The 72,089-nt window shown below is 33.5% G+C and overlaps 1 protein-coding gene across 1 annotated transcript; it reads left to right on the forward strand.

Moving 5' to 3' along the window:
- The first annotated feature begins 22,851 nt into the window (after window positions 1-22,851).
- LOC131851240 (uncharacterized) lies at window positions 22,852-48,531 on the forward strand. The gene is made up of 5 exons (XM_059201708.1): window positions 22,852-23,011; window positions 23,909-24,585; window positions 46,618-46,644; window positions 47,344-47,472; window positions 48,433-48,531. The coding sequence occupies exons 1-5, from the start codon at window positions 22,882-22,884 to the stop codon at window positions 48,529-48,531; spliced, it is 1,062 nt and encodes a 353-aa protein (XP_059057691.1). The 5' UTR covers window positions 22,852-22,881.
- Window positions 48,532-72,089: the final 23,558 nt, after the last annotated feature.

The raw sequence follows: 72,089 nt of genomic DNA on the forward strand, positions 1-72,089 counted from the left end.
TGTCTGATAACGTAGAATATATTTTTTCTTACATGGTTATTACCTTTTTAAGAAATCAATTTGAATCTGCTGTAGTTTGATATGCCGGTCAATATATTTTACGTTACTTTTAAATTTCCAAACTAGCAGAAGGACTTATGGAGTGACTGAGGTCCAACTCCTCCCTGACATATACGACTTTAGCCTGAGGGCACTACTAGAGGTCCAAATCTTGGCTCCGGTCATCGATTATTGAATCTAGTCAGATTCAACAATCAATGTGCATTCATAAATAACCTCTCCAATCAATTCCCAACCCAATTCTAACGGGTATCGAAATTACGACGGCCTAAGCTGAGATTTGAACCCCTAGACTCTCAGACTAAAGTCGTATCCGTCGGGCGGGAGTTGATCTTCAGCTGCTTCATAACTCCTTGCGCGGGTTTGGAGAGACATCTGCATTCGTTCTATCGTTCGGTGAAGCTATAAAGACCAGTTACACGCAGAACGGCCCAAATGTAAGGCTAATTACAGAGAATAGAGTCCACATTACATTACAAAGACCAATTGACAACAGCATTAGAAAAGTTCGAAAAAAAAAATCTCAACCTACATTTAGATGTATCTACAAAATCATTAATAGCTATAAAAACAAATATCTTGTTACGCTAAATACATTGTCTAACAAGAACTGTAATAATAGTAGATAAAGAACTGTAAAGTGCATAGCAAAAAATATTGAATGACTGTAGTTTATTTCCTTTTATTTCCTGATAATTAACCATTGTAATGGCATCGTAAATATTGACGAATAGGCAGTTTAGTAGCTCCAGGCATGCCATATAGCTATCAATTAATAGTATACACTGACTTGTTTTACGCATTACTATTAATTTAGGAAATATCTATTGTGTATACTAAATGAAATAGTAAATAATGAAATTATAAAATAACTTTTAGTAATACGACGATGGTACAACTATTGCGTTGCCATTTGCTTATTTCTTCTTCAATTCAAATCAAAATATTATTCATGTAGGTCTATTACAGACTTATGATATGTCAAATCTGCCGTCAGTTCGTAATGATTTCGAGATGAGAAGAACTGACAGGAAACTCAGCTTGTATTCTTTTCAAATAGATGTTGTGTTATGTTTACAATAATAATACTTCTTCCACCCTATCGCCTTTCTTCTTTTACGTATATCACCTTGTGCACTCATTCATCTCTTCTTCTATTCTTCTTTACCTTTATCTACATCCAACCATGACATCTTAGAACAAATCTGTTCTATAAATTATTTATGCTACTCCACATAGCGAAAAGAGTTTGTTGCATTCGTCTCCTTGTTTAAAGTCTAAATTTGCATGACACATTTACAACATATACCTAGTAACTTTAGTAATTATAACATATTTAATTGAATTAATTAACGTTTTATTTGCGATAAATAAATTTGAGGTGTCTGTTTGTAATATTGAAATAACCGTTTTTTATTACATGCATATGAATCTAAATACGGTACATACACCAAAATAACATTTTTTACTATTTTTGTCTGTCTGTTTGTTTGTTTCGGCTAATTTATGAAATGGCTGAACCGATTTTGACAGAACTTTTATTGGCAGGTAAATAATGTAATATGCAGTAACTTAGGCTGCTTTTATTTTAGGAAATTTCTTGTATTTTCGACAAATAAAGTACCCGCGCGGGCAAACTCGCGGGTACGCCTAGTTATGTATATATACAGACAACTTTTGCGGAAGCAGGAAGGTTATCTTTAAAACCAAGGACTTCCACAAGGTTTCTAGCTGTAGATAGTACTTTGTTTTTTACACCCGTAGAATATATTTTATCACCGCCTTACTTCTGATGGTCGCGGGTTCGATGCCTCGCACGGCACAAACATTTGTATTCATAAGTATCATTGTTTGTATCGGTCTGGACGGTTTCTTCTATATACATATAATATGTATGTATTTAGCATAGCTAAAGCTTGTAATATGGGTACTAAATAACTGATAAATACATAGTTATCAGTTATCTAGTACCCATAACACAAGCTTTAGATAATTTAACTTGGGACTAGATGGCGCAGTATGAATATTCCTGAAATTATTATATTATACTAGCTGTACCCGCGACCTCGCGCAGCGCACGCAACGGAAGCTCTCAAATATTAATTTTCCCCGTTTTTGCCACATTTCTCACTGATGCTGAACTTCTATTGGCCGTAGCGTAATGTTATACAGCTTAAAGTCTTCCTCAATAAATGGACTATCCAACACAAAAAGAATTTTTCAATTCGAACCAGTAGTTCCTGAGATTAGCGTGTTCAAACTAACAAACTCTTCAGTTTTATAATAGTATATATATATATACTAGCTACCCGAGTGTACGAGCACGAGTGTACATGTATTATATATATAAACCTTCCTCTTGAATCACTCTATCTATTAAAAAGACCGCTTCAAAATCCGTTGCGTAGTTTTAAAGATTTAAGCATACCTACATATCGACGGACAGACAGAGACAGCGACTTTATTTTATACTATATAGATTTATGTTCTTAAATGAAACATCGATGTCAATAGACCCTGTACAAGCTGATCCAAACAGTGCGTGAGTTTGTTATAAACAATTTTACAAATCAACATCAGTCCATTTTAGTTCGAACAAGAATCAAGATTTCGTAAATTAGGGTATACTAGCATGTGACACGACCGAGCCTGTTATTTACGTACCCTGAAATGACAAGTTACGTTTGATAATTACGTACGTTGGGGTTCAAAACTTATCTTTGTTACATCTACTTAAAAAGGAACGGATAGTGACACTGCCGTTAATGAACGAGTCTTTTTAAGCATACACACACAGCTAACATTTAACAAGTCGTATGTTAATGAACTAGAAAAAACTGAACTATTTTAGGTACTTGCAAGGTGTATTTTTTTTTTAATTGTTGACATTTTTCACTACATCATTTCTCCTAATTCAAATTCAAATTCAAATTCAAAATATCTTTATTCATGTAGGTCTATTACAGACTCTTATGATATGTCAAATCTACCGTCAGTTCGGAATGATTTCGAGATGAGAAGAACTGACAAGAAACTCCGCTCGTATTTTTTTTTAATGTTGTACATATTTAATATAATACTATTTCATTTAAATTCGAATTTGGGAGATATAATATATATGGTGGAACTGAATGTTGGCCGTAATGGAGACGGACGAAAGCCGTGTGCATGTGGCAGAAATGCGAATGTTGAGGTGGATGTGTCGGGTCACCAGGAATGACAGAATAAGGAGCGTGTATATACGAGGAAGTTTGAAAATTGAGCCAGAAAAGTTTCGAGGTAACAGATTGAGCTGGTATAGGCATGTTATACAGAGGAACGAGGATCATGTCTTATGGAAAGAGTATAATATGAATGTGGATGGATGTAAAGGGAGGGGACGCCCTAAGAAAAGATGGATGGATTGTGTGAAAGATGATATGAATAAAAGAAGAGTATGCTCAGATATGACGACCGATAGAGAGCAGTGGAAGAGAATGACATACAGTCCTGACCTCAAATAATGGGATAAAGGCAAGGCAATGATGATGAATATATATGGTGGAACAATATTAAGAAGCAGATGGACCAGGTCAACCTTACTATACAAACAACCCAGAAGAGAGTACTCTGGCGCAGATGTACAGGGAGACCCGACCCAGATAAACTGGGGACGTGGGTTGGACAAAAAAGAATAGAATAGAATAGAATTTTATTAACTCGTTTTTACAGTAATAACATAAGAAATACAAGAATAATTTACACATTAAAGAACGGAGTCAATGTGGACCACAACTCAGCATAATGCTGGAAATAGTTTTCAGCGCTGATTTTCAGTTGGGCCCCCAGTACGGACGCGCAAATATTACAATTAAAAAATACGTATACATTAACTTAATAAATCAGATATTACAATTAAATAAAAATAATAATATCAAGAGAAAAAGCATATAAATAATAAAAAGTAAAATTATATATTAATAATCTTAAATAATAATCCTAAAACATTATATACGTAATGGATAAAAGAAAAAGAAGATATTATTTATTGATACCGGTTAATGTAATTACTTCTTAGCTGGTTATTCTTCTTATAAACTAATTTTTTTGTTAAATACGCTTCATACATAGAGTTTACCAGTAGTATCTATACTACTCCGAGCCTGTATCACAGATACTATATTTTTAATATAATATTAGTATGATATAATATATTCGAGTATATGTAATAAGTACAAGTAATTTCAGTTTTTTTAAACGTCATTCATTTTTATATAAATTTTTAATTTCTCTACGCATATTTAGTTGTTGCTGACGTAGCACTGAATTTTGAATTAATTTTATATTACTATATCTATCACCGATAAATGAATTTTTCATAAATGACAGCCAAAAATTGGATTTTCGAGCAAATTTATAGCCTTTGTAAAAAGTCGGGATAGCAACCACCAAGCCACGAAGACAGTCAAAAATTGTATTCGCGACTAAAGCCATTGAAGCCATAACTTTTACCGTCGAGATATCACCGCAACACTAGCCACGCCCTTTAATGAAATTACATCTTAAAAGATATTAAATATATAGATTCTCCATAAAACTGTACGGATTTCCATTTGCTTAAAAATAACTGAGTGAGCCTTTTGCATATTGATTATCAACTTATCATAAGTGCTATCTTTCTTATTGTTATTATTATAACTGGCTAATAAGAAATTTATTTTATATTCTAAATTTGTATTTAAATTTATAGTTCTTTTATTGTACATTCTTGTTATGATACAACACTTCTATTCTATTGTCATATAATATAATACTATCCAAAAATATGTTTTTTTCCGTATACCAAGTCTTTATTCCTTTTACCTATATACAAATATAATAAAACTACAACAGTTATATCAGTAAAAGTTTAGTCAGGAGTATCCGTTATATTCCTCAAAGAATAGAGAATTTTCTATGCTGTATATGTCAGTACTTTGAATGTTAGTTGGCTTATTCTTCGAGCAATAAAGGTTTACTCAACTAATATGGACTCAACTTTTACCTGCAGACAAAAGTTTAATTCTCCAATGGCTACAAAAGTTTATTGAACGGCTTCTACTACAATAGATGCAGTGTCGGCCTGCAAAATATTCAAATGTATGAATAGATACTGACTCTTGCGTAATATCCAGAAGATATGATAATGGTAAAAGATAGATATCCTCCGAACAATTCACACAGCGCCCAAGCTAAGCAAAGTTTGTGTTATAGGTGTGAAGTTTGTGTACTAGACAACTGAGAAATAAACTTCAATAATTTTCTTTGTAAATATCTTAAATAAATATAAAATTCAAAATATTCAAATTTCACGAATTATTTATTCATGTAGGACATTTTAGCAGCTTATGAACATCAAATTTTTATATTATAATTTTTCCGTGCCGTCCAGTTTAGTATACAAATTCAATTGAGAAGAACTGACAAGAAACTTAATTGAATAACTTATTTAAAAAAAAGCCAGTTTATTTACAATATTTACTTATAGGTGTCTATATCAAACATTAAATGAAAATCCCGTGCATGAACAACTATTGCCATGCACGTTCGTCATTCAAGTAATCGTTTATTAAGTAATAGGGTTTGCTCAGTAAATAAGATTTAACAGATGTTTTGAATTTATTAAGGGTAATTGTAGTATATGCTTTGCTATCTTACTCAATTGTTTTTTATATATTTTATAAAGTAATACATATGAAACAAAACCTAAATATGTATTACAGAGATTAAGGCTGCTGATTTCAGTAATCTATAAAGTGATTTTGGTCTTTACAGTTAACATAACAACGTTCTGGTCTGCTTTAATCACTATGACTGATTTCCTATTATTAATTATTTAACCAGTTGGTTGTATATTCAATATTTTTTCTGTTTGATTATTTAATTGAATTACCAATTACCACAATTGGTAGTTTGTATTCACACACTTAATTTCAAAAATGTAAAGTAAGAGTAAAATTATTTAAAAGAGCAACACGCAAGTTTCTTGCTCGTTCTTCTTGTGATGAGACAGCTTTCCGAATGAGCGGTAGATTAAAAAAATGTGATGACTTTGAAGTGCTTCAATGTAAGTTTATTTGAATAAATGATTTCCTATTCTATTCTGAAATTAATAGTTTAAATATAGCCGACAATAGTTATTGATCGGTGTCTACTATGCAGCGAAAGCCTTCAAAGTTTAATGTATGGATTGACGTCGAAGTTGGTATTTAAGTGAGGCCAATGAAAGCCTGAAAATATGATAACGACAAAATGAAATAAAATTAAGTGTTTATTGTAAGAACTGATAGCTGTTAGTAGGATACAAAATGTTTTGTCTTTTGCAGGGATCAACAATGCTGAAAATAATGCGACAAAAATAGCTGACAAAAGTTAACTGAGTTAGCTTCAACATGTTACAGCGAGGGATTGTAAAGTGATGAAAATAAAATTTATAGAGGCTGGATCTGTAGACAATGAAAGCCTGTTAATATGACAATAAGAATAAAAATTCAGGGAAGTTAACTTTGGAAATATTGAAATGGAAAATTCGCTGGCCATCGACAGGGAATTCTTTCTCCACATAAGTGATCTTGGATAGTGCGATTTTAGAGGTGCTTCCTCCAGCGTATGATATAAAATACAATAAAAAATCTCAGTAGGTAGTTCATTCCACAATCTAAGGACTCCACACTCCTTAGATGGTGGAATGAACTACCTACCAAGGTTTTCTAGAGACTACAGCATGGTTTATCAACAAGGGTATTGTTTCTTAATAAGCACGTGACACCTCTGGAGTTTCAGGCGTCAATAGGCTACGGTTTACCATCAGATGGGCTATACACTTAATTACGACCATGACGTATAAATATATATATCTATATATAGTATTGAGCGAGAATAAGTGGATATATCACACATTCTATAATTACGTGTAAATCCAGAATTGCGATGTGCTGAAATAGTGTTGAGTTAAAAGCTCTAGTAACTGCCAGCATAAATAGATTAATGAATATAGAGCAAACAAATGAAGTTGCGCTTAATGGAGTATTTGGAAATGCAATCGAGATAAACATATGTATTGTACGATTTACAGATCGAAAATAACCTGCACTGCAACAAGTAAATAAATTATTTTACGTTATTCAGTAATTCGTATAATTGTGTTAAAACCTTAACGAATTATTCACGTAACTTTCCTCAAAAATCACTAAGTTGATGGTTGAAAATCTAAGTCTTTGAGATTATCGTGAACATACAGTTGTCTGTATGTGAAAATTTTTAATATTTTGTGTAATATTAAATTCAAGGTGTAATATGTTAGAAAGCATAGAGTATCAGTAAAATAATGTCACTTTAGCCTGTATGCTGTAAGTTACTTGAACACTGGGCACCCTGCCACATGGCACCGGATTCGAAACTAATTTTGTAGGATCAGATCAGACCCCGGTGACGGTCAAGTGTTTGGCGACGCTATGTGCTTCCAACAACAGCAGTTTCCAATTTAATAGGTAGGTAACTGAAATTATGGTCGTTAAGATATGCAATATTGCAAATACATAGATATTCCGGGTAGCATTTAAAAAATTTCATTTCAATTTCTATATCTGCATTGGTTATTGCTATAATTCCTGTTTATATATTTATTTATTATACCGTAATTATGTCGTTTAATTATATTACATTATTGTAACGTAGTGTACGTGGTGAATTAATTTTATCTATTAATAAAATAGAAATTAAACTTAAATTGTATTGTATAAATATCATTACTATATATATATAGTAAAGATTTTTTTTACTGTGGTCAATAAACGAAAATATAAATTTAAATACTAAGAACATTCTAAAACTGTTTGTATCCTACATAAATGATTACGTAAATTCTGACATTCATCTAGATTGATGATGCCAAAGTGGTCTATATTGAACTCTGGTCTTCGATATAAACCCTATTGAGTATGATGATGTCAAAGTGGTCTATATTGAACTCTGGTCTTCGATATAAACCCTATTGAGTATGATGATGTCAAAGTGGTCTATATTGAACTCTGGTCTTCGATATAAACCCTATTGAGTATGATGATGTCAAAGTGGTCTATATTGAACTCTGGTCTTCGATATAAACCCTATTGAGTATGATGATGTCAAAGTGGTCTATATTGAACTCTGGTCTTCGATATAAACCCTATTGAGTATGATGATGTCAAAGTGGTCTATATTGAACTCTGGTCTTCGATATAAACCCTATTGAGTATGATGATGTCAAAGTGGTCTATATTGAACTCTGGTCTTCGATATAAACCCTATTGAGTATGATGATGTCAAAGTGGTCTATATTGAACTCTGGTCTTCGATATAAACCCTATTGAGTATGATGATGTCAAAGTGGTCTATATTGAACTCTGGTCTTTGATATAAATCCTATTGAGTATGATGATGTCAAAGTGGTCTATATTGAACTCTGGTCTTCGATATAAACCCTATTGAGTATGATGATGTCAAAATGGTCTATATTGAACTCTGGTCTTCGATATAAACCCTATTGAGTATGATGATGTCAAAGTGGTCTATATTGAACTCTGGTCTTCGATATAAACCCTATTGAGTATGATGATGTCAAAGTGGTCTATATTGAACTCTGGTCTTCGATATAAACCCTATTGAGTATGATGATGTCAAAGTGGTCTATATTGAACTCTGGTCTTCGATATAAACCCTATTGAGTATGATGATGTCAAAGTGGTCTATATTGAACTCTGGTCTTTGATATAAATCCTATTGAGTATGATGATGTCAAAGTGGTCTATATTGAACTCTGGTCTTCGATATAAACCCTATTGAGTATGATGATGTCAAAATGGTCTATATTGAACTCTGGTCTTCGATATAAACCCTATTGAGTATGATGATGTCAAAGTGGTCTATATTGAACTCTGGTCTTCGATATAAACCCTATTGAGTATGATGATGTCAAAGTGGTCTATATTGAACTCTGGTCTTCGATATAAACCCTATTGAGTATGATGATGTCAAAGTGGTCTATATTGAACTCTGGTCTTCGATATAAACCCTATTGAGTATGATGATGTCAAAGTGGTCTATATTGAACTCTGGTCTTCGATATAAACCCTATTGAGTATGATGATGTCAAAGTGGTCTATATTGAACTCTGGTCTTTGATATAAATCCTATTGAGTATGATGATGTCAAAGTGGTCTATATTGAACTCTGGTCTTCGATATAAACCCTATTGAGTATGATGATGTCAAAATGGTCTATATTGAACTCTGGTCTTCGATATAAACCCTATTGAGTATGATGATGTCAAAGTGGTCTATATTGAACTCTGGTCTTCGATATAAATCCTATTGAGTATACTCTACACAGGATTTGTTAATCAATACAGCTTCCTATAAGTTCAAACTAGTGATGGCGTGATGAGCTGAATTCATGGTTTAGTAGAATGATGGCTGGCTCATCCGTCATACTCGTGAAAGGGTGCTTGTAGACTACTCGGATCGGCTGTTCTGTTCGGATTACGGCCTGTGCTAACAGTATACGCTGACGAGGCACCAGTGGAGTATGATAAAAAGAGCATGAAGTCAGGTCAGGTCAGCCACTCTTGGCAAATGGCAATTTACCACGATGGTTTCCAGTGATCTTGGAGCTCAACCTGACTTGGTATGTTGCTAAAGTAGTCAGTCTATATTACTAATAATCATGTTTAACTATATTCAAATTCAAAATATCTCTATTCATGTAGGTCTATTACAGACCCTTAGATATGTCAAATCTACCGTCAGTTCGGAATGATTTCGAGATGAGAAGAACTAACAAGAAACTCAGCTCGTATTTTTTTTTTAATATTGTATTATTTATAATAATACTATTTCATTTAAATTCAAATTTGGAAGAATAGAGTAACCACCAGCATATGCTATTGAAAAAAAAAACAAAAAATCTAATCAGTGTTCGCAACCTGACTAACTAGCTCTGCCCGCGACATTGTTCGCTCAGCGAACGCAACAGAATCATTTTCCAACAATTTTTACTGATGCTTCGCATATATTGGTCGTAGCGTAATGTCATATAGCTTAAAGCCTTCCTCGACAAATCCAACACAAAAAAAACATCCCATGTAGTATAGAATTTCTAATTAAAGCAACATTTGGAGGAATAAGCAGGGTTAATAATATTTCCTATAAGGTATCCTACAGTACTCCAACTATTCCAGCTCCGGGCTTGCGGTCACATCAACGTCTGCACCACAACCAAATAATATAGCCACGGCTTTTACGAACAGTAATGCACCTGAATTTAATATTACACTCCTAACAGACAGATGACATTCAACGTCCTAAAATAGAGTTGGTTTTTCTATATTTTACTCTACAAATAGTTAAATTTATTTAGCAGCAATTACTGCCATAAAGCAAGTATATTCTATTATTATTCGTTGCATTTAGAAGGATTTAGATGTTATGCTTCTTATGCATATTTGCACGGCATCGTTTTATAACCGAAGCAATTCTAAATGCAAGTTAAAATGCCTATTGTTATATTACTAGCTACTCGCCCTGACTTCGTACGGATGTATATATATTATATATATAAACCTTCCTCTTGAATCACTTTATCTATTAATGACAAAAAATAATATTATTTTAGTGTATGTACCGTACTTATTCATATGCATGTAGTAAAAACAGTTATCTCAATATTACAAACAGACACTCCAATGTCATTTATATGTATATATAACAATAGAACCCTTATAATGTTCCACCTCATAATATACAAAAACATATATTCATAGAAGTATAAGTACATGTTTTTGCAATATATTTTTTATGCAAAAATTAAAAAAAATATTAGTATTCTGCACATCTTCTCTATAAAAGATATAAATGTGCGAAATTTCATACTTTAAGTCAAAGACTATATTTCTATGCGTACCTTTGTGCTTTTAAAATGTATTTTTATAGTGAATTAAAAAAAATATATATATATATATATATATATGTGCATTCTGAACTCTATCTCTATATCAACTGTATGTTTGAAAACACATACTCCTCCGCCCACGCAATGTCTATAAAATGTGTCCACAGAGTTTATTTTTCACGTATTAAACTAATTATTAATACGCTTCAATTATATTAAATCCCAGTCAACTAATTGAGTTGAAATTTCGAGTTAGTTCCGTGTGACAATGCAGTATTGTCGGCGATGAGTTAATTCAACAATAAAGCCGGAAAGTGGTCATAGGAACTCTGGATTAAAACAATGAAAGCTCTCCGAGTTCGAGCTTATTCTGTCTCGGTGTTAAATTGTCTGACAGACGCTAAGTACGTGTTTAATTTTGGTTAGTCTATATAATTTTTAGTTTTTGAAACTAATTATTGAGGGAAAGATAGAAGGAAAGAGGGGGAGAGGAAGACCAAGGCACAGCAACATCAAAGAAATTAAAGACAGAATTGGAGTCGTGTCGTATCAAGGCTTGAAGAGTATGATGGAAGATCGTAGAAAGTGGCAAGAGCTCCACCGACAAGAGCATTGCTCTTAAGTTTATGAATGTATGAATGAATATAATTTAATTGTTTTAAAGACGTTCGCTATGATTATACTATAGTTGTAGTTGATGGCCTCGGTGGTACAGCGGTTCAGCACACCGCTTTTCATCCAATGGTCGCGGTTTCAATATCTCTAACATTTGTATTTATGAGTATGATTGATGATGATTCATCTGGGTGTTATCTACGTATATTATTTTGGTTTCTACAAAAAAATGAATTTAAGTATTTCTTTCAATTGTTAAGTATCTTTATACAAGCTCTGCTTAACTTTGGACTAGATGGCGCTGCGTGAATTTTATAAGAATTTTAATTTATTTAGCTACTAGAAACAAACAAATAGCATGTACTTAAATAAAGCGGTATGGAGCGGTATGTTTTCGCACTTTTTCCGCAAAATTCAAAATTCATACCTCTCTGTACGCGCAATTTTCGTAAAAAGAAAGAAAGAAAAACATTAATTGACAACCATTATTGATATGAACATACATTTTGACATTGGTACATTTAACATATATACATGTATGCACAGACACACACTCATACATATATACGTACACATAAAAAGGGGACAAAACTACTGCCTCACTGTATTAATATCTTTTAAAATATATAATTCATATTTTAGACCGATTTTTAATCTGGTCATTCAATCTTATTATTATTTAATATAATAGCAATTTTTATTGGAAATGTGATCCTGCTTTTTGCCTTCCTAAATTTTGCGGGCTGTCCTTTGTTCACAATGTTAACAAGATCCGTATATTAACTCATGTGAGATGTGCAAAATTTCAATTTATAGGTTAATATAATTTACGTTCATTAAGTTCTCTGATCTACTATATGGATTACTAGTTGTTGCCTGCGACTATGTCTGCACAAATTTAGCATTTTCTATTTCACCGCTTTAAGATCATTCTCGAGATTGAAGAGAGCTTATGTTCGTCTTCTTGATACAGTTTATCTCTACGTCAAATTTTCTTAAGATCCGTTCGAGTTCGAACAGTTTAGTCAGTAAAACTTAACAGACAGACGGAAACGCAGCAATTATTTTTTATATATATGAGTATACTACATAAGTTTGTGAATAATGCAACAAGGCAAGATAGACAAGACTGTAGGTATGCGATAGGTAAAAGACTATTATAACTAGCTGTTTCTCGCAACTGCGTTTGCTTTTTTAACATAAAAAATTACCTATACACATCCTAATGATACAATTATTTTATTTTAACATACAAACAGACACGGCTGCACATTTATATTATTAGAATTCTCGAAATTTCTTGTGAACATGTCGGCTTTACTGAAGATATTTAGTTTGTCATAATTCGACATAATATTGAGGTAAAAATAAAGTGTTAAAAAAACAAAGTTAGAGAACATTTTGTAGAAAAATATAAAAATTATTTTTTTATTCTACCAATCATTCAGAACGCAGACTCGTGACAAGAAAAATGGACAAGAAACTTGCGTGTTGCTCTTTTGACTTTGACTATTGTTCAAAAATACATTTTCGAGATTTTTGTGTGAATACAAACTGCCAAATAGCAAAGTTGAGATATATAATAGTTTTGAGCAACAAAATAAATCATTTGAGAGAAGCAGAAGAGAAGCAGTCAGACCCTACAAGTACCCGTATATACTAAAACTCTATGTCAATTCATATAACGAGTAGAAATAGATTCCCCCTCTCGTAGACAGCGTTCTAGTACTAGGTAGTTCAGGACATTTGTAAAAACTTTAGTATTGCTTTGAATATTTTAACGTTCATGAATAGAGTATAATCAATACGATCTGTGGTCGGTACTGCTGAAACCTGAATTCATAATCCACGTACCTGTACAGGCAAAAATAGATTTATTATGAACTAGTGACTATTTTTAGAAATCATGCATTTTTATACCACTATGGTAGTAACTCATCTGGTACTAAACGGTCAGCATATACTATGGATGCCTGAAACGCGCTAATAGTATTTTGCTAATAGTAACGCATAAATAGAAATCCAAGTTCTATGATCTGCATATCGTATCGGTACCGGTGACGCAGTAAAGGACAGTAACGGCCAACAGTATTACAGTAGTCCGAAAAAAACTATTATCAGGGTTGATCTTCTAACTAAAAATAGCTGTGTTTTATTGGATTTTAAGCCTAGTGTACGTAGTTACGTAGATATTGTTTTTAACCCTTGTAAGTTGTTTGATATGGAGATAGATTGAGTATTTCGCAATTCCGAAGTGTATTTGCGTCTGTGTTCTTGCACATTCGTATGTAACAAATGCGTGCTTATAGCGCTACAGTTTGGAACTTACGTCTTGTTGATTAAAGAAGTCGTCTTGGGCATCCTCGCTGGAACATCCCATGTCTTGCAGGAGAGGAGTAACATGCCGCTCCCAGTCATCCATTATTACAAACTCTGCCTAAACAGTTATGAGTATACCGCGAATGACACAACTCAACAATATTCACTAACAGGGAAACCGAGCAGTCATTTTAGTGTCTAACCACTTGTATCCAATATCGGTGCCGAGCGTAACGTCAAGTCGAACATTTCGCGCCAAAAACTTGAGAATACTTTTTTACTTTCGCAGGACTGATGGCGGGAAGTGGTCGCGATCGCACGCGACACTCGGCTGTCACAAACTTGAGCGAGAGAGAAAAAAAACAGCGGCCGCGGGCGTATCACGTGCCCGCTGTTACCGGCGCGCATTCAAAAAACGTACTAGGAGAAAACTCGGCGAAGGCAGCGTGTGCTTAGTCAGTGTGGCGAAGCACGGGTTCCCGGCCGCCCGTCGACGCGACCGGATCAGAAGTGCGTGGCAGTCCGCGAGCTCGTACGCCCTCTGCGTCGCGCCGCCTCGCCGCCTTCTCGTTCACTCCTCACCACGTCGCATATGTCCGTCCTTTTCCAGCAGCCCGGCGCCGCACGCCTCCCATGGGCGGCCGCGATTCCGTCCGTCTGTAGCCGCAACATGGCGTACTTCTGTGCAAAACTCCACTTACCAGCTCAGAACAGCAATCTTCGACGTCAAAAAGAAAAGTTTCCTTAACAAAATAAATCTGTATATATCGAGAACATGACCATGCGCAACTCTTTATTGTACTTAATAACAGCACACAACTTTCTTAAGACACGAGTAGGCTTTACCTATTTTTAATTAACTTTAAAAAAGCATCCATACAATAAATATTATATCTCCACTAATATTGAGATGGAAGACAGGACATTTTGAGTCTATATCAACTCGCGATTGCGTTGTACATAAACTGTAGAGGGTAGTCAATGTAACCGCTACATCTATATAATAATTCCTCTTGCATTTTATTTAAAGTTATATTAGAGTACATTATTTACTATGAAAACATACTGGACATATAAGTACGACATACAAAAGCGATAATACAATAATAATATCTCAGGACATTTCACACAACGCCATCTAGTTCCAAGTTAAACAAAGCTAGTGTTATGGATACTAGACATTAAGACTACGATCTTTTTGTTTTTGAAAATACATCAATAATATACATAAAAAACACTCAGACCGATATAGATAATCATACTCATGAATACAAATATTTTTATCATGCGACGTATCGAACCCGCGACCATAGGAAGTTTCGGAGGTAAAGCGTACCGTAGTGGTCTAACAAGAACTGCTAGACCGAACTAAGCAGTTTTTTTTAAAGAACAAATTAATAGAATATAATTATTGCATGTTCATATTCTGATATGTAATATTAGAACTCGATATAACGATATTAAAATTAAATTATTTTCATTCAACTTCTAGAGTGATATAATGAAGTTTTGTGTACCCGGAGAAATACAACCCCGGATTCTTCAAGTCTATGGTGAATAGATATCTTCTGGGTAAGCGCTCTACATCCTAGGTCTTACCATCATTTACCATCAGATGAGGTAAGACCAAGCGCAATCCCATTATTAATAAAAAAAAAGAAGTACTATCTCTGCCCACGATTTCATATAAGCTATATTACTGTAAAGTTTCATCAAAATCCGTTCACTAATTTTTGCGTGACAGAGCAACAAACATACATCCATACTCACAAACTTGCTCGTTTATAATATTAATAAGATAAAATAATAGTTGTTACTTTATTTTGTTAATAGTTATGCTAAATATATTACTTAAATGAGTAGGTACTAGTACTTATAATAGGAACTTAGCTAAACCTAGTCTAAATTCACAATCTTATAAGTAGGATACCGGATTATCTTATATATATAATTCTCGTGTCACAGTTTTCGTTCATGGGAACGAAAACTGTGACACGAGACGAAAAGGATTGACCGATTCTCATGGAATTTTGTGAGCGTATTGAGTAGGTCTGAGAATCGGCCAACATCTATTTTTCATTCCCCTAAATGTTAGGGGTAGTCCACCCCTAACTTTTTTTCTATTTTAACGCAAAACAACGTTTGCCGGGACAGTTAGTATAATATATAATGAAGAATATCATCACATCACGTCAATTATTATAATTAAGTAAAATACTTCATTATTACGAAGTAAAGATAATATATTTATATAAAAATTTTGTTGCTGGCTGGTTGTCTACCATTCTTTTTATAAACTTTGTATTTTTGTAATCTGTTTTTTTATATGTAACTGGGAAAAATACACATTTATTACTACTATTCTGATTCATATTAAACTAGTCGTTGTGCTCCCGCTACAGTCACAAATTTGTTATCACTAAAATAAGCGCATCACATTAGAATTTTCCTAATATGTTTTTTGTTTCTGCATTTCTCGACTGGAAGATCTATATGAAATTTATATGTACGGAAAAATATAAAAAAGTAATATATTATTAAAACTACTGCTAAAAATTAAGTCGTTTAGTTATTTAATTATTTTAGCTGACATAGCTGGCCTTATTCTCTCAAATGTTAACTACATCTACACTCGAATGAAATCAGGCAGAGCGGTTCGTAATTTAGTTACCAACCACTAAAAACCATGCATAAAATAATATTTTTTATTATTATTTCATGTAATTGCAATAAATATATAATATTAAGACTGAAATGTCCTAAATGTTATGATATATCTATTGTTATGATATATAACTGTCTGTCTCGCTTTCACGCCAATACTACTAAACCGATTTCAATTATCTTTGGTACACAGATTGTTTAGACCCTGAAAAAAGATATAGGGTACTTTTTAATGCGAAATAAAGGTTGTAAGGTGTTGTGTTGTAAAGGGAGATAAAAGGTTGTTTGGACATATCGTTATTTTTAAACCTAGAAGTTTGAAACTTATTTTTATACTGTTCATTGAATATAAATAAATATGATTTCCAATATTGTAAATAACACCCTTAAGGGGGTAAAATAAAATAGCGTATGAAAGTTTGTATGGAAATTCATCAGTTTTGAAGCTAGACCGATGAAACATTTTTTTATCTTTATTTTCGGTTAATTCATAAAATATTTTTTCTTTATTTCGTCATAGTCACTGTACCACGCGGACGAAGTTGCACAGCTAGGTATATAAAATAAGGTAAGACAATGTTCTTACAATCCACCGGTTATTCACGTGAAGTAACTTCGGTCATTATTAAAAGCATAGCACATAACATAGTTAAACACTTACACCGAGCAAAGTTTCTGAAGACCGTACAAGCAACCAATTAAAAGTTAAATGTCTAATTCTTGTTAGAAACGGGAAGTCCACAACTAGTAGGTATGTACTGAATTGAAGGTTTCTACCAGTATAGGTATGAACCAGTCGGGCACGAAATCTAACAGTTAATGTTGAAGTTTGTGCGGTCATATAACTTAAAAGATTCATTAATTCTCAGGAGACAATCGAATAGCAGCCACTGGTGCTCCGCGCATATTACTGTAATGTATTTTGCAGTTTAATTTAATTAAGATTTCAGGGCGCATGGAAAGGAAGAGGAAGAACCAAAAAAGATAGATGGATTGTGTGAAAGATTGCATATCTTTCACACAATCGATCTATCTTTTTTTTAGGAGTACAGTAAGATCAGATATGACGGCTGATAGGGAGCAGTGGAAGGGGACATACGTAAGATAAAGGCAAGGATGATGATGATGTTGATGTCAGGCCGGATAAATAACGGAAAATTTAAAGAAACTTATTTTTGATGGTGTAAAGAAAGCCAAATATTGGGAAAGACAAGGCAATGATGATGATGTCAGGCCGGATAAAAGCCGAAAAGTTAAAGAAACTCTATAGTGTAAAGATAAAGCTGTCAAAACAATACTTACATGCATACATGATAGACCGAAGCGAGAGTCCTACAAAACCAATATCCAAATTGTAAACGAATTTTTGAGAGAAATGTAAAAAAAAAAGTTACAATTTTCTATTTGTTACACGCTAAGTTAGAAACATATTTGACGCCTATCCCCTTTATCATTCTCTGGTTGTTATAAGGATATGAACTTGTACCATTCCATGGAATCACTATGTGGGGTGCCGGGTCCATCGTGTGGCAGAGAAGAAAACTTCGAGCAGTTCCCGGACTTGTGAACCGGGTGGTGTGTGTGTAGGTTTAAGGAGTACGCCTTTACTCATCTTCACAAAAAAATAATATTTTATTTTAGTAATAGATACACTAAATAGACCATGTTTTGTAACATAACCTTCTGCTACATAAATATAGAAAATTTATTACAAAATACCAACTTAAATATTTAACTAAACTAAAATTGGCTTTTAATTACTCTGTACTCGGTAACTTTATAATGAAAATACTTTATAAATAAAGGTTGTTAATATTTTTATATTCCTAACTTTTTCTTACGTAAAATTTGAGGCAAAACATAAAAAAGTATTTGTTGGGAACTTTTACAGCGTTGCGGTCTCTAATGCACTAAAATTTAAAAAAGAATATAATAAAACTCTTTACTCTACTTTACTTCTGGATATCTTGAATACGACGATGCAAAGTGTGTATATGTAGTTTTTTTTTTTAATTTTATGGCTAATTTTATGGCTAACTATACCCCATCTGATGGAAAATGGTTACCGTAGCCTATGGACGCCTGAAACACCAGGGATGTCACGTTACGTGTACATTGCCGACCCTAATGTTATCACTTTTTAATAATATATATTTAATATTTTTTATAAAAGTGTACATATATAAGTTATATGTAATGTAAAGGGAGGGGACGCCCTAAGAAAAGATGGATGGATTGTGTGAAAGATGATATGAATAAAAGAGGAGTATGTTTAGATATGACGACCGATACAGAGCAATGGAAGAGAATGTCACACTGCGCCGACCCCAAATAATGGGATAAAGGCAAGGCAATGATGATGATCAAATATTAAATATATATTTACATGTATTATATAATACATATAAGTTATAAATTGATTATAGACGTATATGTAACTTAAATACAGTTAATTAAACATTATAATGAGTGAATAATGTGACTGATACAACCTTCTGTCTGCGGGTAGGTACTCGTGGGCAGCACATAATCACTTATCATAGATAGTATAGTATACAGGTAAGCCCGAAGCTCGTTTGTCCCCTATGCTATAAAAGAGATACAAATAAGTTAAGAGACACATAGTTTTTTTGTGTCAACTAATTTTGAACTCTCGACCTCATGGTTAGCCATTAACCACTAAGCTAATACGCTCTCAAACATATAAGTATACGAGAAACATATAAGTATAGAAGTATATGTGAGTACTTGGCCCAATAATATCAATCTCATCAATCAATCCAAGTCAGTTCAGTCAATCGGAGCAGAAATGGCACTACGCCAACCATTTCATTATCAAGATATCAATAATAATAACAATGTATCTGGACAATTCCCAACACCATCTAATCTCAAGGTAAGCAGAGCTTGTGTTATGGGTATTAGACAATTGATACCAATATTTAGATTAAGTTTTTTGTAGATATATAACAGGGATAGGAATGAAGATAATATTTTAAGGAAGGTGTTACATATAAAGGTTATAAGAGAAAGGGAAGGCCGAAAAAGAGATGAATGGACTGTGCGAAAGATGATATGTTAAGAAAGGGAGTAAATAAATGAATGGAACAGAAAAGCATATAACGCCGACCACAAATAAATGGGATAAGAAAGAAGCAGATGATAGTGGTAGATGATATAGATAGAAAATACCCTGACCGGTTCGTACTCATGTATATAAATGTTAGAATCGTGCGAGGAATCGAACCTACGACCATCGAAGAAAGCTGTGCTGAAGTTCGAAAATTGTAAGTAGATACCTACATCATTTCATTTCTGTGGTGTACTAATTTGATATAAAAATACGAAACGAATTGATATTGTAATACTTTAGTATCTGAGACAAATAAAAATATTTTTATTAATAAAATATATATCCTTATATAAAAATTACTGGTCACGTTGTTTATCCGCGATGGACTCCTAAACTACTGAACCGATTGCAAATTTGATTTGCACATTGTGTGCAATTTGATCCAACTTAAAAGATAGGATAGCTTACATCTCAATTTATAGTCGCAATATTATTTTATTCAAGAAACAAAGCTCTTAGCAACGTATGGTTGGGTCTGCGAGTATGTATATATATCTATATAAGAGAGAAAGAAAAGAAAGAATTTTATTTTTATGTATATATAAATCCAAATCTAATTATAGATGGAAAGTCTGATCGCAGATAGAAAAAAATATATATATATATAAATCCATTTATATATGTTTATATAAATATACGATCGTCATGGAGATCTTTGGGGGAGGCCTATGTCCAGCAGTGGACGTCTTCCGGGCTGCGATGAGGATGATGATGATATAAATATTTACACAGCGCCATCTAGTCCCAAGCCAAGCACAGCTTGTGTTATGAGTACCTACTAGATAACTGATACAAATACATAAACACATTTTTTTTTATAAATACATACATACACTTATTACACTTATATACCGTTTAGGCTGACTGACATATATGTGAATACAAATGTTTGTGTTATTACAAAATAACATCGTGTAAGGAATCGAACCCACGACTATTGGAAGTAAAGTGCTGTGCCGTCAATTTAATATAACAGTGGATAACTCGTTAGTACCAGTGGTACAAAATTACATACCACCATTATAACTGCAAATAAAATATTGACTGGATATTTCTTTCGTTCAAAACTACAGCTCAGACTAAGAGGATTGTGGGGAATGCAATTTATTTATAGGTTTTATAAAGTAAATACCAGACGAGGACTTTTGCTGTCCAGTCTGAGCACGGAGTAATCAGCTATTCCCATCAAATAAGGATGAATGTGTGTAATTAAATTTATAATATTAATATCCTGGGGCAAGGAGACTGTTAGTAACAAGACTGATGGTGTAAAAATATATTGTAAAAATCTGTCTTTAAAAAAAAAAGTAATTCAATTGATTTTCTTGCCAGTACTTCTCATTTAGATCTATATACTGAACTGGACGGTAGGAAAATAATATAAAATAAAAAAACTACGTTCATAAGAGTCTAAATTGTCCTACATAAATACGACCACGATATGACAGCCTCGGTGGTCTAGGGGCTTAGCATACCGCTTTACTATCCTATGGTGGCGGGTTCGATACCTCGCTCGGTGCAAACATTTGTATTCATGGGTATGATTGTTTGTATTTGTCTGGGCGTTTTCTATTTATTTATAAAAAAAAAATGCATCCATATATTTGTATCAGTTGACTAGTATCCATAACACAAGCTCCACTAAGCTTGGGACTAGATGGCGTTGTGTGAATTGTCCTGAGATATTTATTGCTAGCAATGTACCATGTCAGGTCGACCGACAAGCGGTTCCCCCTGGAAACCATCGTGATAAATTCATGGTGTATTTACCACGATGGGATAACTGACCTGACCTCATGCTCGTCTTATCATCCTCCACGAGTGCCCCGCCAGCGTAAACAAAAAAAAATACTAACATGCTATTGTGATCCTAAATAAATAAAGAGAAAAAAATACAGGTAAATAATATATTTTTATTGAAAACTATCTGACCACGCAAACGTCGTTTTGCCATATAAATTAAAATTGCAATTAAAAATGGCGTTGACGCTAGAACTCAATACATTATCATTCTTAAAAAAAATACTAACATGCTATTGTGATCCTAACCTAAACTCCTAAATAAATAAAGAGAAAACAATACAGGTAAATAATATATTTTTATTGAAAACTATCTGACCACGCAAACGTTGTATTGCCATATAAATTAAAATCGCAATTAAAAATGGCGTTGATGCTAGAAGTGCAAAAACTTAGGGTTGCATATATTTTTAATGCCATATTATAAAAAAATAAAATTAAACATTTTAAGGACAGCCTATAGGTATTTACGGCATCACTATTAAATTAATTCATTATTATAACAACTTAAATATAGCAATATTCCGTCAGCAAACAACGTTTTTCAAATATTGTTGCGGCCACAGTGTTGCGTCCGCAATTCCCAATATCCTCTGTAAGCAACAATGAAACGAATCACCTCTCTGTTACACCGCAATATAAATAAATTTTGTGGTTGTACGGACGGCAGGCAGAGGTCTGTACAAAACGTAACGTAAAAATTGAAACACCGCTCAATATACAATTATAAATGTAATATAAAATCTAAAAAGAAAGTTGTATAGCAGTAATCTGAATTGGAAACTTATTATTAAGTTAAGTTCAAACTTATAATTTAAATTAATTAGGGTCGAATTTCGATCACCAGGCAACCACTAGTTTAAATCATTATGTATTTAAATGTTCTCTTATATATTTCATTAGCTACTCGCCCCGGCTTACTTGTATTATATACATAAACCTTCCTCTTGAATCACTCTATCTATTAAAAAAAACCGCTTCGAAATCCGTTGCATTTAAGATTTAAGCAATACGTAGGGACGGACAGACAGCGGGAGCGACTTTATTTTATACTATGTAATGATATGTAAATTATACTATTGTCGTAATAAGAATTATTAATTTTAATTTATAAGTCTGTTATACTGTAAAAATAATCGTTAAAGTCAGACAAGTTCCACCAAAATGACTATTCACTTAGAAGTAGTACTTGAGCGTATAACGGAACGCCACGACAAATGTCAAAATCACTTTTCCAGTTTGACGTATGCATTTGACATATACAAGTACTGTATAAGTTATCTATTTGTTTCGTAAGAAATGAACTAATTGTTTACTGTTAGTAATTTTTTATTAATAAACATTAAATGATGTCGGGTCCCAAGGAGCTGAGTTTCGACGAAATCCTCAAATATATGCTGGAACATAATGGGAGGGTTACCAATCGTGAATTAGTGAAACATTTTAAAGTTTTTCTTATGAATCCGGATATGAGAGGTGAGTAAATTCGGTAATTTCTTATCTTAAATTACATTACATTAAAAATTCATTGAAATACTTGTTTCTGTATACAGTTATTAATAACAAGTAAAGCTAGTGACTCTGAATAATTATTGTAGAAATACAACAATAACTTTTTATTGCCATATAGTTATGCTAAAAAACGCATGTCGTAAAGTGCATAATAAAAAATGTCTTATTGCTGTAAATAATCCCTTGTAGATATTTTTATTGCAATAATATGTATGTTCAAGCATCAGTAATGTTTCTATTTTGAGAATTTCTACTTTATACTCTATCTTCATACTCTATATAAGTTTTATGAAGGATAAGAATATATATATATATCTGGTCTAAGTAACTTGTCCTTCACATACATTATTTTGTATGTAATCTAAATATATATAACTCAAAGGTGACTGACATAGTGATCTATCAACGCACAGCCCAAACCACTGGATGGATCGGGCTGAAATTTGGCATGCAGGTAGATGTTATGACGTAGGCATCCGCTAAGAAAGGATTTTGATTAATTCTAGCCCCAAAGGGATAAAATAGGGCATGAAAGTTTATATGAAACTTTGTCAATTTTAAACCGATCGGGCTGAGACTTTGCAGGCATAAAACTATTATTTATATATTTGATAAATTCAACCCCTGAGGGGATAAATTAACGTGAGTGAAGCTATAGGCAAAAGCTAGTTATTTAATAAGATTTCAAGTAATATTCAGATTTCCTATACTATGAACAACTATGTGTCATAGACTACAAGTTTGTGTTTTATGATTTTGGAGTCTAGCTAATATGCTAAATTTAATATTTTTTTTACAATATAAGATTAAACATTGGTTTTATTGTCTATTGTTAAGTTTATACAATATCCATTGTTTCAGATGAAGCCAGAACCACATTTAAAAAACATGTAAACTCCTTAACATTAATAAAGAATCAAAACAATGAGAAATGGTTGATACTTAGAAAGAAATATATGCCCAACAGTGGCAAAGAAAATGAGGAGGAAAGTAAACCTTTAGAGCTGACAGCTGTTAACACAGCTGAAACTGTTTCCCATCAAGACACAAACATACCAACTCATCCCCTTCCTGTGCAACTTAACCAAGATTTCAATGTTTTGTCTTCTATAATTCAAGATACTGTAACATTACGAAACAAGGCAGAAGTAAGAGAAAGTAGCTCAAAGGATATATTTGCGAGTCCCTTGAAAGATAGCCTAGTATCTCCCTTAAAGGATAGCTTACTAAGCCCTGCTAATGATAGTATAGAATATCCTTCAGAAGATATTCCGCCTAAAGTGTATCCAAGAAGAAAATCATCTGACAAGACTGGCAGTGAAAAAAAACCAAGTGTAAACCAAGGAGGACAACTGTCTTCAATATTGAACCAAGAGAATGTATCAGAAGCACCGATATTGACATCATGTCGTAGCGAAAGCATGCTAGTTGATAACGAACAAAAAATATCCGTAAAAGAGAGAAAACAAATGTTTAATAAAATGGCTTCGGAAAGTGATGTCCTGAAAGTGAACAAAATGAGCACCTACAATATGCAGGTAAGAAATATTTACATTACTTAACCTCTCATCTGCAAAGGAATCAATTATTGGATTCAGACACTATACACACTTGGATTCTTCCCATTTGTGAGGAGTCCTGTTGGTCTTAAAGATGGGACATTAGTGTCATTTTACAGCTAACATGTATGTGTGTGATTTGAATTTAAAAGTGAATCTGTATTGTTTAAAAAGAATACAAGCTGAGTTTCTAGTCAGGTCTTCTCATCTCAAAATCATTCAGAATTGACTGTAGATTTGACATATAATAAGAATCAGTAATAGACCTACATATTATTGTTTTGAATTTGTATTTTTTTGAACACTTGAAAGGTTAATGATTTATAATATGTATTTTCTAATGGCTTCTCCTGAGTACTCATAATTATTCACTTTGTATATATTGACAAAATATTCAGCCTGTATGACTGAATAAAGGTTTCTTTCAAACCGTATAAGACTAGTATATAACACTATATAGTGGTTCTGGAGTTTAGTTTAGTGTTATAAGTCAACCCTGTTGACATAAATGACTATATAAGTGGTGACATGGTGTGATGGGTCATTAGACTACATAATGATCATGCAAGTGGTGGTACAGATCATTGGGTCAGATCATCAAGAGTGGGACAGGTTATTGGGTTTCCTTAAATAAAGTTGACCACAGTGATGGCTGGCTCATCATTACATAGTATAAAACAAAGTCGCTGTCGCTGTCTGTCCATACCTATGTATGCTTAAATCTTTACAACTACGCAACGGATTTTGAAGCAGTTTTTTTAAATAGATAGAGTAATTCAAGAGGAAGGTTTATGTATAATACATGTACACTCATGCGAAGCCGGGGTGAGTAGCTAGTCCATTATAATTGTGAATGGCTGCTGCTTGTAGGCACTGGTCTGCTCTGATAACTATGACTCATTTTGTTTGTTACTCATGTAGTTAATATATTTATTTACTTTTGTCAGTCTTGCTATTTAGCAGTTTGTATTCACACAAAATTTAAGAGAGCTACATGCAAGTTTCTCTTTCTTCTTGTGATGAGATTTCTTTGGGAATAAGTAGTAGAATGAAAAAAAATATTATGTGTGCATTACTTGTGTGGGAAGTGCTTAAATATGGAGTTTAATTAAATACATTTCTATTTATTTTCCTCTTAACAAAAAACTGTACTTCAACCTTAATTTATTTGTAATTATAATTAATATGAATATAATTACCTGAGGTTATTTGATTATGTCTTAAGAAAATAATTTAAAATAATTGTTGCTAAAAAGCAGCAATAATTTTAATTTATTAGATTTTATTATAAACTAGCAGTTCCCGCGACTTCGACCGCGTGGAATTTAACTTTATTATTCTAAAATATAAGTAGCCTAATTTACTCCTTATTACATCAACTACTTACCTTATTACATCAGCTACCTGCCAAAAAAAGTTCGATCCAAGTCTATCTAGTCATTTCAGAGATTAGCAGGAACAGACAGACAGACGGAAAAAAAATTGTAAAAAAAGTTATTTTGGTGTATGTACCGTATTTATATTCATAAGTATGCATGTAGTAAAAAATGGTTATTTAAATATTACAAACAGACACTTCAATTTTATTTATATGTATAAGATAAGTTCTTGAAATATGACATCAATCATCATTCGATTTGTTTTTTTACTAAATATAATTTAAAAAAATAGTACCAATATTAAGTGGTACTATTTTTTAATTTACACTTAGAGAAAATAATAAATAACCCCGGACAATTAACACAGCGCCATCTAGTTCCACTACAAGCAGAGCTTATGGATACTAGACTATCTGGTATAAATACTCAGATTTTTTTATAATCATATTAATAATAAAAATCACATGTAACGAATAAAATCATATGTCATGAATACAAATGTTTGCAATTTATTGAACCCGCGACCATCGGAAGTAAAGCAAAACCGCTAGACCACCGTGACCACATTAGTGCTGTGAAGTTACGAGATGATGCATCACATCGTAATTCTTTCCAATAACAACGGAAGACTAGTCTCACGGTTGTCACATGATTGGCGTTACTTCCTACAATAATTACATAAAAAATTCAATCAAATATAATTAATTATTACTAACAAAAATCCGTTAAAAGATACAATCAAATCAACCAAGCGGACACAAGTGAAGTGGACTCTTTGTGTATGATAAAAACACAATTTATTTAACAAACATTCGTCTATCGTCACGAATAATTACATTTTAATTATATATTTAACTCGTTGGAGAGAGTCCAGCAAAGCGATGCATTGTATTTACTTAGATAATTAGTGGTATGAGTAAATAATTTAACATTCTGGAGTCCACACCTGTTCGAACACAGCATGGAACATTTCTATACACCTTTCTAATACGTGCTACCAAAGAGTGGTTTTTTTTCGGACTACTCTAATGCTGTTGGCCGTAGCTGGCCTTTACAGCTTTACCGGACGTTAGGGGGCGAGTGCAGATGGCACTCCAAACCCGCGGAAGGACTTATGGAGCGGCTGAAGGCCAACTCCTGCCTGACGGATACGACTTTAGTCTGAGGGCACCACTAGGGGTCCGAACCTCGGCTCAGGCCGTCGTAATTTCGATCCCCGTTTGAATTGGACGGGGGATCGATGGGAGGGGAGACCAAAGAGTGGGACGCACTTCCTGCTTTTGTGTTCCCGGAGAAATACAACTCTGGATTTTTCAAGTCTATGAATCAGGGGTTGCAATTTCTGAATATTAGGCACGTTTTTGCGGACTTATCTTTGTAATCATCTGAGCATCAAAGCATCATGGTTTAATTTGATATTTTATTGCATATGTTGCAATTTTTCTGAATATATATGCAGCATACAACACACTGAGGTGCTGCCTTTTTGAGTATGGGCTATGCACACACACTACGTTACTCATACAGTTTTTTTTTGTAACTGTATTACATTTTATTTTATCTGTATATTTGTCGTGTATTGTATTTTGTTTGACTTGACTAATGTAATCTACATAATACATAACTCAAAGATCGGGCTGAAATTTGGCATGCAAGTAGATGTTATGACGTAGGCATCCGCTAAACAAGGATTTTGATTAATTCTACCCCTAAGGGGATAAAATAGGGGATGAAAGTTTGTATGAAACTTTGTCAATTTTAAACCAATCGGGCTGAGACTTTGCATGCATAAAGCTACTATGACGTAGGCATCCCCTAAGAAAGGATTTTGATAAATTCCACCCCTAAGGGGATAAATTAACGCGAGCGAAGCCGGGCAAAAGCTGGTTGTATATGTGTTTTTAATTTTGTTCTTAATGTTACAGTGCCTTGTGTGTGTGCCTAATTATTAACGTGAATAATTTTTTATCTATCTATCTATGCCTGACCCTGGATTTTGAAACGATTTAAATTACATTTGGCGAATACAATTCATTTATTATTATTTTATTTATATACAGCCATATTTATCTTAAATATTTATTTAATATTCTAGTTGTTATATATTGTAGTTATATATAATGCGTTTGCTTCTTTTTCCTTTTGTGGAATAATGGAATGGTGCACCCGCCTGCGCTAACGGTTTACGCTGGCGGGGCACCAGTGGAGGATGATAAGATGAGTATGAGGTGAGGTTAATTAACCCATCGTGACAAATTCACCAGGAATTTAACACGATTGTTTCCAGGGGGAACCGCGTGGAGGTTTCTCATTAATTCATCTCTTAAGGAGGGGAGATGGATTATTATTATTATTATATATCAACTGAAATGTATATCTCATAAAACTATAAAAAACAAATAGCGGGCAATACGTTATAATTTCAGGTGCAATAAAGTATTCAAACCTTAATATACTTGCCAACATTTGTTAATAAATACAATATAAAATATCCCAGTCATTTGTTATAGCTGACGTAACTTTCGCTTCCCATCAACCTTCAATAAATATTTCATTATCTAACCACTTATAAATAGCGTCATTATTATTCAACCTTTAAGCTGGTAGAGCGGCCAACTGTAAATTACTAAAATACAACTATGAACATCGTTATCTGCTCTAATAAAACTCTTTTGAATATTAAATTGTTGCGGTGCAAGTAAGAGTTTCCTGCAAGCCAACACCTGGTGGGCTAATTGAATTGTAAAACATTAACGGCGGAGCTCGACCCTCATAATGACGGTCAATCCGATTATTATTGATTGTATTATTACGATAAAATATTGATATAATTACTGATTTCGAGATTGCCAACTTATGCAGGAGTATGTCTATCACAGGACCTTGTTAATATGTGAATTTATTTATGACAATCTCGAAGTGATTACTGTCTTTGCCCAAAATGGATTTTGATAAATACGTCCCCTAAGGGGATAAAATAGGGGATGAAAGTTTGTATAAATCTTACGTTTTCGACTGATTGAACTGAAATTAAAGATTGGAGCTACTATGATGAAGGGGATCGCTTAAATAGGATTTTGATAAATTCAACCCCCATAGAGATAAAATAAGGGATGATGCAGGATGTAAATATATTAGTTTGAACCTATCAGTACCTAATGGAACGAATAAATTAAGACGATCAAAATAATTTTTAGTTCTTTAGGCTACTTTTATTTTAGAAAAATAATGTTAAATACCACGCGAGAACAGCTACTGTTTATATAAACATCCTGTATAGTTGGACTGTTTTTATTTTAATTTATGGTTTCTTATAAGCCAAAAGAAATATAGGCCATTCAGTTTAGTTCACAAATCGAAATGACTTTGTATTCGAAATTTGAATAGCAATTATGTACTTTATTTTTTAATTAAATGTGTGCATTTAGTAATATATATGTTATTGTATTATTTTCAAAAGTCATATTAAGAGTAAATATTATTTATTTTGTACATTGTACTAAAATTATAAATGCGGAAGTTTGTGAGTGTGGATGAATGTTTGTTAATCTTTCACGCAAAAATTATTACCTACATGGATTTAAATTTTTTTTTATATAGGTTTATAAGTAGAATAACAGTCGCTATACATTTCACGCAGGTGAAATAGCCCCACTCCGATCGATCCCCCGTCTAATTCAAACGGGGATCGAAATTACGACGGCCTGAGCCGAAATTCGAACCCCTAGTGGTGCCCTCAGACTAAAGTTGTATCCGTCAGGCAGAAGTTGGCCTTCAGCCGCTCCATAAGTCCTTCCGCGGATTTGGAGGGCCATCTGCACTCGCCCCCTAACGTCCGAAGCTGTAAAGGCAAGCTGCGGCCAACAGCATAAGAGTAGTCCGAAAAAAAAAGGTGAAATAGCGCGTACAGCTAGTTAGTTATAGATAACGAATAAAAATCTCTAAAAAAAAACTTTAATGCATGTATGTATATATTAAACAGTAGATAGATAGATAGATAGATATATCGTTTATTGGTTTGTTACTAATCACACACAACATGTTCATAAGAATAGACAATACATAATACAACTTAAGATTTATAAAATTGTGTTATTATATATTTGATTTGACGACCTCGGTGGTCTAGCGGTCTAGCACACCGCTTTACGACCGATGGTCGCGGGTTCGATTCCTCGCACGGCACAAACATTTGTATTCATGAGTATGATTGTTTGTATCGGCCTGGGTATTTTCTATGTATAATATATATGTATTTACGAAAAAAAAAATTATCTATGTATTTGTATCAGTTGTCTGGGAACCATAACACAAGCTTTAGCTAGCTTAACTTGGGTCTAGATGGCGCTGTGTGAATTGTCTTGAGATTATTATTATTATTATTATTATTATATGTAGCAATACAAAAACGTCGAAGCTCAGCGTGGAACATTGTTCAAGGAACAAAACACAAATTTTCAGCTTTAACCCATTTGAGGTTTTGGAGGACGTGAAAATAATAATTAAAATGAATATAAAATCAAGTATCAGATAGTATCACTGAAATTTAGTATAATTTCAACAATGTTGCAAATACCTTTAATATATAACAATACTAGCAGACCCGTCCACACGTTGCTGTGGCTAAGGTTCTTGAATAAAATAATATTGCGACTATAAATTGAGATGTCAGCTATCCTATATTTCAAGTTGGATGAAATTGCACACAGTGTGCAAATCAAATTTGCAATCGGTTCAGTAGTTTAGGAGTCCATCGCGGACAAACAACGAGACACGTAATTTTTATATATAAAGACGAGAGTAAAATTAAGGATAATCTTACTAAATCAGGACTTACCTAGTACAAAACCTATTACACTATTTCATATGTTAGTTGAGGATAACTTTCCCTAAACTCTATAATGCGATAAGATCGTTTATGACAAATTGAAATTGTTTTAATAATCCACGTCTCATGTAACATCACATCACTACACCCAAAGGACATATTTGAAAAACAACTCGAGAGGGATGTAGGTACGAGGCGAGCGCAAAAATTTATATATAATAATAATTTTAGCTCATCTGAACAGGCAACCCCTCCACGAGGGAAGCTTAGAACACGAACAACAAAAGCTTCTAACGACAAATATTAGGCAGGGTCGCGTTACGTACGCCTCCACTCCTAATGGACTTTACAATTGCTTTATATTGCGCATTCCACATTGTAACGTATTAAAAGGACGAGAGACACATTAACTTCGTGTACGAAATGTTACAACACGAATTTGTTAATAGTGTCACGGGGTCTGAATTTTACCAATGCCAATTGTTGGATAATAATGTTCCGTTAAAAAAATATCATTTCATTTAGAGGTATTGTTGGTAATTTAGTTACATATGTGACGTTACTAGCAGATCTGTGTAACTGCGTCTGCATGATATTTTACATTTGTGTATAAAACACATTATATTTAGCCTAATTTAAAGAATTTCCTATTTCGTATAGATATTCTAACGTGTAAACTATATTAGTGTAAAGTTTCATCAAAATCCGTTCAGTGGTTTTTGTGTGACAGAGTAACAAACATTCGTTCATACTCACAAACTTTCGCATTTATAAAACACATTATACATTACATTTCGGCCTATTTACAGAATTTCCTGTTTAGTTATAGACTATGTGTTATTCTGATGTAAAAATTATATTACTGTAAAGTTTCATCAAAATCCGTTTAATAGTTTTTGAGTGAAAGATTAACAAACATCCACCCATACTCACAAACTGACGCCCTGATCCTTTTGTTCATTATAATCTATGCAGTTATTTATATCTTATATATAAAATTCTCGTGTCACAGTTTTCGTTCCCATACTCCTCCGAAACGCAAAGCAACGTTTGCCGGGACAGCTAGTATAACTAGCTATCCCGGCAAACGTTGTTTTGCCTTAAAATAAAAAAAAAATTAGGAGTGGACTACCCCTAACATTTAGGGGATGAAAAATAGATGTTGGCCGATTCTCAGACCTACTCAATACGCTCACAAAATTTCATGAGACTCGTTCAAGCCGTTTCGGAGGAGTATGGGAGACACGAGAATTTTATATGTAAGATATAACTAGCCTTTGCCTGCGGCTTCGCTCGCGTTAATTTGGGGGTAGAATTAATCAAAATCCTTTCTTAGCGGATGCCTACGTCATAACATCTGCATGCCAAATTTCAGCCCGATCCGTCCAGTGGTTTGAGCTGTGCGTTGATAGATCACTACGTCACCTTTGAGTTATATATATCTAGATTATATATGGTGTGGGCGATAAAGGAAACCAGGGAATTGTAGGATATATATATATATATATTGTATATATTAATATTATAAAGAAACACTATTAACTAGGGCCAGGAAGGGAAACCGAAAAGGAACAATAGATAGTAGTGACAATTTAGAATAGAATTTTGGTATTCGAAATATAAAGTATATAAAATAGTTATAGACAAATAAGTAGCATGTATTCCACATATTTATTGGTAAATTGGCAATTTTTCTCACGAGGCTACAGCCTGGAGATTTTCAAGAAGTGTATGTTAAGGTTTCTTAAAGGTCAGCAACGCGCACGTTACACCCCTGGTGTCTTAGGCGTCCATAGACTACGGTAACCATTTCAATTTTTTTTTATATTTTTTACACAAAATTTTTAGTTTCTATTTTTTATGATACAACATACAAAAATACATACAATCCTAATTTTCACCCTTCTATCATCAATCCCTATTTTTTTATAGCGTTATTCATTTATATGGCAAAACAACGTTTGCCGGGACAGCTAGTACTTATATAGATGTCTATGTGTAACATTAAATGAAAATCTCGTGCATGGACAACTATTGCCCTGTTTGTCGTTTAAGTAATCACTTAGTATTTTAGAGTAATACGCTTTGCTTTGCATCGTCTACAGGTCGGTTTCTTTCTAACACTGCATTTACGGTTCAACAATTACATTCATAATCGTGGTAGATCTCTCCATTGTTTTTCCGATTCCAATTTGTACGATGAAATACAAAATTGTACTTCTGTTTTAATATTCCACGACTTGCGGTATTGTTTTACCGGATAAAAAATAATTACATAAACATTGAAGGCAATTACAATAACAGGTGAAATTACAGGGTTGTAATTTAAGCAGCATATAAGATTGTGCGATTCGATATGATAATCGGCTTTTATCCAAAGGAAGCGGATAAAAAACTTTAGACTGTGCAACTTAAAGTATCCATTTTTATAACTCAGTGGTGAGAGAGGAGTATATTTTCATAATATCTTTGTAGATTAATTTTTTGAGAACTTGACGAGCGGAAACGGGCGTATACATCTCCTTTCTATTTCAGTGTTGATTTATGTGTCGGCATTTCATTTGGATGGATGGCAATGTAGTGAGGAACATTAATACTAGATTTAAAGACAACTTGCTGTTCTTTTCTTGCTTGTTCTTCTTGTGATGAGAGAGCATTCCGAATGAGCCGTAGATTAAAAAAAAAATGTTATGACTATTCAAAAGTGCTTCAATGTAACTTACATTGAAGCACTTTTGAATAGTCATAACATTTTTTTTTGAATAAATGATTTTCTATTCTATTCTATTCTTAAATATTGTTTAGGAAAAGTCAACGGGTCTTTTACAATACTATAAGGGACCTAAGGATATACTGGAATTATCTTTAAATAAATTTAAAACATCTGTTAAATCATATTTATTGAGCAAAACCTATTACTCATTAAATAATTACTTAAATGACAAACGTACAGGGCAATAGTTGTACATGTACGGGATTTTCAATTAATGTTACACATAAAATTTGACTGTCTGTTTGTAACATTGAAATAACCGTTTTTTACTACATGCATATGAATATAAATACGGTACATACACCAAAATAATATTTTTTACATTTTTTTGTCTGTCTGTCTGTCGGTCTGTTTGTTCCGGCTAATCTCTGAAATGGCTGGACCGATTTTGACGGGACTTTTTTTGGAAGGTAGCTTCACTAATAAGGAGTGACTTAGGCCATTTTTATTACGCGGACGAAGTCGCGGCAACAGCTAGTCTTAAATAAATTGGCTTTGAAAAAAAGTCAATAGAGTTTCTTGCCAGTTCTTCTCAATTGGATTTATTATATATACAGAACTGGCCGGTAGGGAAAAAATATAATATAAAAAAATTGATGTTTATAAGCGGCTAAAAAATCCTCGATGAATAAACGATTTTTGAATTTGATGAACCTGTTATAGATCACGGTGTATGGCAATGTTGACATCATTATTCATGGTGTATAGTGCATTGAACAGTGGCTCGTGACCCGTGGTCAATCGTCGTGGGATTCAAAAGCACGTGCCAATAAGTATCTAAAAAGGTCATTCGTGTTTTACAACCACGTCGTGCTGTCATTATATTTAGTATTCGATGTGCAAGTATATGACGTAATTGATACAATCGACGGTCTCAGTGGTGTAGATGTTGCACAGTGCTATACTTCCAATGGTCGCAGGTTCAGTTTCTGATACAAATATTTGTATTTACTATGTTTTTTCTGGATGTTTTCTATGTATATTCTAATGGATGATAATGGAATGGTACATCCGCCTGTGGTAACGGTTTATGTCGGAACAGCAGTGGAGGATGATAAGATGTGCACGAGGTCAGGTGATTTAGATCCTCGTAGTAAATTCACAATGAATTTATCAGGTAGAACCACATGGAGGACAACCTCAGGTTGTATATTGTTACCAATGGGGTTATTAGCCCACAGTACTAACAATACCCTTAGCCCCTCTATGTATATTGTGTAAACCTACATACGAAACAATAATGTATAATATAATAGTATTCTTATAAGTTGTCTAAGTAGTTTACAGAAGCTCTTACCTTGAATCTAGATGGCGCTGTTTTCATTGTCCTGGATTGTTATTGTCATATTTCCCATTCTATACTCCACGCTAGTGTGTGAAGTATTCTAGTTTTGTACAAGTGAAAGAATAATTTAAAATCGTTTGTTTATTTTTAACTTTACCGTACAAATAAACGAACGAAAGTTTATATATTAGAATAGACTGGCGGTCACCAGACTATTCTAGCACAGCCCTTCAACTCTCGCCTTGACTTTGGACGGGAGAAATTAATGTACGTTCGTCAGAATTATTTAGAGAATAAAATAAAGCCCAGGATATTTATTATGCTAAATTATTTGAGTTCATATAACAATAATCATCTCAGGAGAATTCACACATCACCATCTAGACCCAAGTTAAGCTAGCCAAAGCTTGTGCTATGGGTACTAGATAACTGATACATATACATATATATATATTTGTTGTAAATAAATACATAGAAAACACTCAGACCGATACAAACAATCATACTCACGAATACAAATGTTTGTGCCGTGCGAGGAATCGAACCCGCGACCATCGGTCGTAAAGCGGTGTGCTAGACCGCTAGACCACCGAGGTCGTCGAACCACCGAGGATATCGAACAGAAAATTCAAATATTGCTTCGTTATTGTATTAGTTTAGATATTTTTAGGTTACTCGAGATCTGGGGGGGTGAGGGGGGGGGGGGGGGGGGGTTATGCGAAATAAGAAGTTTTCGAATGATCGAGCATTTTCTAACAGGAACTATCCGTGCTGTAACTGAATAAATCAAATTATAAACCAATCCATTGCAGTTCTGCATTTGATTTGATCAGTGCCTATGAACTTTATATTCAGTCGACTGTAAACAATTTTCAATTTTTGTTTCCTATATAGAGTTTAAAACCAAAAATCCAGGCTAGTCCCTTAGTATATAGCTCTACTAGGTGTCCTGGCAGACGTTGTTTTGCCATATGAATTTAAACACTACTATTGCTATTAAAAATAGAATTAAGATTAAATTATAGGATATTAAGTCAGTGATAGATAGGTCAAAGTTTTGGGTTGTATTCATTTTTCATGCCAAATCATCTATACATATAAATTAAATTGGAGTGTAGGTTTGTAATATTGAAATAACCATTTTTACTACGTGCATAAGAATATAAATACGGTACATACACCAAAACAACACTTTTTACAATTTTTGTCTGTCTGTTTGTTCCGACTAATCTCTGAAATGGCTGTACCGATTTTGACGGGACTTTTATTGGCAGATAGCTAATCTAATAAGGAGTACTTTTATCTTAGAAAAATAAAGTTAAATTTCACGGAGACGAAGTCGCGAGTACAGCTAGTAATAAAATAAAAAAAAACTACTATTTTCATTCGAGCGGGGAGGCATAAGTTGTACATTATTTTATTAGAACTATTATAATCACAAAAAAAAATTATAGATTTATTAATTTATAATTTGTTATGATATTAAAAGGTCGTTGACCTTGACTAGACTAATCAAGGACTGATCCAATTGTCTACTCTAGGCCTTAGTCCAGACTCATAAACCTTATTCATTTATAATTTGTTATGATATTAAAAGGTCGTTGACCTTGACTAGATTAATCAAGGACTGATCCAATTGTCTACTCTAGGCCTTGGTCCAGGCTCATAAACCTTATTCATTTATAATTTGTTATGATATTAAAAGGTCGTTGACCTTGACTAGATTAATCAAGGACTGATCCAATTGTCTACTCTAGGCCTTGGTCCAGGCTCATAAACCTTATTCATTTATAATTTGTTATGATATTAAAAGGTCGTTGACCTTGACTAGACTAATCAAGGACTGATCCAATTGTCTACTCTAGGCCTTGGTCCAGGCTCATAAACCTTATTCATTTATAATTTGTTATGATATTAAAAGGTCGTTGACCTTGACTAGATTAATCAAGGACTGATCCAATTGTCTACTCTAGGCCTTGGTCCAGGCTCATAAACCTTCCTATAAATTGACATGTTCTCTCTATTAAATTGTTAATGGAGAATGTGGAGTTACTAACGCGCTTTTAAAACCACCCTAAGCATGTGCTAAACTCGAAATTCAATTTGATTTTAGTGGCTAAGCAGTCAATAAACGTTTTTATTGCCTACTCGTCCCGTCTGTATTTAAATTTAGGTGTACTCACTTGCGTCATTAAAACTTCCAGCTTGTAGACACTTTAGAATAATCTCGCACAAATAGAATATCAATTGACACGTCTTATCACAATTTCACCAATCAACATCACGTTTACCAGAATCATTAGCATAATAATCCGTTACGCTGGCTCTTACAGGCGCCTATTGTTTAATTAACTTCTCATACCATAAATCCTTCAAAAAGGTAGCGAAAATAAGCTTCATTTTAAGTATACGTCATGATTGTTTTGAATAAACGTATCGTAGTTGTTATGCACGATGCCGTAGATAAGACGGTACGCTCCGCTGCGGTTTGGCAGGAAAATATGACCGATTTCATTGTTCTCTCTCGCTATTCGGGCCTGAGAATCACTTGCAGCCATCAACAGCGGGGATACCACATTTAACGAGCCTTGTCGAACCGATGGAAAATAGCAGCAGATGAATTAGCTGTCAGCTATTGAGATAAAGCTGAGCCATTGTACGTACAGCTTGGATAGAACAATCCACTCTTTTGTCAGAACGTACTTAATTGTATCATAATTTGGTTCATTCTAAATGTTGTTTTTATTTATCAATGCCATCGGTCTTGCTATTTACGTGCTGTCACTTCTTTTAATCGTTAGAGGTAAGTTATTTCTAGTTGTATAGTCATCGTTGAATTTTCAAATAAGAAGCATCCAAAAAAATAGTTATATTTCAGCAAAATTACCAAATTTTGTATTCCATCTACACATATAAATAAAATTGGAGTGTCTGTGTGTAATATTGAAATGACCGTTTTTTACTACATGCATATGAATATAAATACGGGACACAAAATAACAAGTTTTACAATTTTTGTCTATCTGTCTGTTTGTTCCGGCTAATCTCTGAAATGGCTGCCGATTTTGACGAGAATTGTATTGGCAGGTAGCTGATGTAATAAGGAGTAACTTATCGGTACGTTTTTTGTTTTTTTTTAAAGTTAAATTCCGTAGGGTACAGCTAGTACTAAATATATCTTCACAGTAATCTAAGACCACCAAAGCTGAATTTCATATGATATACTGAGCAACTTTTTAACCTATTTCATCTACGACAGTTATTTTCATTCGCTTTTGATATCTCTTCCTCATACCGTTGCTTTTCCTAAATTCTTTGATTCGATTTCATCGTATCATTCTCACCTAATACAATCTGTTAAAATTTTAACTGCAAACAAAATATTCAACGGTTGACGCAAGACAAGCATCGTAAACAGATGACATTCATGATTAAACAGATATGAAATAAAACTTTGTCTTTATTATCGTCGAGAGACATTATAATTTTTGACGTCTTTCGTCTGACTTAGATGTGGCATACAAAAAAGATCTGTACAGAATATTAATTTCTGGAAATATCAGTCAGATTTAGCATTCCATACCTCAATATTCCAAGAACGTTATAGGTTTTTGCGCTAAATCCTAGAAGTCGAGCATAAAATAAAGAAACGGGGAGTAAAAGGAAGGGCACAGTTAATGGAGAATATATGGGTCGGAAAGAACCATCAAGTATGAAGCTATGAAAAAGATAATCATTTAATGTCATTCGTCTATTGTCAAATTTTTCTCTAGCCTAGCTCTGGATACTACGTATTTTTATTCGGGATAACATACTATTTTTATATACTGTAACGTACAGAGATGCCTTAGAGCTTTCGTATAGCGTGCTTTATTTGCTCTACTGCATCGAATACACTTTTGACCGTTGTTCTTGTCTTGTTCTTTTAGTGGATCTATAACTGTCGATTCTATATGCTTCTATTTTGTGCTCATTGCTCTTTACATCGAATTTCAATTTGAATATGTGCATCGCAATTTTTTGTTCAAATTTTATACCTTTGAAATTTTATTAGACTGTTTGTGATCTTACTTTTTATTGATATTATAAACGTGCATGTTTGTAAGTGTGGATGTTTATTACTATTTAACGCATAAACTACAGAATTAATTTTAATGATACTTCAAAAAAATATACTTTATACATCAAAATGTCACATGAGCTATAATTTCACAGAAACCTCTTATATTTTGCGACGATCGAGAGAACCATTCCCGAAAAAGACGGTTATTTTTTAAAATTGCGTCCAGAATATTCTCGTAACTCTAGTACCAGTTATGTTCAATTATAAACTCGATTCTGTGGGATCTGCCCAGGATTATTCATGGTTATTTTTTTTAAGTATCTCAGCTAGTATTATAGGTGCAAGCTATTCACAATTAGAAACTAGACGATGCTATGTGATTTATCCAGGATTATTTATTTATTGGACGAAAGAGCAATAAAGTCTATCAATGGAAATGGGTATGTGACGTGTATCGATCGTGGAGTGCCGTCATCAACATTATGCGCCCAGCGCGAACGGCTCAACGCGACTGCGGCGTCCCGCCGCGCGGCTGTGGCCGCACGCCTGGCGCGCGCTCGGCGACGCATCGCCGCGCCGCGCCAGCGTCGCACATGTGCCCTCACGTGTATTTAAAACAATACCATTTTTTAGAGTCCACAGCCATAACTCCACTTTCCTGATGGCCACTAAATTGTGGCTGCTACGAGAATTGCACCTCTATGGATTGTGATAACAGAATTTGTATATATTTTTATTTTCATCTTTATTGTAACTATCTACTAAGCTTCTATTGCATACATTTGGTTCATCATGGTACTTTTATGTGATATCTATAACTGTGACCGTGAGATCACCTGCAGAAAATTTGTAGACTATGAATTATTCTGATGTTTGATCCATGTTATTGTAAGTTTCATTAAAGTCCATTCTGTAGTTTTTGAGTGCAAGAGTAACAAACATACATCCATCTATCCATTCATACTCACAAACATTCGCAATTATAATATTAGTAAGATTTATTTATATCAGAAACCTTATTGCCATACTTAAAATATTATATTTCAAAAAATACACTATCAAATTAATTTCATTAAGGTATCAAAAATCCTAAATAACTATTAAAATTTGAATACTGGTTTATTCTTTACAAATGGTCATTCATAGCCATTGAAGTAATATCTAGCTTTCAAGTATAGTCTTAAGTTTTTCATAAGAATCATCACTTTAGCAATGATCATTTTATTCATGAGTTAATTGTATATTTTGTCGTACTGACTCAACATTAAAGTTATACGAATATACGATATTTTATCAAATTAAACGCTTCAATATTGTATTACTATTTTTTACTGTGACATCATATCGTTTTGCTATTCGATATGTTGCCGTTAACAATTCTTGCGCAAATTTTTCTCACCTCCAATTCCTTTCTCTCTTTCATCGTAAGTAAATTGATGGACTGTTGGTGTGATTAAAATTTTTACATATCATTCTTTTTTTTTCTTTATGTATTTAGGAGGTTAGCACAATAGTGGGCATGTTAGGTCCGATTTGACATCTTAATCATATTTATATTACATCTAAAATTAAAATTACTGTAAAGACAAATATTACCTACTTTTATCTTCAAATATATAAATTAGTACAGATTGTTTCGATACAGGTTCTGATAAAATACTCTGAAAGATGCCTAAATCAATTTTGTTTAAATTTATTTTTTTCAGTAAGATTTGTCTTTCCGTGTCATTCTATATCATTCTTACCGTCAATGAAAATTTATCTGACTACATAAAAATCCTGTAGCTATTCTCCACATGATATATTCTCAAAATCATAAACGTGCAATAGTTTATCAGTTTCTTGTTGAAGTTTCATTATGACTCATCGTTGTTGTTGTTACTGTAAAGTTTGTTAACTTCTGGAATGATTTGGAAGATATTTTGATTTATACCATCGTTATATTCGTATTCTATATTTGGTACCCAGGACGTACGTTTTTAGAATTGAAAATAAAAATCTTTCAAATGATTGAGAGAATTAGGCCGACCAAGAAATAAGTAGTATTTAGTGCAGTTTAGAGGCATAATATTATCTGCATTTAGGTCGATGGTCTATTAGTCGGGAGGTATGAAAAGGTAGAAATGGCAACACATGCGTGTTTAGACTTTTTCCATTTAAATGCAGAGTAAATTGCTTCTATATATGGTCTATTGGTCGGGAGATATAACAAGTTAGAAATGGCAACACATAAATGTTTAGGCTTTACCCATTCTAATATTCTAACTTTATTTGTATATTGTTTATAATTCTAATAACGTTCCGTCATCAATGAGACGAAATCAATCGGATCAATGTGATGTCTCCTTAGATTTCTGCACGCTCTTATACACATGTTTATTCTGTCTTTGCCTATACCTATTGGCGTCGGAATTTCAGAATTCCTTTTTTCATGGAAGCCTCAAGCCTTTACGTCATGTATTTGAAGTTGGTTTGGGTTGTAAATCGATAGAACAAGTCTATTCTTGTATCAAAAGTTTTACATTTCTATTTACGTATAGTTTTAAAGCATCTGTCGTATTGTTTATTTTACAATTAAAGACAACACATAAACTATAGGTAACTAACTTGAAATCTACTCAACTTGTAATTGTGCTTAGTTGTTACCTTTAATCGCAGCCTCTTTTATTGTCTAATCGTATATATCTACAATTCCATTTACATCGTAAACGATTTTACCTACAATTAGATTGATGCATCTATTGTTGAACTTAGACGTTCTGTGTGGGCGTTTCTTATTTGTAGTCTGTGTTTCCTCTCAATCTCAGCCAGTCTTTGGTATATCGACTTGTTCCGTTAACGTTACTTGTAATGCGGAATTAGTACGCGGGGCAATAAACGTTGCAGAATATCGAACTCCATTCTAAACGCTTAATTGTCTCGGCGTATTAAAAAACGTACTACATACAAACATAATCTTATTATTAAATCATACACATCATATTAAGGATGTTATCTTGTCAATATCGAAGTTCCTAACAGTGAAGTCAATAGTGTAGACATAAATATCTAACGACAGGTGGTAAAGTGGTCATGCTGGGCAGCGCACGCCAAGCTCTCCGGCGAATAAACGGCCAACTCTTTCGGACCATCAAACAAAACTGGACTGTATTATAATTTCATTTAAGGTTTTAATTAAGCTTTTGTCTGCTGTCTACTTAACGTATCGTATCTGTTAAGTCAATAGCAGCGCAAGCCTGAAGATGGGAGAATTCGAATTTATTGACCATTAATTCAAAATATTATTTTCACAATATAAGTACTTATTTATTAATTTTGAAATATTAGGTTCCGATTAATTTATATGTGTCGTTGAGATATTTATTATGTATGTAAATATGGACTTTGTTTATAATACTAATCTTTTGTTTTCAGACGTTAAGAGCACCTATATTGACTCACTTATAGTTCTTCATTGTCCGAGTTGTACTATACCAAATATAAATTAAATGTATCAGTTATTTTATCAGCTCCATTAATAACTTAATATGCATAATCAATTTATACATCATTGGTTATTATTCGAATCGTTAATGTATAAATAAACATCGCTTATAATTACTTATACTATCGTTTCCGGTCCGCAGCACGATGCAGTGTTGGTTTTCTTTTTTTTAAGTCATCACAATCGTAATAAATTAAAATTAAAATATATATCCTTTGGATAGAACTCGAATCTGAACACCTCAGATATTTGTGTGAGTTCAAAATCACATACAAAAACAATTAAGCAATGAAGTCGCTCGCTTTGATATATTGTCATTTTTTAATACATGTTACTACTCTATAAATGACTAATTTTAATACAAAATTGTGTACATAATATATTTATATATAATGATTTTTATTGTATAATGTTTTTTTTATATATTTATTTTTTAATATTCTTATATGTTTCAAGTTTTTTGTGTTGTTGTTGGAATATTCTTAATCATGATTTCTATTAATATCTACCTCCAGCTTGTCTTAGGTTATGTACAGTTACAATTATGGTAGGAATCTAGTTTTTTTTTTATCTTTATATAATATAAAATGAAGTCGCTCTCACTGTCTATTCGCTAATATACTTAAAACTACAGATTCATTCATAATTTAACAGCGGCGCTCTTGCTATTTTCCACGATCTTCCATTAGTCTCTTTAGTTAATACGATACGACTATACAACGGATTTTAATGCAGTTTTAGCAATAGATAGAGTGATTCAAGAGGATGGTTTATATGTATAATACATGTGCAAGCCGGGAGAGTAGCTAGTATATTACAAAGCTGAAGAGTTTGTTTGTTTGAACACAATAATCTCAGGAAGTACTGGTTCTAATAGAAAAATTACTTTTGTGTTAGATAGTTAATCTATCGAGGAAGGGTTTAAGCTGTATAACATTACGCTTAAGACCAATAGAAGCGGATAATCAGTGAAAAATGTTGCATATATACAGACCATGTTATACCGATAGTATGAAGTAAAAAATGTTTTGAATAATTTAAATATATATTGATGATTTCGTTATTAGAAAGAAATTATATACTCTATAATACTAACTTAGACAATCTTTACGATATATATGATACACGTGTGAACGACCTGACTACAATAATTTATATATAATTACTATGTTGATATTACTATAAAAGCTAGGAGATGTATTGTCGCGGAAAATATTCAATCGTTATCAATTCTATCTATCAATAAAGGCACCAGTCATCCATGGACACACATTCTAACACCAGGTAAATTAGTATGCGAGGCATAAAAACTGGCCAAGTGGGAATTGAACCCGCATCAGTAGGTATAAATAAATAACTCTGGACAATTAACACAGCGCCATCTAGTCCCACGGTGAGCATAGCTTGTGTTATGGGTACTAGACAACTAATATACATATTTAGATAGTTTTTTTTGTAAATACATACGTATTATACGTAGGAAACATGCAGACGGATACAAACAATCATGCTCATGAATACAAATGTTTGCGCCGTGGGAGGAATCGAACCCGCGACCATCGGAAGTAAAGCGATGTGCTAAACTTCTAGACCACCGAGGCTGTCAGGTATTTATTTGAGTACTAGCTGTTCCCGCGACTTGGTCCGCGTGGAATTAAACTTTATTTTTCTAAAATAAAAGTAGCCTGAGTTACTCCTCATTACATCAGCTACCTGCCAATAAAAGTCCCGTCAAAATCAGTTCAGCCATTTCAGAGATTAGACGGAACAAACAGACAGACAGACAAAAATTGTAAAAAATGTTATTTCGACGTATGTACCGTATTTATTTCATATGCATGTAGTAAAAAACGGTCATTTCAATATTACAAACAGACACTCCAATATTTATATGTTATTAATTCATATATGTAATTCATAACAATACTAGATTTAAAAACAAACTTTCTGTACCTAAGAATCGTTTAGAAAAAATCTATGTGTCTTTTATGGGAATGGATATAAAATTACTGGAATCACAGTTTATCTGTTAAATCATATTTATTTAGCTATTCACTCACTACACGATTACTTGAATGACGAGCGTGCATGGCAGTAGTTGTTCATACACAGGATTTTCATTTAATGTTAGACATAGACACCTACATAAGTAAAGAACGTAAACTTTGCTTTGGCTCTTAAAAAAAGAATTATAGATGAGTTTATTAGAATAGAATAGAATAGAAAATCATTTATTGAAATAACTTAATTTAAGCACTTTTGAATAGTCATAACTATTTGTTTTTATCTACCACTCGTTCGGAAAGCTGTCTCATCACAAGAAGAACGAGCAAGAAACTTGTGTGTTGCTCTTTTAAATAATCCTTGTAAGTTTACATTTACAAGTCGAAACGTGTGAATACACACTACCAACAAGCACTAATTTTTTGGGTCAAATATAAATATACAATAAGATCAAATCAGTCGTAGTGTTAAGAGCAGACCAGTCCCTACAAGCAGCACTCGTTCACGAGTATGACGGATGAGCCAGCCATCACTGCGCTAGACCATATTTTAGGGGAGCCCAATGACCCGTTCCACCACGCCGCCACATGTCTGGACATTTTAGTGAGCATGACTACTCGTTCCACTCGACCACGTCACACCTACAAAAATTACTATATGGTAGTTACAGTATTCGCACTTTACATGAGGATGCATGCGGCAATCAGTACAAAAGCCGCTACGCTATCATATATAAAAAAACCAGTATGAAAAATAAATTATAACGTTGTCCGCAAATAAACTTATTCTTGCTATATATTGTTATCATCTAAAAATTCATCATATTGCCAGTTATACATCTATGTTCAGTAAAACCATATTCGGTATGGCTCCTACAATATATAATAAAATTCCTAAGAGAATCAAGCTTACTGATGATATTAGACGTTTTAAATTTATTTTGAAGAAATATTTATTAGGCAAGTATTATTATAGCATAAATGAATTTCTGTATGACGAAGATTTGTACGCGTAATTGCAGAAGACAGTGAAATTATCTATCACATATAGTGATCGTTATCGTTGTTCTATCTATATGAATTATCTATCTATCTATATATGAAATTCTATATCTATCTTAAGATCTTTATAACCTGTACTTCACAATTAAAGGATTTGAATTTTGATATTTTTCTTCCCAATTGAAACTGGTCGATGGGCAAAAAATATTAATACATAAACTTAACGTTTATAAACGCCTAAAATGTCATATATGAATAAATAATTGATGATTTGTTTTGAACTCTTAAGCTTAAATGAAATGGTATTTGTTCATATTACAGAGAATCGTAGGATCACTTATAAAACCTGTCAGAAGTTTGCATTAAATTAAAATTGAATTTGAAAATCTTCAATTCTTAGCCCTTTGTTCGTAAAAAAACAAAGCCTCCGCAAATCCATTTAAACTAGACCAGCATTCTGTTAGTTTTGAAATTAAGAAAATTTCTGAGAGATAAAACTATTGTAGCGCATTGTCACTTTTGAAATTAAGAAAATTTATGGTGAATAAAACAGTTCAAAAGCTAAGCTGTGTTTATTAAACGATGAATATTAATGTATATCATAATTTCATATGTATACAGTCGAAACTTTTTTAAAATAATATGCAATTATTGTTGATATATTTCTTTACAATTTAAACTATATAAGCCCTTATTGTTAGGTGTTAACCCTTAGAAATCTTAAATTGCGTTTCCCATAAAATATCTTACACTTATAAAATTACGGTAAATTGACGGACTCGGTGGTCCGGCGGTTAGCACACTGCTTTACTTCCGATAGTCGAGGGTTGGATCCCACGGTACAAATTTGTATTCATGAGTATGTTTGTTTGTATCGGTCTGTTTTTTTATATGTATTATATATTATATGTTTACAAAAAAATATAATATTCATGTTAGTTGTCTAGTACTCATAATACAAGCTCAGCTTACCGTGGAACTAGATGGCGCTGTGTAATAATTGTCGATGACGATGGTTTCCAGGGCGACCGCGTGGAGGTCAACCTGACATGGTACATTGCTAGTAATGGTCCACATTACTAACAATTCCATTTCCCCCCTAATGTACTGGTATTAGCAAATTACAATTTAGTGATATAAATAATTAAATTTTATAAATTTATAATATGTTTCAAACAAGTTTATTGTTCGCAGGGCGTGGAAGAAGAAGACAGGGTGTCGGTAAGTATCTTTATATTAAACTAGCTATACCCGCGACTCCGTCCGCGTGGAATATAACTTTATTTTTCTAAATGAAAAGTAGCCTAAGTTACAAGTTTCTCCTTATTACATTAGCTACCTGCCAATAAAACTCCCGTCAAAATCGGTTCAGCCATGTCAGAGATTAGCTAGAACAAACAGACAGACAGACAAAAATTGGAAAAAATTTTGGTGTGTCGTTTTTATATTCATATGCATGTAGTAAAACACGGTTATTTCAATATTACAAATAGACAGTCTAATTTTATTTATATGTATAGACTATGATTGTTTGTATCAGTGAGGTTGGTTTTCTATAATAATGATAATGATATCATGCATTTATATTCTCTAATTTTATTTATATATATAATTATAAATACATACAGATATAAATTATCCACTTATAATTGTATAGATGATTAATACCCAAACCTAAGTCATATTTCGTCAAACATGCCCCCCCAGCTAAAACTTGTAAAATGGTTAAGATGTATTATAAGTATGCAGGAGCAGGATTCTCACACAGTCTGTCACTCAACAGACTGACAGACAATTTTTTTTCATATACCCTTAGCGAACAGCTGTTAATTTCAAATTACAAACAGACACTTTAAAATTATTTATTTGTTTAAGATATATATATTTAAATGTTGATTCAGTATTGTTTTGTTCTCACAGTTAGATCAGAAAAGCGAAGTGGATCCTTTAGATTTGAAGCAGAAGCAGTGGATCATGTGTGCCGCACGGGGGGAGTATCACGCTCTGGCCAAAATGTGCAAGGAAAACGCGAAACTTGCAAAAACCAAGGTACGTGTTTTTTATAGCATTGGGGTAAACGAGCTTTCTGATGTACTAGCTTTTGCCCTCGGCTTCACTCGCGTTAATTTATCCCCTTAGGGGTGGAATTTATCAATATCCTGTCTTAGGGGATGCCTACGTCATAGTAGCTTTATACATGCAAAGTCTCAGCCCGATCGGTTTGAAATTGACAAAGTTTCATACAAACTTTCGTCCCCTATTTTATCCCCTTGGGGGTAGAATTAATCAAAATTCATTCTTAGCGGATGCCTACGTCATAACGTCTACTTGCATGCCAAATTTCAGCCCGATCCGTCCAGTGGTTTGGACTGTGCGTTGATAGATCACTATGTCAGTCACCTTTGAGTTATATATATATAGATTTATTATTAAGAAAGAGGTATGTGTTATTAATTTTAAATGCAATATTGTATTTAATTTACAATCTAAGATTAAATCAAATCTAAGTTAAAATTGTCTGAAACTAGAAATAGAAATAATCTTTAATAAGATAAACTCAATACAAGCACTTTTGAATAGTCATATTTTTTTATTCTACCACTCATTTGGAACGCAGATTCATCACAAGAATGAAAAAGAAACTTATGTGTTGCTTTTTTGAATATGTTTTTAAATAAATAATTACACAATAACAAGTAAGAGGCATGCGATAATCAATATGGAAACCACTACGCACGCATTCTTAGTGCAATCAGATAATATTGTCAGCGCTATGAATTGGAAACAGTTGTCTAGTACCCACAACACAAGCCTACTTAGTCATTTATTTATTATTTCGGCATTAATTTTAAAACACATGGTTAGTAAGTTTATTTGTTTTATCTGTTTTATTGTTGTCAAACATTAAGAATATAGTTAAACATTTGCAGTGCGTGTCGTAGATAGTAATGTTTTAAAAATGTGATAAACGTTAACGGATGTAGTAGTCCCGTATCCTTGAGTTTTTAGGTGATAGTTAGCGCCAGGAATGAGCACATGCCCAAAAGGTGTTCATCTAATTGGGTCTTGGGGTGCTCGCCGGCGCCGAGCGCTCGCCCCCCGCCGTAAGCTATCTTGACGTATCTCTGAAAGTCCCTTGTTTTACGAGCCATCTCTCAGAACCCAAGTTTTTTTCTATTACACCATTGTGTTTACGTTCCTACTTGCGCACTTGATATATTATCGTCATATAAGTCGACCAACGCTAATTCTGAATAGTGTTTTACTGATTTATTTGAATACAATTAGTAAATTGAATGCGTTATTTGGACGACGTACAATTTGCTGTCGTGTGAGTGCAGGAGTTTATATCGAATGTGTATTTGATTCTGATTTCAATTTACGTACAAAATAAAATTTTAATATTAAGAATGTTTCTTTAATTTCTATTGTTATACTTATTTGGAATCGGTAATTATTCATTTTGTTATTCCAATATCCTTACATTGCAAGTGGAAAAAAGTCGCTTCCGCTATCAGCTCGATTAGATCTTTTACTCCGCAACGGATTTTAATACAGTTTTTAGCAGTAGCTTGATTGATTCAAAGGGAAGATTTATATATATATATATATATAATAATATAATAACATAGAAACCTGTACGAAGCTAGGATGGGTAGCTACTGTAATGTATTATTTAGATACCTACTATATCATTAGAAATAGTAATAGAAATAATCTCTATACAAAAAACTCAGTATAAACACTTTTGAATTGTCATAATTTATAAATTCTACCACTCATTCGGAACACAGACTCGTCACAAGAAGAATGAGCAGGAATCTTCCGTGTAGCTCTTTTAACTAAATGTTATTCGCAATTACATTTTTAAGAATATTCTCTCTGCCAAATAGCAAAGTGGACATAAATAAATAAAATAAATCACTACATTGTAGTATCCATAATATATACAACTTGTCTATAATATCTTTTCCTGTCTTCGCAAGCAAGAGTCATTGCAGATAGTGTTTTAGCGTCATAATTTTTAGGTTGTTTACAGTTTAAACCTGTTGTTTTGACTTCGTGTTGATTACCGAGTACATTACTTTTATTGAATAAGCAATAAAAAAGGTATATCCTTCTCTTTTATTGATTCGCTGTAAATTAAGAGTCGACGCAATTGGATTTGGGTTTTTATTGATATCCACGTAGTCTTGTTTATAGTTGTTAAATTCACCTAATGAAACTTACTTAATGTTGAGAAACTCTTTTGATATTAATATATTCAAAGTTTTCTTGTATTCTTTAATCAAAATTATATAATTGTCACTTCACTCTCTACCATCTTACCATTAAAGACCTTTTTCCAGTCATAAATGTTTTACTAGAAAGAAAGAAAGAAAGAAAGAAAAATATTTTATTCAGTGCAATGTAAAAATACAATATAAACAACACTACATATATCTACAACACTTAGGCCTTAATTCGACGGAGATTTTTGTAGCAAAAGAAACAGATTTTTTTAGTAGTCATATTTTTGGTTCTGAAGTAAGTACGGGGAAAATTATAAAAAAAAATTGTGCTGTACAGTTTTTGATAACGCATGTCCGTCACAGCGGATATTGTCACACGTATTTTTAAAACTATGTAGTTCAGTAGATTTTTTTAAGTTGGTTGTTCGTCACACTGGACACTATCGAATTAAGGGTTAAGATCAGTTTCGGCAGACTGTTATATTATTTGTATCAACCATTTTATGTCATTGAAGACTCGTTTAGCAAAATCATATGATTTTTAATCGAGTTATAAAGAAAGAATAGGCAAATCGTCAGAGTGACGAACGTGCGTGGCAATAGTTGTTCATGCACAGGATTTTTATTTAATGTTAGACATAGACACCCAGATAAATGACGCTGTAAATAAACTAGTTTTAAAAAAAAATTAATTGAGTTTTTTGCCTGCCAGTACTCAATTGAATCTGTCTTCTGAACGGTAAGAAAAAATATAAATTTATTGACGTTCATAAGCGGCTAAAATCATCATCATCATCTGCTTCTTCCTTATCCCATTTATTTGGGGTCGGCGTAATATGTTTTTCTCTTCCATTCATCTCTGTTCGCAGTCATTCCGTTATTTACTCCCTTTCTCACCATATCATCTTTCACACAGTCCATCCATCTCTTTTTCGGTCTTCCTCTACCCTTATAACCATCCACATTCATATGTAACACCGTCCTTAGGATATGATCTTCATTCCTACGCATTACATGCCCATACATAAGCGGCTAAAATGTCCTACATAAATAAATGATTTTTGAATTTGATTTTTGAATTTCTTGCTCTCTACCTTTATCGTCAGACAAACAAAAGGTTACCAGAACTGTAGTAACGTAAATTTTTAAATGGTAAAGTATGATTGTTTACTTCGAAAAAATGTGCATTTATATTTGGTTGCCAAATCTTAATAAAATAAAGTATATTTTTGAATGGTATAGTTTGCATCTTTCGAAACTAAAGGTAGATTTGACATAGCATAAGAGTCCGTAATAAATCTACATGAAGAAAGACATTTTGGATTTTTTTTTTTTAGTAAAGTATTTTTAGTCTTAGAAAAAAATGTGCGTTTGAATTAGTTTCCAATTAGTAAACCACCGTATTGCTCATAACACGTGCTTCAGAATGTAGAACGTCGTTTAGTCTCATTTTCTTCTATCCGCCTACCGACTTAATAAAGCAACAGTAAATATTGTCTGACAATATGTAACATGTGTTAGCTACTGAGCCTAGCATGTGGACATTTGCCGCCTTTCCTCTAAAAAACACTTTGATGCTTATTTTCGTATTTGCCCGAGCTGGTGATAGAATTATAGATTTGTGGAAACAGCTCTGTGTGTGGGTTCCTATGATACGTTTTATTGCGCGTCCTTCTTGTATCTCTTTGAAACAAGATGTTTAATATGTCAGCGTGACTTCCTATTTAAAAGAGCTCCGGTTAAGTATTTATTATTTAATACTCCCAGTGATTAGTTTGGTACGAATTGGTTGATATTATAAAACTCTTTGGTGTTCTATATACGCGTTTTCACTTAATCAAAATTACATCATTAGATATATTAATATTACTAATTTAATTACCAGTATTCTGTAAATAATCATTCATTTCATTTCATTACTAGCTGTACCCGCGACATCGTCCGCGTGGAATTTTATTTTATCTTACTAAAACACAATATTATTTCTAAAATAAAGGTAGCCTAAGATACTCCTTGTTACATTAGCTACCTGCCAATAAAAGTCCCGTCAAAATCGGTCCAACCATTTCAGAGAACAAACAGACAGACAGATAAAAATTTTAATAAGTGTTATTTTGGCGTATGTAACGTATTTATATTCATATGCATGTAGTAAAAAACGGTTATTTCAATATTACAAACAGACCCTCCAATTTTATTTATATGTATAGATGTACAAGGCAATGATCCTATTTAGTTGCTTGCAGCGATGAGATGTGACTTGACATTTTTATACTTTGATAATTTTTTTTAATTGTACTTTTACACTTCAGATATTAATCCGTTTGATAAATACATGAGTAATCAAAGTTCTTACAAAATTATCAAATATATCACCATTATACATATATAGCCTAAATTATTATAGTCTGTTATAAAACGGGCCGAAAAGCAATATTTTTATACAAAATAGATTTTAAATTCATTTCACTAAAATCAGGTAGGACTTAGCACTATTAAAAAAATATATATTGAGGCCGAGTATCGACAAAACGTTCTCATATTACAAACTAAGATAAGGGAATGCAAGATAAAATCTTTTATACTAGGGACCGTATGACTCACGGACCTCGCGGCACCAACGCACAGAAATACCAAACGCACAATTGTTTTTATTGTTAGCGAATTGTAAAAAAATACAATCTCCATCTCAATACCTCCAACATGGTATATAATATTATGTTTATGTATTTGTATGAAAATTTATTATATACATAACTTAATTATACAGCAATGAACTTAAAATTAGAAACCTTAAAAAATATATACATAATACAATAACTAATATATGTTATTAATAGAGAGCTATCGGTTATTACGGGGAGAGAACTACGAGGTTTTTGGTTCCAAAAATTTATAAGAATTTAGATGGGTTACAACGAAATTCTAATTTAAGTAGACCAGTACTGAAGTCAAAATTAAAAAGAGCATTTTTAGATAGACTTTAAAAACAAAAATTGTAATTGTATGTATTTATCTGTAAAAACGTGTATTTATGTGGATAGAAGCGATATCTTGCCAACAAACTGTTCTACAGTTTGGCGAGTCAATGTATAAAAACAACTGTACTATTATCTTTATTAAATATATTAAAAAAAAAAAAAGTAGTCCCTTTAGGCAAGGTTCCGAAGATACTGGCAGCGTTCCCCCTTTGAATTGCTAGACTAATTCTTTGTTCAAGGTAGCTGCCAGGTCTTCGGTCTTCGGTGATATCAACTAACCTTTTTACTATTTCCTTAAACAGTCTTATCCCATCAAAAACATAAATGTGAAATGATAGCCGAGTTTAATATTATGATATATGCCTTGATTGTTGACTTCTACGACAAAAGAGGTGAGATCTAAATGGGTGCCAAGTTCAATGGTATGGCCTGAAATGTATTTATAACAATATATAATATAATTTCTTCTTATAACTTAGGATAATATACTGTAGCCTAAGGTCTAACTTGGCCAGTTCTCATATACCAATTATTACTTTCGATTGCTAGTTACTATTAATATTAAAATAGGAACCGACAAGTAACATGTTTAGAACTTGCGAAGGCTACAGTATATTTCGTATATGAAAACTAGCCAAGTTAGACCTTAGGCTACAGTATATTATCCTAAGTTATAAGAAGAAATTATATTATATATTGTTATAAATACATTTCAGGCCATACCATTGAACTTGGCACCCATTTAGATCTCACCTCTTTTGTCGTAGAAGTCAACAATCAAGGCATATATCATAATATTAAACTCGGCTATCATTTCACATTTATGTTTTTGATGGGATATCATTACTTTTTGTACATAAATTATACGAGGTACTTATTTATAACTAAATTAATACCAAATTATTTTTGATAAATTACTGTATTTTCGTATATTTACGGGGTATAATTGTCTTTTTTTTGTGTTATTTTCTATATTTTCTTGTAACTTTTAAATGTTCAAATGCAATGCCAATTCAGTATCAGGAATTTTTGGGCAAATCGGGGCGGTATAACGTCCACAGATGGTTGTACTCTACAATAGAGCTCTCGTGACTTGGATCTAAATTGTTAAGACATACTCCATCTAAGGTTTTAACTCTGAAGAGTCCAACGTAAACCTGCCCTTTATTAAATATAGAGGAGGCTATGTTGAGAAGAGGACTGCCAAAACTAAGGCCTTGTGATTTGTGGATAGTAATAGCATATGTTAAGCAAATACGGAATTGTTCTCTATCAACAAATACATTATTTAATATCTGAAACTTGGTATTGACACGTTATAGTTCGTAAAGACGATTATGTAACAAATTGACTGTTATCTATTGAATTCTCAAGAAAACAATTTGTTACCAATAAGTTCTCATTCTCGAGTTAACTGTACATTCCTACTTATAACTATACTAAAATTGTTATTAATTTTTGGTTTAAACTATTGTCTATACCATACGTATTTACTAAAATAATGTAATAATAATATAATCACAAATATATAAGTATAATTTAAGAAAGCTATAAATTTCGTAGCATAAATCGCAACCTTATAGGTTAGATATCCAGAAACAAAACATTGAGTTTTATCGCACCGCTCCCACACGGCGCCGCCGCGGCGCCCTATACCGAAATGCCTATTATTTAATAATTATTTATAAATATAATGATTTTACACTATCGATGTGCGCTAAATATTGAAACAATAATTAATACCAAATCTCAGTTAATAACATAATAAATACGAAATTCGACTATACTCCTAGTTATAAGTACGAGTATATTTTAGACAGAATCTAAATTATAGCAACTAGTCTTTACCGCTCAATGCAATATTTGAAGTTTGCTAGTTATCGACACTGATGTGAAGGGGTCAACGTAAATTGGTGGCTATCGACGTTTTCATACAATATTACTTTTGGTCCAGTACAAGATGAGATTTTTCGCCAGGGATCAATGTCAATTGGTGGCTATCGACGTTTTCATAGAATTTTAGTATTCGTCCAGTATAAGTTGAAATAGAATCAATTAAAGTGAAAAATTGTAGTAAAATGATAACAATTTACCAGTTTCAGATTTTTTCCTTTATATTCACCTAATTACCTATCTGCATACCAAATTTGAACTTCCTAGGTCATCTGGAAGTGGGTTATAATTTTGATCTATAGTTGATCAGTGATAAAAATGACGATTTTTGGACATTAATATCTAAATAACCGTTTGAGATATGTTTATGAAATTTGGAACACATTTATCTCGCAAGTCTCAATATATGAACCAAATTTGACAGGTTTGTGTGAAAGAGTTTTTGAGTTATGAGGGGGTCAAAAGTGGCTCCAAATGGTTCGTGTAAATATACACACGGTGCTCCAAGCCAGTTTACTTGAAACTCGGCTGGACACGCTGCCGCGTGTCTAGATAGCGCTAGAACCCCACGGACCAAGGGTCTCGACGCCGAATGGGACAAAATCATATTCGGAGCCTAAACCCCTGTATTTGCATGTTTATTGTTATATATATTCTGTATGTACACAAAGGTATTGCATATACTTGAAAACTATATAAAATAAATGGATGCAAAAAGGATAAAAAAAATAGTATATTTTCTTATGTCACAAAATAACAAATATTACATACATAGGGGGAAGGTTATTAACCCCTTAACCTCCACGCGGTTTCCCCTATAAACTGTCATGTTAAATTCCCGGTGACCTGACTTCATACTCCGCTTATCATCCTCCATTGGTACCCGTCCAGCGTATACCGTTAGCGCAGATGAGTGCACCATTCCATTAATATCTCTTTAAAAGAAACATGTTTTTATAAAAAAAAAAGTGGCAGCGAGATACCATGAAGTCCACAACAGTTTATTTATTCCTTAACGATCTTGTAATTGTGTTGATAAATATTTGTTTAATCAATAAACACAAAGCTCAGTAATATTGTTCTTGATTTACGACTCTCCGCTCCGATCAGGGCGGAGCTGATGATCCGGGTAATTAAATCCAAATCATCCAACGTTAGTTGCCCTCGAACAGTTATATTGATACAGTCCAATAATCGTATTGTTAATTGCATTTGTATCGGGAACTTTTGGAATTTATACCTTTATTCTGAATCAATTAAACCGAGTTGAACGTCGACTTATTTTGTTTTTACTTTAGGCGTATATTGTTTATTTTGCTTTATGTAGATGTTAGTTTACTTACTAGCTGTGCCCGTGACTTCGTTCGCGTGGAATTTAGTTACCAAAGAAACTACATTTCACGCGGACTTATGCCAAATAAAGAAAAAAGTATTTATTAATCTAACCGAAAAAAGTCAAAGATAAATTTATCGTTCTAGCTTCAAAAATTACGAATTTTCATCCCTTATTTTATAAGAGTAAAATTTTTACAAACTTTGAATGTAATATATTTAATCAACAGACTAAAAATAAGTTTTAAGCGTTACCTTTAAAAATAACGATACTTCCACACAAGCTTTCATCTTCTCTTTCTACCCCTTTTCAACCTTTCTATCACATTAAAAAGTACCCTATATCCTTTCCCAGCGATTGAGTATCTGTGTATCAAATTTTATTAAAATCGGTTCAATAGTTTTGGCGTGAAAGCGAGACAGACAGAGTTACTTTCGCGTTTATAATTAGTAAGGATTAAGAATTTATATATTATAGATCATATTATACTACAACCCTTTTTTTTAAACCCCTTACAATCCTTTTCTCTGTATTTAATCAACAGCCCACAAAAGATGTTTCAAGCTTATAGCTTTAAAAATGACGATACTTCCATACAACTTCCCATCTCCCCTTTCAACCCCTTAAAACCCTTTTTTAGCATAACAAGTAGCCTATGACCTTTCTCAGAGTCTAGACAATCTAAGTACCAAATTTCATTTAAATCAGTTCAATAATATTATCATAGAAGCAAGACAGAATTACTTTCGCATTTATACTATTAGTAAAGGTATTGGCAAATTGGTGACTCAAAACGGAATGCGCTTATGTTTTTTTTTTGTTAGTGGCGCCTGCGTGTAGACGGGGATTCTATTTCAACATAAAAAATATTTCCAAACTAGTGTAGGGTTTCGGTTGCACGCGCTATTAACGCCTATTCGACGGGGAGTGTCGTTGCGGAAAGCGATTCAGGTCCTGATTTATTCCAGTGCAAGGCACTGCCTACGTTGACATCGCTCAGTCTAATTAAGACAGCAATAGCAATACTCTCCTAATGATTTATTGCCCTTTAAATTTACTGTATACTGCACCACGTGTGTTGTGATATTTAATTGAGTAATAAAACTATATCTAGAAGTTTGTCGTTTATAATAGTTACTCTTAAGTATAGAGTTATTTTTAATTTTCGCGTTTTGTCCACATCATTAATATAGTTAAAGGAGTTTTAATACGAATAATTTTTGGCAAATAAAGGTATTTACTGCTCTCGACGTTTCGAGTAGCACTAGCCGCGGTCACGAGCTGACTGGAGTAACAGCATGTCAATGTTGATAGGTCTCCTAGAAAAAATATATATATATATAGGAGTCTAGGGGCACAGCCTAAAACTCCTGAAGAAAAAGAAAAAAATCGTAATAAAGATAGGTGACACTGCATGTTGTCAACTCACCCGGAAGGCCAGCGGTGGTTCTGGGCCAGACGGATAAGGTCTGCCTCGGTGCCACTGTTAGGCAAATTGTAACATCTCGGCTGGAGGCTCCTCTGGAGTTGTACAAAAGTGGAAATTAAAGAAATATAATAATATTAAAGTAAATTAAGAAAGCCACCGACAAATATGTCTGTGGAAAATTGTATTTAATTAAAAAAAAAATGTTGATAGGTGCCGCCAGTTTGTTCGACTACCGTCGTTAGATAATCCGAAAAACGCGATACACTCACGGTATCCATACACTTATTAACCGATGCTACAGAATTTTTTTTTAATATATTTATCACTGTATTCCACGCAGAAGATAACTTTAAACCATCTTCCTGGTTAAAATTTGAGTATTTCTCTATATTATTATTATTCGAGTTAATATCTCAGGCATCCATAGACTACGGTACCCATTTACCATCCGAAGGACTGTAAGTTTGTTTGCCAACATCATAGTATAAAAAAAATATATATACTTTGTTCCTGAATCGGTAGAGCAAACTAATATCTAATGCTTTTATTACCACAAAATCTCCGTAAAGGGTCTTCAGATATTGGCATTCTGCAATACACCTTGCAATTTTTTTGTCGTAACTCCATACCGTATATATAAATAATTCTTGTGTCACAATGTTAGTTTCCATACTACCCCGAAACGTCTTGAAAGTCCGAAAAGACTTGGTAGGTCTGAAGATAGGTTATGTCTTTTTTGTATCCTAAGTAATTAGGGTAGGACTACTCCAAATCTTTGTTTTGTTTATTGGACACAGTGTTATTTTTTTTATGATGTGGCATAAAAATAAATACTGTATCTAATATTTCACCCTTCGTCCGCCAACCTATATTTTTTAATAGCAATGTTAATTTATATTGCAAACCAACGTTTGCCGGTCACCTAGTATTTTAAAGAATTTTAATGAAATCGCAATATTAATTGGACCTTTCTGATGCCAAATTATCCGTCATTGAGTGGCGCCGGTGTCGGAGAGGTTAAAGAGTAATCGTCTATCGTAGTACGGGCTTGTAATGCGTAGGAATGAAGATCATATCCTAAGGAAGGTGTGACATATAAATATAGATGGTTATAAGGGCAGAGGAAGACCGAAAAAGAGATGGATGAACTGTGTGAAAGATGATATGGTAATGAAGGGAGTAAATAACGAGATGAATGCGAACAGAGAAAAACATATTACGCCGACCACAAATAAATGGGATAAGGAAGAAGCAGATAATGATGATCTAAACAGTGTCAATAACTATGACTTCAATCAACTCATAATTTGAGTGAACCCATAACGCTCCCGCTAAAGGCGATTACGCGATTCTATTGGGTCTCTTGTTACATTGTTAAGTGAAGCATGTCGACCAAATTTTGTTGCATTGTTGTTTTTGTCGCTGGGAGTGCTAAGTTCTCGAATGGGCCCACCGGCGCCATCGGTGTGCAACCCGAGAATCGACGCCGCGCTTCATTTGACCCGACCGTCGCGCGCGCATCGATTGTTTATGCATGTCGAACAGGTCGGTCCATTGTGAGTTTTTGTTCATGTCACCCCGAGACGTCACCCTTATCATTTATTAGTGGGATAGCAAATAAATATTTGTCGTTAACCATACTGTTGACAAATAACCTATGAGCGTACTAATAGAAAAACTAAACTAAACTAGCTGAATCGGCAATGGTTGTATTGTAATATGAATTATAAAAATATAGATTGATAGTAAAAGGGTGAAAATTAAACTAATTCGTCCATAAAATAAAAAAAAACCTATGGTGGGCAACCCTTATCACTTAGGGTTTTAATAACTAGATAAGAAAAAATACAGTTGAAACAAAATTTAACTTAAAATATGCTAAAGTTAGTTTTTGCTTCCAAACTGATGTTTTCTTAATCTATGTTATACATATATTTATTTATTTTATTATATATACATACATATATTATATTAAAATACAATATAGTTTAGTACTCTATAAATATTTGTACATATCATATAAGCAGATTTTGAAATATCTATGTTTTCATTAACATCTTGTGTTGTACACAAAATCGTTAACAAATAAATCAAATATTTTTATTATTATTTATAATGTATGCACTGTTTATTACGGATGTTATGACTAGGTATACTGTAGTCATAAATTGAGATCATTAATTTTTTTTTATTATTTTGTAAATGTTTATACTAATAAATACATAAAGAAATCCTCGTTGTAATATAACCATAGACACCATCATCTAGTTCCAAGATAAGCAGTTTCTTATGTGTATTAAACAACTGATACATATAATACATTTATAACACATTTTTATACATACACATTACATTTTTTTTTCTAAATACTTAAAATAAATAGAGACCTCACAGACCACAAATAGTCGAAATCATGAATACAATTTTTTGTACCGTGCGCAGAACCGAACCTGTGACCATGGATGTGATTTGGCCATATTAATTTTAAACGCAAGGGCATGTTTTACTATATTAAAAAGAATTTAACTTATTTTTAGACCCTGATAACTGTTATTTCTCTATTGCATTATAGAGTTCTCTCTCTCAATTCTCTTTCAAACTCCAAGTCGGTCAATGAGATAGAACGGAATCTTAGAACCGTCTTCTTTTAAATCAGCGCCATCTATTCTGTAGATAGTGTACTTTTCATAACATCTTATTATGATCTTATAAACGCGAAAATTTGTGAGTATGTATTGATGGTTGATTGTTACTCTTTTACGCAAAAACTACTGAACGGATTTTGATTATACTTTACAGTAATATAGCTTATACATCAGAATAATACATAGTCTATAAATTTAATGCAGCGGAAACTAATTATAATAATAATAATCTCAGGACAATTCATACAGCGCCATCTAGACCCAAGTTAAGCTAGCTAAAGCTTGTGTTATGGGTCCTAGACAACTGATACAAATACATAGATAATTGTTTTTTTTCGTAAATACATACATATTATACATAGAAAATACCCAGACCGATACAAACAATCATACTCATGAATACAAATGTTTGTGCCGTACGAGGAATCGAACCCGCGACCATCGGTCGTAAAGCGGTATGCTAGACCGCTAGACCACCGAGGTCATCATCAATTAATGACATCTTACTGATATTGTAAACGCGAAAGTTTTTGAGAATGAATGAATGGATGTTGATATGACTCTTTTACGCAAACATTATTATCGTATTTGATGAAACTTTACAGTAATATAGCTTATACATCAGAATAACAACGTGAACCGCGGGCACTGCTACTTCTATACAAAGTAACAAATTTATACAAAATGGGAAGAGTCTTTGTCTTGTTTGTAACGAATGGTCGAAAATACTGAACTGATTTAAATATTCTTTCTCGTATAGAAGAGCAAAATACATCGAAAAGCAATTTACAATTAACAACGACCAACGGGCGTTTGATTTTATTTTCATAAACACTGAAATACTATTGGAAAAACTATAATTGTTTCCATATGAATTGAGTGGAGTCTCTAGTCAGTTAAAGAACTAGCTGTGCCCGCGGTTTCATCCGCGTTTAATGTATAGTTTATATATGTTACTAGCTGAATAGCTAGTAAGTAGTAGCCCGGCTTCGAACGGGTGTACATGTATTATACATATAAACTTTCCTCTTGAATCACTCTATCTATTAAAAAACCCGCTTCAAAATCCGTTGCGTAGTTTTAAAGATTTAAGCATACATAGGGACGGACAGACAGACAGCGACTTTGTTTTATACTATGTAATGAGTCTGATGTTTAAACTATATTACTGCAAAGTTTCATCAAAATTCGTTCCTTAGTTTTTGAAGGGGTAACAAACTATTAATAAAATTATTCAATTCCTTTCGGGTACCAATTATTAGTGTTTTGTTTTAAATACAGTGGACCCACGGTAATCCGGCCCCCTTTGTAATCCGACATGGTCTATTATTTATTACTGAATATTTTTTTGACAATATAGTTCAGAGTGCATATACCTACATACATATATATATAACATAAATCTTATCACTAGCTCTGTAATTTGTCGGATTACAATCTTGTAATCCGACAAATTACAGAGCTAGTGATTTTTTAGTAAAGAGTATCTACTCTTTACTAAAAAATTCCGGACTATAGGGGACCCTTAGGCAGCACTCTATAATCCGACAAATTCGATGGTCCGACACTGCCCTGCAAAACGTTTGTCGGATAATGGGGGGTCCACTGTACAATACAAATTTCAATTTATTTGCGCAACCACATTCATATACATGGCAACATTATAAAATTTATGAGACGAGTCGTATGGTAGAATTCAATTTCTCAACTGATGTCTCAAGTGATGTAACAGAATTGACCTTTAAAACGTAACTCGTACCGTTAAAACGTGGGGTTCCAAATTGTGGTGCGTAGCATAAGGCACTAGCGGGTGTGCAAGTCACTCCCACAATAAGTGATTTCCAGCACGATGACGTGGCGTTATTGTTATTGTTTGTTTAGTGGTTCTACCTTACTCGTGTATTGGACTAATCATATATGCCCATAGTTTTGTTTTTATACGGACGTTTCATTATAGAGTTCATGGGCGTGATGTGGAGCGCAATCAAATTTGAAAGGAGACAGGTTAGCGTTCGTGTTGTTTAGTAATTTGGTACTGGCGCCAGTGGACGAGGTGTTGGCATTATGGCACTCTGATAGCAAATCGAAGTCTTTACGATATTCTTTTATATTGCTAATTGTATATTTTTAGATAGCAGTTATATAGTATTTTGTATTACATAAGGTCCTGAGTTGAAAACTTAATTGTTATCATTTTTATTTGTATCTTGTGTCTTATATTTCGGACTGACTCTATGGTGTAGGAACGTCTATATCAAATATAGCTGCGCCCGCGACTTCGTCCGCGTGGAATAGTGAACTATTACTGTGTTAATAGTGAACTGTTACTAATATTATGTGGATAGTATTTTATTTTAACCCCTTAAGGGTAACATTTTTACAAACTGTTAATGTATTACATATTTATTTAAGGTAATCGTTCTTAAACATATGGTGCCAGATAGTAAAGGATCATTCATTTTATATTATTTACTAACTGTGACCGCGGTTTCACCCTCGTCAAATGACTAGCCTATATGTTCTTCTGATGTATAAGCTAAGTTTTAATAATATTCAAATTCAATCCAAAATTTTGCGTGATATATATTGTATGTAGGTGAATACAAAGTGTTTTAGCTGATTCCTTAGATAATGCACCTATGGCTATTTGATCAGTGAGGTGAGTGAGGTGATGTAGTGATAAGTTTTAGGGTACAATGGGATTGGCACGTATGTAGAAATAAAAAATATTCACATTGATAAACTACCAATTTAAAATAATGGTAAAAAGTAAGTCACTCAGAGGGCAATCGAGAGGGCTATGCTCGGAGTTACTCTGCGTGATCGATTCAGAAATGAGGAGATCCGCAGACGAACCAGAGTGACCGATATAGCCCGAAGAACTGCGACTCTGAAGTGGCAATGGGCAGGGCACATAGCTCATAGGACAGATGGCTGTTGGGACAGTAAAGTCCTTGAGTGGCGACCACAGACTGGAAGACGCAGCATGGAAAGGCCTCTAGCAAGGTGGACCGACGATCTGGTCAAGATAGCTGGAAGACATTGGATGCGAGCAGCGCAGGACTGACCGTCGTGGACATCTTTGGGGGAAGCCTATGTCCAGCAGTGGACGTCTTCCGGGTTGCGATGATGATGAAAAAGTAAGATCAACTGTTGTTCAAGACATTACCAATTTATATTATGAAATGTTTCTAAATGATGGGTTAGTTAGTTAGGTTTTGTTGATATATGGAGGATACCATTTACGTGTTTGCTCTTAGGCCTAAAATCTCTTAGGCTTTAATTTCACTGCTTAACCCCATTAACCAAACGCATCCTACAAAGTAAATTATAAACCAATAGCGGTGGATAATAATCCACATAACCGTTTACCATCAGATGGGCCGTATGAATACATACGGCCCATCTGATGGTAAACGGTTATCGTAGCCCATAGACGCCTGAAATACCAGCGGTGTCACGTGTGCGTGGTCGATCTGTAAGAAACCTTAATATACCCTTCCTGAAAAACCTCATGCTGTAGTCTTTCGAGAAATCTCGGCAGGTAGTTCATTCCGCAATCTAAAGGTACGCTGTAGGAAACTGCTCTGTAACTGGACTGTCTGAAAACACTTAGGTTCCAGCGTGCGGTGATGAATTCCCGGTAAATGGCGAGCCGTGCTCCAAATATGTACTATGAAAGTAACTTTTTTTTTCTGTTTTTTTTTTAATTTATTTAATAAAGATAAATACAGTTATTTTTGCACATTTTACATCGCCAAACTGCAGAACAGTTTGTTTACTTATTATATATACCTAAGTGGTAAACATTGTACATACAATAGTACGTACATATAACATGCTTTTAGTATTAGGAATAACAAATTGCAGGAAATATTATAATAACTTTGTAATATGTAATTATGTTTTAAAGTAAATACTTTTTAGAATCGTGTACACAAATAGTTACATGTCATACCACTTAAGCTACACTTTCAGAGTTCAAATTATTAACTTGACATAATATGACGGCCTCGGTGGTCTAGCCGTTTAGCACACCCGCCTTAGTTCCGACAGTCGCGGGTTCGACTCCTCACTCGTTACAAATATTTGTATCCATAAAGATTTTTTGTGTTATGGATATATTTACAAATAATAAAAATATCTATGTATTTGCAATATTTGTCCCATAAGTACCCTTAATACAAGCTATGCTTAGCTTGGGACTAGATGGCGCTGTGTAAATTGTCTGGAGATTATATTGTTTTATACTGGTTGATCCCGCTAATGTTGTTTGGCCATAAATTAAAATTAAAATTCGATGTATCTTTATTTATGTAGGTCTATTACAGACTCTTATGATGTGTCAAATTTACCGTCATTTCGGAATGATTTCGAGAGGAAAGGTTTCTTGTCAGTTCTCCTCATCTCGAAATCATTCCGAACTGACCGTAGATTTGACATAACATAAGTCTGTAATAGACCTACATGAATAAAGAAATTTTGAATTTTTTGAAAACATGTACTTTTTAATAAAATTATTGGTTTTGATAGATAAATAAAACTTTAAAATCTAAATGACTCGGAATGACCCGAGTTATTACTAAAATAATATGGAACAAGTTCTCTAAATGCGATGAACTGTATCATAGTGAAGTTTAAACTTATACTAGATCCGGATGTGTATTCTCCAGATCAGTGATTCCCAAAGTGGTCTCTATCGACCCCCAGGGGTCTATAACAAACTGGGGGTCTACGGAAGCGGTCATCCTGTTGTTTTTACTTGCTTTTAACACTAAACTTTACTACAGTTAGAAATTTACAAAAAATCAATACCAGATAAGAATGGGGGGTCTATCCAAAACCGAAAAATATGGCAAAAGGTCTAAGATACCATAAACTTGTTAACCCTGCTCTTAGAAGATAGAAGGTAAAAGACGTCGAGGCCGAAGTCCCATCCGATGGTCAGATCAAATATCACGTCAACTGAACATTACTGTCAGCGCCGCAATACATCAGGCATCTGAACGCAGCAGATGGCGCCGGCTAGTCGACAAGATAGTATAGAGTCACGATCCTCAGCAGCGAGGGAACGATTAAGAAGAGAATAGAATAGAATAGAATAGAATAGATGAACATGTATTTATGAATACTATTATTATTAAATAATTATAAATAAAAGACTCTGTGACTTGAGTTATTACAAAAAAAATATGGAACAAGTTCCAAGATGCGATGAACTGTACCATAGTGTATAAACTTGTACTCGATTGGGATGTGATCTTCACAGTTGCGGAGTGACGGAACAGAGGCGGGCCACCCTCTGCCTTCATTATCCCTTTCATGCTGAATTTCAATTAGCATGCTTTCATGTTTTGCAATAACAAACCGAGTCCCATGCAGTGTATACAACTCGCCTATTCGTATACCCAATGAGATATAGCGGCACGGCCCCTAATCATATAACTATTCATTATAGAATAACACTAGCTTTTGGCCGCGGCTTCGCTCGCGTTACGATGTATTATTTTTAGGTATAGTTTTTGCGGCTCTACAGTACTTTCATACAAATTCAAATTCAAAATATCTTTATTCATGTAGGTCTATTACAGACTCTTATGATATGTCAAATCTACCGTCAGTTCGGAATGATATCGAGATGAGAAGAACTGACAAGAAACTCAGCTCGTATTTTTTCAAATAATAGTGGAAATGGAATTTATCAAAACCCTTTCTTAGGGGATGCCTACGTCATAGTAGCTTTATGTATGTAAAATCTCAGCCCGATCGGTTTAAAATTGACAAATTTTCATTTCTTATATTATCCCCTTGGGGGTAGAATTAATCAAAATTAGCGGATGCCTACGTCATAACATTACTTGCATGCTAAATTTCAGCCCGATCCGTCCAGTGGTTTGGGCTGTGCGTTGATAGATCACTATGTCAGTCCAGTCACTTTTGAGTTATATATATTTGATAAATTCCTGCCCTAAGGGGATAAATAAACGCGAGCGTAGCCGCGGGCAAAAGCTAGTTTATTTATAATTTCCAATGCATATGCTCTCTAATATGGAATTAATAAGTTATGGTACCTATTCGTATGTTCTTGAGAACAATACGTTGGTTCTTATAATAGTGACGAAGCAGTTTTCGGCTTAAAGAACTTCCTTCTTTATATCCTACCCATGTTCCCCGAGTATCTGCAACTACAAAATTTTTAATATTTTTTTTCATCTTATTGACCCAAGGATCAAAATTAAAGTATTTTTATTCATGTAGGTCTATTACAGACTTAATATGTCAAATCCCATCTCTCTCCGTCGGTTCAGAGTGCTTCCGAACTGAGAACTGATAAGAAAATCATCTATTCATTACAAATGAACTTGTACATGTTCACAAAAATATTCATTTCGAAATTGAAATTTAGGAGAATATAGTGACAACCAGCATATGCTATTGCAATTTTGTCAAAAGCAAACTACTCCCGGTCAAACTGTTGAGAATTACCGATCCATTAACAATGTAGCACCGCCTACACTTTTAAAGTTAATTAAAAGCAAAATAGATAAACCGTACAAAGAGGTACATTTATTTGCTAACCAAAAATCTCTTTAGGCGTCGAATTTTAATTTGCCCAAATTGGAGCTACTGTACGCAAGGGAGATGGGTGCGCAATTTACGGAGCCCGACTGGGGATACAGGGGTGCCTCGCACTTTACCATGGCACATTAATTAACCGAATGGAATCTACATACGGCCCCGCAACTACGTACAGCGCCCGCTAGTGGCAAGAGCGTAGATTTACGACCAGTTCGACCACCGTCTATAGGATAAACTAATTGCAGCGCAGAGCTATTGTTTCTAAACAGTGGGCAGGAATGGCCTGCCAGCGAGTTGGGCCAACAATTGTCCACAGCATCAAACAATTATTCGATTGTCCCGACTGAATTGCATACAGATCTTTGTGTACTGATTGTTTGTATTGATGATAAATCATTCTGTCCTATGGCTCCTGTGACACGCCGTTGTCTAGATATTGTAATATGAATTTACCTTTATTGGACAAGATCATCAGTGAATTTTTTCTCCTGTCCTAGTAACTGTTAGTGTAGTAGATTAAGACTAATATATATATAAAGAATAGTAATCTTAATCTTATTAATATTATAAACGTGGAAGTTTACGAGTATGGATGGATGTTTGTTACTCTTTCACGCAATAAACTACTGAACTGATTTTGATGAAACCTTTTAGTAATATAAGCTATATTACTAAAAGGTTTCATCAAAATCCGTACAGTCGGTAAGTACATCAGAATAACATATAAACTATACATTTCTTATGGGTAAAACCGCAGGCACAGCGAGTATATGTATAAATGTTTAATTTTACTGTGATGTAGCAGATTAAATAAACATTATCATTTTGCTGTTACGAATTTGGATAAAATGACCATACTGTGACCATAACATACAAAACTTTGAAACACTCGATTATATTATCACCATTAGAGTCTCTTACACTATTAATCTTTATAACTCTTATGTATTAACAAACAACAGTTTTTTACCGATAATGTGTGGTAATTCGATACCAGAATCAAAATACACGTATACTATTGAATTCCCTTGAATTTTTTTTTTATTGAATTGAAAGCAATTTTTTATTAAATATATTTTATCAATGGTTTACTTAAAACCTGTTTTCCAGCTTTATATACAAGGTCCGGAAGCCAAAAGGCTATTGACAACAGAAAACGGAAGTTTGTGTGTGTAGTGGGAGTTTAAAAAATAATAAAAGAAATTATTGAACAAATTTCATCTTCTATTGGTACGTACCAATTAGTATAACGATCAAAAATGTATCTCACAAAATTTCACCTTTTATTGGTATGTTCCGATTAGTACAATGGTCAAAAATGTATCTCACAAAATTTCACCTTTTATTGGTATGTTCCGATTAGTACAATGGTCAAAAATGTATCTCACAAAATTTCACCTTTTATTGGTATGTTCCGATTAGTACAATGGTCAAAAATGTATCTCACAAAATTTCACCTTTTATTGGTATGTTCCGATTAGTACAATACTCAAAAATGTATCTCACAAAATTTCCTTTTATTGGTATGTTCCGATTAGTACAATACTCAAAAATGTATCTCACAAAATTTCCTTTTATTGGTATGTTCCGATTAGTACAATGATCAAAAATGTATCTCACAAAATTTCCTTTTATTGGTATGTTCCGATTAGTACAATGGTCAAAAATGTATCTCACAAAATTTCACCTTTTATTGGTATGTTCCGATTAGTACAATGGTCAAAAATGAATCTCACAAAATTTCACCTTTTATTGGTATGTTCCGATTAGTACAATGGTCAAAAATGTATCTCACAAAATTTCACCTTTTATTGGTATGTTCCGATTAGTACCATGGTCAAAAACGTCGCCTTTTATTGGTACGTACCGATTAGTACAATGGCCAGAAATGTATTATATCTGAAATTTATAAAAATTAGGCCTATATTTATTATATAACAGAGACGTGTTGCAGGGTTAGGGGCGTGAAGGGGGCTTGTTCGTCGCAATGGGCGCCGGCGGCGTACACGCCACGCGCCGTTCGCTCTTGGCTATGTCTACCATCCCGCCAAACATTGCAGATTTCAACCATTGTTCAGGGTTTTGTTTCAATTTCAACTATTAGTAAACGTGCTGCTCTGAAACCATTGCAATGTACGTATTTATCTTTTACGTACCGTGTATTGTGTACGCTAGTTGTATCATCACGTATACGTAGATGTTTTGTGTAGGAAATAACACGTAAATATGAAAGTAAAATTTAATATTTTAATAAGCACTAGATTTCATGTTAACAAATTTAAATTCAAAATATCTTTATTCGTGTAGGTCTATTACAGACTCTTATGATATTTGACACATCATACCGTCAGTTCGGAATGATTTCGAGATGAGAAGAACTGACAAGAAACTCACCTCGTATTCTTTTCAAATAAATGTTGTACATGTTTACAATAATACAGATTCACTTAAATTCAAATTTGGGAGAATAGAGCGACTTATTCTAGTTGGGACTTATACTATTTGGGAGACCAGCATATGCTATTGCAAAAGCAAAAAGTCTAATCAGTGTTCGAAATAAGAACAGGCCAGTCCCCACAAGTAATACCCGTTCACAAGTATGACGGATTAACGGATAACTTTCAGTAACATATAAAATTAATAATATAGTAACAAAATAATGATAAATGCTATTAGCATTAAGCCCGCCTATTTCTATTTCTATTGAATTGTACAACAATACAATAGAAATAGAAATAGAAATAATCTTTATTCAAATAAACTCATTACAAGCACTTTTGAATAGTCATATTTTGATTCTACAACTCATTCGGAATGCAGATTCATCACAAGAAGAATGCGCACAACTTGTGTCTTGCTCTTTTTTATAGATGTTTTTTTATATAAATAATTACAATATAACAAGTAAGAGGCATGCGACAATCAACATAGAAATCGCTACACAATAAAGTTTAAATAAATAAAGAAATAAATATGTCTAGAATGTATCAATTCATCATTCTTTTGGTATGGTGTAGCAAATAAAATGATTAGTACTCCATGCCCGTTAAATTTAATCTGCCCTCTGTTGTCCATTAGAGACTACATCGTTTTACATTTTTTTGCTATTCCGCCTGTTACCCGATACGTCATGAGGACTGTATTTTAAATTTTCTCTTTTACGAAATACGATTATACACTTATCACTCTATTCCTTCCTTTTGCTCCATTGCAACTCTTCAAAATATAAAACATCGCACACGATCTCAGCGAAGCGCGATATATTTTCTAAATTTATCGCTACCAACTACTAACTGTTGTTCGTACCAAAACATGTCTAATCGGCTAATCCTTGGAAATGTTTCGGGCGTCAAGTTGTCTCGATTCACTTTCATCTCGATCTATACGCGCCTAGATTTCCCGCGACAAAAATAATTATAACAGAGACGCGGTAGGCAAAGCCCACGGTACTCCGCTAAGCCACTACAATTCGTTTGCGGCGGCAATGAGCGGCTTGTAAATCAAAGGGATTCTACATAATTAAGCTCATAATTAATGTAAAGACTCCTTTATTTATAGGCGCAGTCATTCTTAAAATTGCTCCCGTTTTGATAAGGCGACCCTAAGAGGATGTGATTAACACATGTAACATGTTAATGGCTGTAGATAATGGTCTCAAGTTGGATTGAACTTTAGAAACGGGTACCGTGTTCTTATTGTAATAGTAATTTAATTTTGTTTTAAATTTAAATTAAATTATGAGTTATTATAGTCTTTAAGATGAATATGATTACGAGTGAGGGTTCGTCCACGCGGACTATATTCGACTACAGCACGGCAGGAGTCGAGTGTTTCGTGAAGCGAAGAAAGTAGTATGAACGCTGATTTACCGAAGCGGCATCTAATATTTTTCTCTTAAATGCATTAATGACACGCCGAGTCAATGCCGTCACATGTAAATTATACGAGCGTGGCACGGGGACCGAGTAGCTCACCCTATTAATTTGTTTATATTAGAGCCGTTCACTTGCGTACTCAATCACGATTGTCGTCAACCGCCCGATATACGATTTGTTTTCAAAAGATCTTAACCGTGTTTTGGTTATTTCTGTACAATTGAAGCTTTTAAATTTAGTGTCACCGCAACTCCTCGGAGACGCTCTAAACATTTGTCTCGGAATATTTATCGTCGCAGCTTGTGGAGTATATCATCCGGTCGCTATTGTGGCCATCGATCAGAAGCAGCGCGGGCTCAGCTAAATTGATTATTTATTCAGGCTTAGTTAAATCTTTGTGAGCGGTCGCGTTATTTGTAGACTAAAGAGGCAGGAAGTGGTTAAGCGTTCATTTAAAATGTGAACGGAGCATTTACTCGTTTGTCGTCGTGGCAAATTTTTGATATATTTTCTCTCGCAACTTACGCTTTATATTTATTTTAATGCGTGTGATATATTAACTATTTTATTTACAACTACGCTACATATTTATTAATCAACGACATATTCGTCAACTGCAATAAATATCTGTATATATTAACGTCCAATGAGATCTATTTAAGTTACGTTAATCGTTTCGTAAACGCACCGTCATTTCTTTACTATTTATACTACGATTATCATTGTGATATATTTTTTATTTCTATCTATCTTCACGTCAGGTCTCTTTCGGAGTAGACAGAGGGGACAGTATGTTATTAGGTTCTAGACTTTTTGCTTCATCGATTTTCATAGTTCCTCCCATGTCGTGTCGTGTATGCATACCGGTTGCAAAGAATATAACTCCTATTTGACGGAGCAAAGTCTATCATATTCAGATAGGTTTGACTAATCCTCGCTGGATACCTGCATTCTTCCAATTCCGCATTGTTCATATCTATTTCATCAATCTTTCTTTTCTTTTTATCTGCATTTCTCAACCAACGTGCCTTTTTTATTTTTAAACCGACACTTTATTCCAAGCCAATTTACCCAGGAACTTCTGATTTACATCCGCATTTTTTTATGTTCTGAATTTAAACTCATATTCACAAAATACAAGTTTGAGCGTCGGCAAAGAATATCTCGTTTATTTTTGGCTGAATTAGTTTTGCTGACATATTGAGCCAAAAAACGACAAGCAATTTATTTTTTTCCCTCTCAACAAAAACAGTAATATTGGCGGTAAGTTTGCTCTCTGTATTTATTGCATACACCGCGTTGTCACCAGAATACATATCGCAAACCTGTAGTATAACAAAAATGATTTGCAACATGTATTCTGATGTAAACACTTGTTGCCACAATTTAATTCACAAATGCCGTCTTATATACATGTTGAACAACGTAAACCTTGGTAAGAGTGCTCTAAATATTTTGAACATGACTTATACATGACACCAAATATTTTTGGAACAATCACGGCTTTAAACGTGAGTATATATATATATATATATTCTCTTCACTTTTATACGTTAAAATAGAAATAGAAATAATCTTTAATCAAATAAACTTAATATAAGCACTTTGGAATAGTCATTTTTTTTTATTCTACCGCTTATTTGGTTGCAGATTAATCACAAGAAGAATAAGCAAGAAACTTGTGTGTTGCTCTTTTAAA

The sequence above is a fragment of the Achroia grisella genome, unplaced genomic scaffold (genome assembly GCF_030625045.1).
Source record: "Achroia grisella isolate CSIRO2021 unplaced genomic scaffold, CSIRO_AGI_Agris_v1 utg1173, whole genome shotgun sequence".
In the NCBI taxonomy this organism is placed as follows: domain Eukaryota; kingdom Metazoa; phylum Arthropoda; class Insecta; order Lepidoptera; family Pyralidae; genus Achroia; species Achroia grisella.

Bases quoted from the DNA above. Each gene is read 5' to 3' on its own strand.
- LOC131851240 (XM_059201708.1), top strand. From the start codon at position 22,882: ATGATGTCGGGTCCCAAGGAGCTGAGTTTCGACGAAATCCTCAAATAT. The intron at 24,586-46,617 runs GTAAGAAATATT...TATTGTTCGCAG, and splicing joins TGAGCACCTACAATATGCAG to GGCGTGGAAGAAGAAGACAG. The intron at 46,645-47,343 runs GTAAGTATCTTT...TTGTTCTCACAG, and splicing joins AAGAAGAAGACAGGGTGTCG to TTAGATCAGAAAAGCGAAGT.